This window comes from Salmo trutta, chromosome 31 (genome assembly GCF_901001165.1).
Source record: "Salmo trutta chromosome 31, fSalTru1.1, whole genome shotgun sequence".
NCBI classification, from domain to species: Eukaryota; Metazoa; Chordata; class Actinopteri; order Salmoniformes; family Salmonidae; genus Salmo; species Salmo trutta.
The window spans coordinates 30,964,905-31,036,993 of record NC_042987.1 but is presented as its reverse complement, the minus strand read 5'-3'; the positions used below and the strand labels follow the sequence as shown (position 1 = coordinate 31,036,993).

The window sequence follows — 72,089 nt, the reverse complement described above, 5'->3', positions numbered from 1 at the left end:
TCGCAGGCACGCACAATACAACATTAGACATATTGCATGACAAATTTGTATTTGGTCTGCAAAATGATTCCACTTCATTTGATGATTGTGAAACTATTGTAAGCTTTTTTTCAGAGTACAAACAAACCATTCTTGTTGCAGGCACAAAAGATTTGTTGGCACATTACTTGTCTCCCCTGAATATAAAATGGAAAGGGCACAGAATACCATAGACAAGAAAACAAAACAAACGATGCGCCACAAATGTCTAATTTGTCTCACAAATGTACTAATAGCGATTGTAAAGCACACATTTACACTGCAAAAATATGCTGTCAATTAACAAAGGTGGAGTAAAGTAACCCATGGTAATGGTGATAAGGGATGTGTGTGTGTGTGTGTGTTAGTTACCAGTGTCCAGAGGACGTAGATGGTGAAGAGAGCAATGGTGAGGGCGATGAGGCCCACAGCCTCCAGCCGGCTGTTGAGGGTCAGGTGGTCCTGGGCTCCCCTCAGACACAGCCAGCCAGAGATGGCCGCCAGTGGCGTGATGAGCATGAAGCAGGCCATGTCACACAGCAGCGTGCGCTTCTCACTGCGAGGGCCTGGGTCCCGCAACCACTGGGAGGATGCAAGGAAAGGTTCATTATTAATATGCTAATTATTCTGTCATTACTATGGTGATCGAGGACTTAAACAGAATTACCCATCCACCTGTCACTCACTCACACACACTGCCATTTTACCTGTGTGAGGGGCTGGGGTCGCCGTTCGACGGTGAACTCGGTGTGGCAGAGCTCACAGTAGCTGGTGTTGGAGGAGGACAGCCACTTCTCCAGGCAGCTCTTGTGCACCTTACCCAGGGTCCCTGTGCAGCTGCAAGGGGAGAGCAGCGTCTCACCACCGGCCCCCTCGTGGCAGATCCGACACATGCCTTCATTACTAGACAAATAGAGGAAGAAATTGTGCCTGGTGACCACTCGTTTCATAACAAATGACACATTAAATGCACTATAAACAAAATACATTATTTTCATCAATATACAACATTTATTTATCAGATATGCTGAATCTGAGAATGATACAGTATGTTGCCCTCTCCTATAAGCTTTGAGATCTATTTGTCCATTGTTTATCTCAATTCAAGGAATTGTTTATTTATCAGATCGAAGCCAAGGGTCACATTCCCAGTCATCCATATTTACAAATAAAGATAAGAACTCTCTCGAATAACCTCCTTACCTCTGTGAGCCCATAGCCTTGACAACAGTGGAGAGTGGGCGGCCATCTTTGGCCGTAACCTTAGCGACGTACTGGGCCTGGCCGGCATCTGGCTCCTCTACCTCCTTGGGCAGGTCGGCAGTGCTGCCTGAGTAGTCACACAGGGAGCCAGGCAGGTGGCAGCAGCCTGGTGTAGTCATGGCGCTCTGGTGTTGGGGACACGCCTCTCCTCCCACTGCTGTGGGCAACTGTTTGGACTGAGTGACAATGTTAGAATGTAACATTGTTACAAGTTACTTGTGATGGTTCATGACATGTGAGGTGATCAGTCCATAGAAATATAATCCATATTCTATTGATCAGCCTTTTATCATGACAAAAACCTTTGGCAATGGCTTTGCAGACACAGGGAACTATGTAATAAAGTATTCGAATTAAAGGGGATATTCTTTATAGCCAGGCGCATACTTCATTTTGACAAGCTTATGTGGTGGTGGGTCATCAACATCAAAGATAAAACTGACTGTCAGCAACTATAGACAAAGCTCGGCTCCAGTGAATCAATAAATGACCAACAGACACAGCCAGACAGGATAAATGATTGGCTGTCTAGTTACTGTAGCTAACTACGTTACTGTTAAGCGTTACTGTTAAGCTAGCTACGACATTTCCACCTGTTAACTAAGTTAACAAGCTAGCTAAATAAATCAATACAATGCAATGCAATGAAAAGCTATGTATGATGAACAGTTATCTAGGTAGCGTTTTGAAACAAGGTATAACGTACCGTATAGTCGACACCAGCTCCCCCTGGCCTTAGCTAGCTTTTTGGCTAGCTAGACACGAGAATGACATTGACATTTAGACAGAAAACGATGCTTTGGGAGGAATACAATATATGATGGCAAGTCGTGTATTTGCTCCATTGGCTGGATAATTTATTCGTTCGTAACCATCTTCCCGTTTTCTTGCAGAAACTGTTTATTTTTCACGGATTTCTGACAGTTAGCTGACTTGCTCGCACCTCTCTCAGCTGTGCAGTGACTGTATCGTTATGGTCACGTGATCATCGTGTCTGGTGACGCATTACTATTACCGCGATACAAGGGTCGCATGATTATTCATAAGGTACCAATTATTCTACAAATTAGGCTCATATGTGAGCACCCTGAAGTGGCAGTAGCCACTGTCCTAAGACTATTGGCAAGAGAAAACAATGCAAGACAAGATGGTATACAAAAAGTGTATTATATATATTTTGCCGCTAGGTGACACCACTATTGTCAAATATTTCATATCTCAGTTTTATATTTGGACATTGTAGGCATACTGCTACTTGTCTATGAGGTTCTTAGGTTGAGTTTCATATGTTGAAGCAGAAAAGGTTTGATTTATACTTTTACTTTTAATACTTAAGTATATTTTTGCAATTACATTTACTTTTGATGCTTAAGTATATTCACAACCAAATACTTTTAGACTTTTATTCAAGTAGTATTTTACTGGGTGACTTTTACTTTTACCTGAGTAACTTTCTATTAAGGTATCTATACTTTTACTCAAGTATGACAATTGGGTACTTTTTCCACCAATGCATGCTAGTAGATACCCATAGACTTCCAGCATTGGCTCGCGAAACTACCTCCAACTTCCTTTATTTTGGACACAGAGATATAAAGATGTATCCACAAGTTCATCTGACTCTGGGGATGTAGATAAAGGGCCTCATTGCCAAAATTCCAAAGTATCCCTTTAACATAAACCTGCGGTCGAGGCTGCTGTTTTCTTTCCCTTTAACTTGAATCATTTTCTATTAGGGTATCTTAACTTTTACTCAAGTATGACAATTGGGTACTTTTCCCACCACTGTCTACATAAACATGGGTAACAACTCCGGGTAGAGTCTAGAGCAGCTGCAGTACCAAGGGGTCCTGAGGGTGGATACATGTGATGAGGTGGAGGTCAAGGTGCCTGTAGACATTGACTGTGACTCCTTGACAGCGCTGGACCAGATAGCCTCCTTGAGGACTCTTCAGGAGATGAACAGACTGCTGGACATGGACACTTTGGATTGTCTCTCGAGAACAATTCGCTTTGAAAGCAGACCAATTCCGGAGAGGAGCGGATGCGCAAAGACATTGCAGTGGTGTATGCACGGCCACCCCCTACGCTTCAAAACCGTAAGTATTTTTTTTTACCAATCCTGTGACAGCCTATGCTTTTGTCATTCTTACTTTAATTTTAAATGTGAAAGTTGAAAACAAGTCCTAGATTTATATAAGTTATCTGAATAAACCAAATGTTGTTGTCTAGTGTAGATCCCTTACATCTATTGACGCAACACGGGACTGAACATGAGGTGGAGGTCAAGGTGCTAGAGATCGACTTATCTTCATTCACCCTGAACTGGATTTCTTTCTCCGGTACTCTTCAGGCGAACGACAGAGTGCTGGACATGGACAAGGTGAATTGTCGCTCCCTGTTTTTACATTTTTTATTTAACTCGGCAAGTCAGTTACCCTGGCCAAACCCTAACGACGCTGGGCCAATTGTGCACCGCCCTAATGTCGAGAACAGTTCACCTTGAAACCAGCCCAATTCCCGAGAGGAATGGAAGCGCAAAGACGTATTGCAGTCGTGTACGGTCGCCAGTCAAGATTGTAAATTCATTTTGTTTGATTACGTTATTCATTCCATTCTCATTTTTTAAAACGGGCCCTAAACAGATCTGTGACAGTCACTTATCTGATAGTCAGAGTTTTGTTTCAAAACGCAATATCCACACACTCATGTGTTTTATCGCCTTTGTGTGTGTAAAATATTACTATTTTAATATTCTCCGATTTTTAATTAGATTTTAACTTTAAAACGTGTTTAGTTGCAAAGCGGTATATATCCAATGTTTAACAAATACATACACCATATAAGTGTAGCATACCCAGCTGAATGAAGGGTCAACTCTCAAACTGATGGTTCACGAGTTTAATGCGGTACCATTTCCATTAACACACCGTAAGAGCTGATGGAGAAACATACCAAAATGCTCTTACGCTCGAACGATACAGTCCACAAACAATACACGTCTACGCAACTTCACATTAGCGTGCTTCATACATCAAATGCATCAATATGCGTGAGAATTTCAACACAAATAGTTGATTACATGCTAATGTGGCGCAAGTTTAACTAATATTAGCCCGCACAAACAATGGTGCTAGGCCACAGTTAATAACGTCATATTGCTAGCAGACGTCAGAACATTAATTACAATACAAATATCCGTTCAGTACACGTTCAAAATAATTAGAAAGATTTCTGAAACAAGACCAATATTTAAACACAGTAAATGTATTGTTCTCTTTCCAACTAGATGCTAAGATTGACGTGGTTTCTTATCGCCCTTTTTCTCGCGCGTCCGTTTCCCATATACCCTTTGCGTGTAAAACAGAGAAGGCAAAAAGCCTGCTGTCAAAATAAATGTCACACTAAACTGTCAAATATACAGTGACGACTGAAAGCTTGTACAAAGAAAATAAAAGTCCAAATAAAGAGCAGACATTGATCTGACACTGTTTAGGGGTTCATTTACAATATGCATTGTGACAGCATGGTTACTAAACAAACACAGTGGACACAGAGGCCAGTGGAATATAACAGGATGACAGTTCTTTTGAGCCTGAAATTAAGAAAATTGTTGCAAATTGTAAGAGGAGATTCCCCCCCCCCTGTTTTGTGACTATTATATTACTGATTAATATGGCTTTTTGGAATGAAACTATTTGTATGTTCCCAACAATGTTCTTCATTGTCTTTTGCATATTTCTTATCTCCACTGAGGCACATGATCAGTTTGCACACAGCTCAGGCAAAAAAGTGAGCCTCCGAATCCTGATGGACTCTCTGGAGGAGCTTTTTGGTATCACTCAGGATATGATATACACAGATGTCCAGGATAGAGTGATTGAAGTGCTGCAGGACATGTACTCGGCAGCTAACCAGCTAGAGCAACAGCTATTCCAGAGTGTCTTTGACAGGCAAGCCAGAGCCATTGTAAAGGCGGTAGTGCAGCAGATCAATGCCGCCCTGTCCAGGGCTCTCCAACAGACCTGCTCGGGATCACAATTACTTACTATAGTGGGATCTGCAAAGATGGGTTGGCAGTGGTTGTCACGGATCCCTCCGTAACGTTCATTACGCACACCTGTCTCCTATTCCCACTGACTAGTGCTTGTATAAGTGTGCCCTTTGGCTTCCATTGGGTGGTCCATTATTGTTACAATGTGCGTGTGAGTACCTGTGCTGTGTGTTTTGGGCTTTCGTGCCATTGTGGATTGCGCAGATGATTACGGGTCTTGTCCCGTGTGTTAATCATTATGCGTGTGTGTATTTATTCGAGGTGCTCCTCGCTCTTTTGTTTGGGTTTCAACCCTGTGTTTTTGTTACGTGTTTGTTTGGTCTTCGTTCCCGTGCCTTTACACGGCACGCCGTAATTTGGGCTAAATAAAAAAAACTATTACGCATTCCTGCGTCTGTCTTCCGATCCTTCCTACCAACGTGACAGTGGTTGAGGGCCAAGGAGTTCCTTTGATCACCCCCTCAGCAGATGGAGACAGGGATGGCAATGAGGAAGGAAACTTTGTTTTGTAAAAATATAATTTGATCTGAGAAATAATGCTAATTGATTACACCCGAATTGGCCATTTTAATTTATAGGATTCATATAATATGCAATAATTATAGTACGTAAAATCTTGCCTAACGACTCAAACTGAATTCTTCTGCTGCATACTTCAGTCTGAGTGCCATCACTGAAGTCATTTGTGGTGACGTCAAAACAAAGTAATTAGCGATTGGATCATCTATAACCAATCAGAGTATTGAAGTCAATGACACATTTTCTAAACGCTGCATACCCTCGTGTGTTCTGGCTCTGGCACAACCCATTGGTTTCTGGGACAAATCAGAACGGTTAGAATGTGTTTGCTTTCTAGAAATTGTCGGGGCAGTACTCAGATCCAGACTCATCGTGGAGAAGAAACTAACATCCGTGGGCGTGACGTAGCATTTGGCCAGAGCATGGAGTCTGGGTAGCCTGGCAACCTAACATCCAATTTGGAGCAAACTTTTTCTAACACTGAGTAAGACATGAGGAATCCAAAGACGTGTTCAAAAGCCATCCACGGACTCCCCACACCCATGTCAATCTCACCCCAACAGTTCTTGGGTTTATGTCCCATCCTACATCCTGTTACCAGGTTCTGACCACTAGATGGTGCTGTTTCTATATCTTTTTAAAGAACCCCCCCATGGTTTCTTACCCTTGAAGCGGTCTATGGACCAGAGCACTATACTACGAATCAGGTTTGAGGAGTTAGCGAGGAGGCTCAACTTTTAGCCAGGTATATTTTCTATGGTAACGGATCCTTGAGAACTAACCTGCTCTGGGGCAGGCTAACTCAAATTTTATCCTAAATGAAGTGTCTACCACGAGTTAAGGCCCAATGAAATCAAATACCCTCCCTCGCAAAGATTGTGTCATCGTCCCCTTCATTTGAGGAAGACGACTGATTTAAATATTTTATCAAATGTGTTTGTGTAAAAAAAAAAAAAAGTTAAAATACCTATTACATATTTAGTAATGACAGCATTTACTTTCCAAACTGTTTTTCACACAATTGTATTTTGAAATTTTGCTTAAGGCAAACTGACAACCGCAACCGACCATAGACATATAATCCATAGATGGTAATTCCCATTTAAATCAAGACTGACAGACATTGCTAGCGTATCCACGAGTTTAACAGTCATATTGCCAGAGTAACAGGTTTCAAAACCCTTCTATGGATTATGTGTCTATGGCCACAATAAAACAAGCTGTTCCACAGAAGAAGCGATAGGAGTGGGGAAAAAGGTGGTTGTGCATTGATAAGCACACCAAAGCACTCCAAAGACAGCATTAATGATAAGTAATAAAATAAAGACGGCGCTTCTAAAAGCCTATTTCACACTATAGTCTGCTGAATTTGCAAGGTAACTTTTTCTTTCGTTTTGATTTCGGGACAAATGAAAATGTGGTACTGACTCACCCGTGCATTGATGTTTCAGCATAGAGTACCACAGTATGAGTCATAATACCCATAAAACCTAGCAGTCAAACAAGGAAAATATTCCAATCGTATTCCCACCATTCATTTTTTCCCCATAGGGGATTTTATAAACACTTAAAATAAGGGCTGTGTTTTGTGTAATCTCTTGCGTGACGTTTTGATGACTATGTAAATCTCTCTATGACAAGGTGATTTAAAAAAAAAAAATCAATATAGTTGCCTGTATTTGCCCCTCAAAAATGAAATGCTAATTAGCTGCTAATGTGGCTATCATAAAGAACTACAAATGCCATGATGATCTGGACGAGACTGCCGAATCAAGGCAAAGGTAAGAATCTCTGGATTAACTAAGTGTAGTAATGAATAAATTGGCTACATTTCTTTATTAAGATGACAATTATGTGAACTGTCTTGTGCAAGTTTTAAATTGACACAAAACCTGTTAGCAAAGATGTCAGCTAGAGATGATTTGGGTGCAATAAATTAGCTTAATTTCTCAGAGATATAATAAAAAAAAAATAATGCTAATCTTATATGTTTCTAACAGAAATGATTTCAGAAAAATCTGAGATGGTGGGAGTTGCAATCCTTTCTTGTGCTTTTTGAGCTGGAAGGTGTTCATTATTTTGGGCAAGGCATTGAGATCAACTTGTACAGGAAATGTATTGGTATTTTGACTGCAATCAAGCTTGTTTGATATTCTCCTTTGCATTCTTCTTTCCTCACATTTAACGACATCAGAGAAAGAAAGTCAACAAAGTGGATATCGCTCCCGTTGAGACCACCAAGGATCCTGCGGATGTCGACTATAATAGTAGTATCTAACTGATTACTATCTTTGCTTTCAAAAGCCACATCCTTTGTTCACAATATTCTGCACTACTCCAACACTGAGAATGTACCACGAAAAGAGGAAGATCTTGATTCCTGCTCCTCACAGAGGAAGGAGAGGCCAAAGAAACAATTCTTTTTAATCAGGGTATACTCTGCCATGTCTAGGCATGACAACAGCTAGCGTCAGTAGAAATGTCCTTTTGGTTATTTGGCAACACAACCAGAGGACCATCTCGTCACCTATTCCACAACGAGGAAGGAGAGGCTCAAGACGCAGTCCTTATTCACTGCCATAACCAATCATTTCAACTCAATCCTACTGTTATTTGCTGTTGTCAGTCTTCTACACTGATTTGGCAACTCAGAGGATCTTCCCTCCTACTCAATGAGGAAGAGGAGACCCAAGAATGTTTCCATTTTTGTCAACCAGTCCTTTCAACTCTTTTAAAACTGTCATTCCAAAACTGTCATTCCAAAACTCTCCTTTATCTATTAATTTACATTACGAAGTTTCCAAAGATCTTTATCAACAAAACTGTAAGTGGATCTCTCTCCCATTTAGGAAATTCAGGGTGAGACCACCTAGGATCCTCCGCATGCCCTTTTGATCATCCAGAGTGAGACATAAAGCATGCAGGTAGTTCTGTGCGTGATCGGTATTTATTATCTGTTTTTTAAATGCCACATCCTCTTGTTCAGTGTCCTACACCACCACCAGAGGAGGAACTTGCCTCCTGCTCGCCAATGAGGAAGGAGATGCCCATGAAGCGTCCTTTCACTTCAATAATAAACTGCCACTTCATGCATTTATAAGTGCTTTAGTGAAATTTCAATTTAAAAAAAGTAGTGAAGAGATTGACAAACAATGACATTCTATGACAATTCATGAGACTCCAGTGGTCGAGTTCAAAACCGACTATGTAGGTCTTGCTGCCAAGCCTGTAAATTCTATTCTATTCTAGGCTAGTCACCCCTTTGGACTCAAATATTGATAAAGTCCCTGGCAATCAGGTTCACGTGTGACACGAATGGTCTGACAAGAATATTGGCTGAGTAGAACACCACAGCAAACATTGAGGCAAGCTGACCATCTCCAATAAATAGGACGACCGTCAACATTGTTACCATTTAAAATGCTGTCCATAATATGTGATCCTATGTTCAATCACACATTTGGTTGTAACAGAGGATATATGTGAAGTAGCGGCCTTCACTGTAATTCAGGGTTTCCCAAACTCTGTCCTGGGGACCCCAAGGGGTGCACGTTTTGGTTTTTACCCTAGCTCTACACGGATTATTTAAAATAGGGGGTCCCAAGGACTAAGTTTGGGAAACGCTGCTGTAATTTGTATTATCAAATGTATTTATTTATTTATATAGCCCTTCTTACATCAGCTGATATCTCAAAGTGCTGTACAGAAACCCAGCCTAAAACCCCAAACAGCAAGCAATGCAGGTGTAGAAGCACGGTGGCTAGGAAAAACTCCCTAGAAAGGCCAAAACCTAGGAAGAAACCTAGAGAGGAACCAGGCTATGAGGGGTGGCCAGTCCCCTTCTGGCTGTGCCGGGTGGAGATTATAACAGAACATGGCCAAGATGTTCAAATGTTCATAAATGACCAACATGGTCAAATAATAATCACAGTAGTTGTCAAGGTTGCAACAGGTCAGCACCTCAGGAGTAAATGTCAGTTGGCTTTTCATAGCCGATCATTGAGAGTATCTCTACTGCTCCTGCTGTCTGTAGAGAGTTGAAAACAGCAGGTCTAGGACAGGTAGCACGTCCGGTGAAAAGGTCAGGGTTCCATAGCCGCAGGCAGAACATTTGAAACTGGAGCAGCAGCACGGCCAGGTGGACTGGGGACAGCAAGGAGTCATCATGCCAGGTAGTCCTGAGGCATGGTCCTAGGGCTCAGGTCCTCCGAGAGAAAGAGAATTAGAGAGCATACTTAAATTCACACAGACTGACCCTAGCCCCCCGACAAACTACTGGAGGCTGAGGCAGGAGGGGTCAGGAGACACTGTGCCCCCATCTGATGATAACCCCGGAGAGGGCCAAACAGGCAGGATATAACCCCACCCACTTTGCCAAAGCACAGCCCCCACACCACGAGGGATATCTTCAATCACCAAGTTACCATCCTGAGACAAGGCCGAGTATAGCCCACAAAGATCTCCGCCACGCCACAACCCAAGGGGGGGCGCCAACCCAGACAGGAAGACCACGTCAGTGACTCAACCCACTCAAGTGACGCACCCCTCCTAGGGACGGCATGGAAGAGCACCAGTAAGCCAGTGACTCAGCCACTGTAATGGGGTTAGAGGCAGAGAATCCCAGTGGAGAGAGGGGATCCAGCCAGGCAGAGACAGCAAGGGCGGTTCGTTGCTCCAGTGCCTTTCCGTTCACACTCCTGGGCCAGACTACACTCAATCATAGGACCTACTGAAGAGATGAGTCTTCAATAAGGACTTAAAGGTTGAGACCGAGTCTGCGTCTCTCACATGGGTAAGCAGACCATTCCATAAAAATGGAGCTCTATAGGAGAAAGCTCTGCCTCCAGCTGTTTGCTTAGAAATTCTAGGGACAATTAGGAGGCCTGCGTCTTGTGACTGTAGCGTACATGTACGGCAGGACCAAATCGGAAAGATAGGTAGGAGCAAGCCCATGTAATGCTTTGTAGGTTAGCAGTATAACCTTGAAGTCAGCCCTTGCCTTAACAGGAAGCCAGTGTAGGGAGGCTAGCACTGGAGCAATATGATCAAATGTTTTGGTTCTAGTCAGGATTCTAGCTGCCGTATTTAGCACTAACTGAAGTTTATTTATTGCTTTATCCGGGTACTTGGAAAGTAGAGCATTGCAGTAGTCTAACCTAGAAGTGACAAAAGCATGGATTAATATTTCTGCATCGTTTTTGGACACAACATTTCTGATTTTTGCAATGTTGCGTAGATGGAAAAAAGCTGTTCTTGAAACAGTCTTGATATGTTCGTCAAAAGAGAGATCAGGGTCCAGAGTAACGCCGAGGTCCTTCAGTTTTATTTGAGACGACTGTACAACCAAGATTTGTTTCTTGGGACCTAGAACAAGCATCTCTGTTTTGTCCGAGTTTAAAAGTAGAACATTTGCAGCCATCCACTTCCTTATGTCTGAAACACAGGCTTCCAGGGAGGGCAATTTTGGCGCTTCACCATGTTTCATCGAAATGTACAGCTCTGTGTCATCCACATAGCAGTGAAAGTTAATATTATGTTTCCAAATGACATCACCAAGAGGTAAAATATATAGTGAAAACAATAGTGGTCCTATAACGGAACCTTGAGGAACACCGACATTTACAGTTGATTTGTCAGAGGACAAACCATCCACAGAGACAAACATATCTTTCCGACTGATATAAGATCTAAACCAGGCCAGAACTTGTCCGTGTAGACCAATTTGGGTTTCCAATCTCTCCAAAATAATGTAGTGATTGATGGTATCAAAAGCAGCACTAAGGTCTAGGAGCACGAGGACAGATGCAGCCTTGGTCTGACGCCATTTAAAGGTAATTTACCACCTTCAAAAGTGCAGTCTCAGTGCTATGATGGGGTTTTTCAGTATCTCAGTTCCAGCTTTGATGCACCTGTACTGACCTCGCCTTCTGGATGATAGTAGGGTGAACAGGCCGTGGCTCGGGTGGTTGATGTCCTTTGATCTTTTTGGCCTTCCTGTGACATCTGGTGCTGTAGGTGTCCTGGAGGGCAGGCAGTGTGCCCCCGGTGATGCGCTGGGCAGACCATACCACCCTCTGGGGAGCCCTGCGGTTGCGGGTGGTGCAGTTGCCGTAACAGGCGGTGATACAGCCCGACAGGATGCTCTCAATTGTGCATCTGTAAAAAAGTTTGAGGTGCTGTTGCGCCTTCTTCACCACACTGTCTGTGTGGGTGGACCATTTCAGATTGTCCGTGATGTGTACGCTGAGGAACTTGAAGCTTTCCACCTTCTCCACTGCGGTCCTGTCAATGTGGATAGGGGCATGCTCCCTCTGCTTTTTCCTGAAGTCCACAATCAGCTTCTTCATTTTGTTGACGTTGAGGTTATTTTCCTGGCACCACTCTGCCAGGGCCCTCACCTCCTCCCTGTAGGCTGTCTCAATGTTGGCAATCAGGCCTATTATGTTTGTGTCGTCTGAAAACTTGAGTTGGAGGCATGTGTGGCCAGACAGTCATGGGTGAACAGGGAGTACAGGAGGGGGCTGAGTACGTACCCTTGTGGGGCCCCTGTGTTGAGGATCAGCGAAGTGGAGGTGTTATTTCCTACCTTCACCACCTGGGGGCAGCCCGTCAGGAAGTCCAGGACCCAGTTGCACAGGGTGGGGTTCAGACCCAGGGCCCTGTGCTTGATGATGAACTTGGAGGGTAGTATGGTGTTGAATGCTGAGCTGTAGTCAATGAACAGCATTCTTACATAGGTATTTCTCTTGTTCAGGTGGGATAGGGCAGTGTTTGCATCGTGCGATTGCATCGTCTGTGGATCTATTGGGGCGTATGCAAATTGAAGTGGGTCTAGAGTCAATTAAGGCAGAGGTGATATGATCCTTAACTAGCCTCTCAAAGCACTTCGTGATGGCAGAAGTGAGTGCTATGGGGCGGAAGTCATTTAGTTCAGTTACCTTTGCTTTCTTGGGTACAGGAACAATGGTGGGCATCTTGAAGCAAGTGGGGACAGCAGACTGGGATAGGGAGAGATTGAATATGTCTGTAAACACTCCAGCCAGCTGGTCTGAGCATGCTCTGAGGACGCGGCTTGGGATGCCGTCTGGGCCGGCAGCCTTGCGAGGGTTAACACGCTTAAATGTCTTACTCACATTGGCCACGTAGGAGAGCCCACAGTCCTTGGGAGTGGGCCGTGTCGATGGCACTGTGTTATCTTTAAAGTGTACAAAGGTGTTTAGGGCTGTTGAATTCGTGTCTGAGCCTTTGAATTGCGACTCCACTTTCTCTTGTGGTAAACCGTGGGGTGTTGGGTTGAGCGTGCAGAGATTAAACACAGAGACAGGGAGGTTTTAGTCCGCAAATAACTTTACTAGGCCATAAAATAAACCAATAAAATCACGTAGGTTTGGCTCGGTCCTTCTTCTCAGCTTTGGTTCTGTGTCGGTCTCTCCCAGTTCTCTCTCGCGGTGTGCCACAGTGCTCCTTTTATATGGCCTCCACGGCTGGTTGGGACATTTCCCGTAATTACCTCCACTTGGAGCTGTCCGTGTCGGGGTGCCCAGCTCGTGTACTCCCAGCAGAGGGAGCCAATGTCGCATCACGTACCTCCCCTGTATTACCACCCCTCGGGGTAGACCTCCTGGGATACCACACTGTACTGACGTTTTGCTTGCCTTTTGGAGGGAATAACTACACTGTTTGTATACGACCATATTACCAATCACCTTTCCATGGTTAAATACGGTGGTTCGCGCTTTCAGTTTTGCACGAATGCTACCATCTATCCACGGTTTCTTGTTTGGGTAGGTTTTAGTAGTCAGTGGGAACAACATCCCCTATACACTTCCTGATGAACTCAGTCACTGTCCGCGTATACGTCAATGTTATTCTCAGAGGCTGCCCGGAACATATCTCAGTCCGCGTGATCAAAACAATCTTGAAGCATGGATTCCGATTGAATAGACCTTAGTATGGGTACTTCCTGTTTGAGTTTTTGTCTATAGGAAGGGAGGAGCAAAATGGAGTCGCGGTCTGATTTCCCAGAGGGAGGACCTTGTAGGCATCCCAGAAGAGAGAACGGCAGCGGTTGAGTGTTTTCCCAGAGCGAGTACTACAGTCAATGTGTTGGTAGAACTTTGGTAGCGTTTTCCTCATTTGCTTTGTTAAAATCCCCAGCTACAATACATGCAGCCTCAGGATATGTGGTTTCCAGTTTGCATAAAGTCCAGTGTAGTTCCTCGAGGGCTGTCGTGGTATCGTGTATCCAACCTAGGAATAAGGCAGAACGCCACCTTGGGTTCTCAAGAGCAAGCTACCCATTAGATGGTGTCTCCTTAGAGTCCAGTGGGAGTCAAGGTACTGGAGCATGACGTTTCAGTGTGTGTGAGGATATCATGAGAAGTGTGTTAGCACTTAGAGTGAAACACACCCATCTCACTTTCTTTCATGTGTAATACACTTGATCAACAACCAAGAGTTGATTGAATAGCACAGTTCCCACTTTCCCAAAAGCATCTTAAGGTTAAGTTCATTCAATCTGGGCCCTGGTAGGTAGTCGGTTCCCCGGAATCAAGCTGTATATTGTTTGTCTAACGAGTGAAGCCACTCGTGATAGAAACATAGCTATGTTAAATGGCATTCTGTGGCATATTAGAGCATTCAATGGAATGTCTCAATTGTAACATACAGTAGATAATCAATCCACTTATGGTGTTCCCTCTTAAATTATCTTCAAAGTAATTGAATGTGATGATTAGGTTATGAATGGATTCATTGTGTCAAAATGTTTCCATGAGCAATTTGTTATATATCAAGATGTCTGGGGTCAGTCTGCAATGTGTTCAGCTATGACTCAATCTATACATGAATCAGAAGTAAACATAACCCAGTGACTTTATCTCCCTATTTATATAAGTAATACAAAGCTGCTGTCTGCATTACACACAGTGGATGAAGTATATCCTAAGTATAGTATCTCACACACACACACACACACACACACACACACACACACACACACACAAACAAATGCTCATACACAGTCACTTTGTGTTTCTATATCATCCACACAAAATTGTGGAAATAATGATTACCTAACAATGCACTAAAATGTGCTTTTAAATCACATAATTCCATTGCTGCAATCTCGTGATTCTCCTAAACTGTTTGTGTGAGAGACTGCATACAACTTCGTAGTGGTAAAAAATGTAATACTATTTCATTAATATTCTGTGCAATTGTCCTCACAGCAAGGTGACTTACATAATGTACATTGAAACCATGATTATTTTAGCTATATATTTACTCTTGCCAAGAACCTCACTTGGGTGGGTAAATGTAGAATTAAGGTTTTGATCTGTCAACCCAGATTTATCTATCCGGGTTGCCAGTCTGGTACCATCATTTGTCATCTCAACTGTCAATGGCAACCCATAATCCCTTATTCATGCCCTGTATCGTGGTTGCCAGCTTGTCACCAGACTCTGCCTTCTCCATTATCACTGTACTGCAGTGTCCATTGTTACTGAGTTGTGCAAGATAAAAGGGAGCTGGCTATTGTTTAAAGGAAAAGTCTCTAAACTGGTTCCCTGGGATGTCCAGCTCTGAAAGTTTACATTTAAAACAGTTAAGATTAGGGTTGGGTAAGGGTTATGGTTAGGGGTTTAGGGTAGGGACATCCCAAGGATTCCAGATAAGAGAGATTGGTGTCCAGGAAAACTATAGGCTTCTTCTCCTCACACATTGCAGACCTGATCACATGGGTCCTCTTTGAATATTAATGTTTTACTAACTCTGGAAGGAAAAGTGATATGAATTAAGTGTTGGCTATTTTCATTGTTGCAGTCTTACAAGACGGTTGTACATGGTGGGAGCATAAACTATATAATCTATACAGATGAGCCGATCTTGTTTAATCTGCTAGGATATTCATAAATAACATTAGCCTCCATGCATGTGACTTCAACTTGTAAAATTGTGCCTCCAATTAAGAAACCACAATCCATTAATTCCATATGAGTTCAGCCTACCAGATTTTCCCATAATGGATGTTACAACCCACAGGAGGTTGGTGGCACCTTAATTGGGGCGAACGGGCTCGTGGTAATGACTGGAACGTAATCAGTGGAATAGTATCAAATACTGTACATCAAACACATGGTTTCCAGGAGTTTGATGCCATTCCATTTGCTCCATTCTCGCCATTAATTATAAGCCGTTCTCCCCTCAGCAACCTCCACTGCATTTTGGTGTAGCATTGCAGGTGGGATGTGACAATTGTCCAGAGTTAAGTCAATTTCACATTTTGATTGGACCTTTTATTTCTCAGCTCTAATTTAACTGGAAATTGAAATGAAATCAAGCCCTCAAACACAGATAAGTTTACCTCGAACTGTCACCAAGATTTTGCTCACCTGTGTGAAGAAGCGAGCATTCGCTCAGCACTCGTCTTGGGGTTCAGCGGTGAGGGGTTTAGCCTCCTGTTACATCTCTCAGCTGACCGGGTTGCTCTCACAGGCAGAGACATCTAGAGTAAGGCCAACTTTGAGAATATTGTTCTAAATTTAGACATTCAGTTACATAGCATTGTTTAAATATTCCCAATGTAATATTAATGGGGAGCTAACATGGCTGCCATAGAATATTAGTGTCATATAAATGCATCATAATGCAGAAGCCCACATTGGCCCAACTCTAAATACATCTCTCTACTCACAGGGTTTCATTGTCAGTCTGCAGCAACCATGCTTTATAGGGCTATAGCAAGAAGCATGCTTTATAGGGCTATAGCAAGAAGCATGCTTTATAGGGCTATAGCAAGAAGCATGCTTTATAGGGCTATAGCAAGAAGCATGCTTTATAGGGCTATAGCAAGAAGCATGCTTTATAGGGCTATAGCAAGAAGCATGCTTTATAGGGCTATAGCAAGAAGCATGCTTTATAGGGCTATAGCAAGAAGCATGCTTTATAGGGCTATAGCTTTGGCTCCCATGCCCCAATTCCCCTTTTTATTACCTCTTCCAGGCATAAATGTGTCCCCCATATTTTCAATAACAGTATAGTTTTTTTAATGGCATCCCATAAAGCACACAATTTATATACAAATGTTAAATGCAGTGTAGATAAACCGAAAGATGTGTATTTGTTATAAATGTGCAATAGGCCAGTAGGGCTCCATTTACACAGGCAGTCTAATTCTGATCTTTTGCCAATCATTTGGGCTAAAGAATGAATTGGGCTGCCTGTGTAAAACACAGCCTATGAGTGACTTATTTTTTATACTGAGTCACATTGAGATTAAAAATATATTTTACAAGAGACCTGTATACATTACAATAACTGAATAAAACAATTCATTACACAAAACATTTAATAAAAGCAATCGCATTCAACTACATAGAGGTCCTCAATCAATCATTTAAACCGCTTGAGAGACACCAGTACATCTAACTGCAGTGAACTCCAAATTTGGAAAAAAAAAAAAAGAAATAACATATTTTCCCAAATCTGTGGAGAGTTAAGGGATCTCTAGTGTTACCCATTCCTGAGAACGGGTTTGGTAACTTATGATTCTTAAATCGTCATCAAGCCAGACAACCAGGTATGTTTTATCACAGGGGACAATTTCAGGACTCATTGTAGTCTGTATAAAAATGTGGAATGGACCACTGTTTGTAAGAAGTCTTATTTACAAAGCAATCTTGTGGAAACTCCCTCCATATGTTGGAGTTTCTACAAGATTGCTTTGTAAATAAGAGACTTCTTACAGACAGTGGTCCATTCCACATTTTTATACAGACTACAATGAGTCCTGAAATTGTCCAGTGATAAAACGTATTGCGGAATGGTAGACTGCATCCAAGTGTTTCAAAACAGAGTTTGCCGCATGCATGTAAACAATATCACAAATCCAATACAGGGGGAAGCGTTGTTTTAACAATCTTTCTCCTATTTTCAATACGGAGGCATGATTTATTTTGATATAAAAAATCTTGGCTCTTAGCTTCTTAGTCAGATTTTCTATATGCGTTACAAAGGACAACTTGTCATCAAGCCAGACACCCAGGTACTTAGTGGCAAGAAAAAGTATGTGAACCCTTTGGAAATACCTGGATTTCTGTATAAATTGGTCATAAAATTTGATCTGATCTTCATCTAGGTCACAACAGACAAACAGTCTGCTTAAACTAACAACTATACGTTTTCATTTCTTTATTGAACACCATGTAAACATTCACAGTGCAGGGTGGAAAAAGTATGTGAACCCTTGTATTTAATAACTGGTTGACCCTCCTTCGGCAGCAATAACCTCAACCAAACGTTTCCTGTAGTTGCGGATCAGACCTGCACAACGGTCAGGAGGAATTTTGGACCATTCCCCTTTACAAAACTGTTTCAGTTCAGCAATATTCTTGGGATGTCTGGTGTGAACTGCTCTCGAGGTCATGCCACAGTATTTAAATCTGGTTGAGGTCAGGACTCTGATTGGGCCACTCCAGAAGGCATATTTTCTTCTGTTGAAGCCATTCTGTTGTTGATTTACTTCTGTGTTTTGGGTCGTTGTCCTGTTGCATCACCCAACTTCTGTTGAGGTTCAATTGGTGGACAGCCTAACATTCTCCTGCACAATGTCCTGATAAACTTGGACAGCAGTGGCTTCTTCCGTGGTGTCCTCTCATGAACGCCATTCTTGTTTAGTGTTTTACGTATCGTAGACTTCGTCAGAGACGTTAACATGTTCCAGAGATTTCTATAAGTCTTTAGCTGACACTCTAGGATTCTTCAATCGTGGCGGCAGGTAGCCTAGTGGTTAGAGCATTGGGCCAGTAACTGAAAGGTTACTAGATCGAATCCCCGAGCTGACAAGGTAGAAATCTGTCGTTCTGCCCCTGAACAAGGCAGTTAACCCACTGTTCCTAGGCTGTCATTGTAAATAAGAAGTTGTTCTTAACTGACTTTCCTGGTTAAATAAATAAAAATGTACCTCATTGAGCATTCTGTGCTGTGCTCTTGCAGTCATCTTTGCAGGACGGACACTCCTAGGGAGAGTAGCAACAGTGCTGAACTTGATAAGACTGATGAATATCAAGGCTTTAAGATATACTTTTGTAACCCTTTCCAGCTTTATGCAAGTCAGCTATTCTTAAGTATTGAGATCTCTTTTGTTTGAGGCATGGTTCACATCAGGCAATGCTTCTTGTGAATAGCAAACTCAAATTTTGTGAGTGTTTTTTATAGGGCAAGGCAGCTCTAACCAACATTTCCAATCTCGTCTCATTGATTGGACTCCAGGTTAGCTGACTCCTGACTCCAATTAGCTTTTGGAGAGGTCATTAGCCTAGGGATTCACATACTTTTTCCAACCTACACTGTGAATATTTAAATGATGTATTCAATACAGACAAGAAAAATACAATAATTTGTGTGTTATTAGTTTAAGCACACTATGTTTGTCTATTGTTGTGACTTAGATGAAGATCAGATCAAATTTGATGACCAATTTATGCAGAAATCCAGGTAATTCCAAAGGGTTTACATACCCTTTCTTGCCACTGTATATTGAGAAACAAAAACAAACATTTGGCCTCCATTTATAGTGCAAATATGCAGGTTCTCAGGGTCAACATTTCGTGACCTAGAGAACAGCATGAGCTTGGTTTTACTTGTATTTAACATTAATTTAAGATCTGGAAGTGATTTCTGAATTGAATCAAAGTCATGCTGAAATTCACGAATGGCCTGCTGCACTGAGGTGGCACAGGAATACAAAACTGTGTCATCTGCATAGAGATTAATGTTACAAGTATTAACAGTGTTTCCTATGTCATCAGTATACGAGGGGAATAATAATGGACCCTGAGGAACACCTTTTTGAATCTTAAGAAATGTAGATTTAACCCCATCTGTCAAGATGGCCTGTTATGTCGCCAAGATAATTCTGAAACCATAAACAGGCTGTATATCCCAGGCCTATTCTTGATAACTTCTTCGGCAAAACAGAATGATCAACAGTGTCGAATGCCTTTGAAAGGTCAATAAACAAGGCAACACAGCTCTTTTTAGCATCCAAGGCATTGACAATATCATTAACAACTAGCATGGCTGTTTTGGTAGTACTATGCCCAGGCCTAAACCCTGATTGGTTTATATTCAAAATCAATTATCAGATAAAAAGGAACGCAGTTGTACATTTACCAAGGATTCAAGAATCTTAACTAAACAAGGTATTCTTGAAATGGGGCAATAATTGTCAAGATCAATTGTATCCCCACCCTTATGGAGTGGTAGTGCATATGCAGATTTCCATGCTTTTTTTGAATACTTCCTGATAACAGGTTAAATTAAAAAAAGTGGGATACTGAGCCAGCAATAAGAGGAGCTGCACACTTAAACAGACCAGGCTCCAAATGACCAGCCCCTGTGGATGTTTTTTGTCTGTCTAATGTTAGCAAAGCATCCAGGACTTCTTTATCAGTGAATTTCCCGAAAAGAAAACTCCTGACCAGAATTTTCAGTATCATTCAATAGATTTTCTCAGTCAGATATGACCACCAGCCATTACCTCATGACCAATACTGTTCAAAAAAAAAAAAGTTAATCAGTTATTTATTCCTGTAAGGCCTAAACTGCGCCCTGTAGCTGATTGATCGCGGCGTGATCATGTGAAAGATGCGTGATCGGGCGGAGACAAAGTGACGTACTTACGCGAACTGGCCAATAGCCGGCTCTGTTTAGCAGCCTATTCTACAGTACGTACTGTGACCTATCCTCCCTCGTTGCAGCGATGAACAGATAAGAGATGTGAGCGAGGGTGACTGTAGCAAATACCGATGGATAGAACTGAGAATACACAGACCATGTTAATTTAGAAATCATCATGTTTTGTAGTTTTTAACGTCATAGGAATTCAAATCAAATCTGTCCGTTCAAAGAGGGGTTTGTGTGACGTTAGATGACTAACTAACGTTAGGCAACTACAATCAAATCAGTTTTACTGATTTTATAAACGACGTCGCTGATATTACGAAGTGCGCATATCGTCATCCAACCCCGTCTTCCTCATTGACGCAGTCCGAAGAGTGTGCTGGTTCGGAGAATGCTAAAGAATGAGTCAAAGGGATACCTTGGTTCATTTGTTTGCCGGAGGGTGAGTTATTTGTTAGGAATAATGTTAGCTAGTTAACATGACCTGACTGTCTTTTATAGAGTCAAAATAAGCTTCCATGGAGAAAACAATACATTTTTCCAGACGCGCGTGCATGTAACATTAGCGGCTGTCACTACCCGTGCCATCCTCACCAGCTAGTTAGCAAATGAACTCTGTCTGCAGCATCAAAATAGGCAACCACGGTTTAGCTAGGTAGCCAGGCGCTAGCCACTAGTTTATCACACATCGCATTATTAAATTCGACCGAAAACAGGTTAATATTAGCACACATCACACTCCACAGGGTTCGTGGTTTGCCTTACGACAGATGAGTATGCTCGTGAATGAAGTCCACGACAGTGACGCACGAGCCTTTGTTGTCCTCGAGCAGCCGTTGACCGAGTAGCTATATTGTCGAATATCATGATTACATTTCTTGACACATATTTTTTGTGCTTTGGCATACTCCGACAGGCCTTATAAAACACACCATTGAAAGATGGATAACATGTCTTGGCCTATGCAATGCATCCTCTATATCAACCACTATTCCCTGTATCAAGCACTAACTTAAAGCAATATCTACCTTATTTGCCTTCCAAGGTTTTCAATAGACTAGATAAAAAGGTCAGGTCAAAACACAGGTTTGGATTCAATATAGCTAGCTACATAAATCAATCAAATGTATTCATAAAGCCCTTCTTACATCAGCCAATGTCACAGAGTGCTATACAGAAACCCAGCCTAAAACCCCAAACAGCAAGCAATGCAGATATAGAAGCACAGTGGGTAGGAAAAACTCCCTAGAAAGGCAGGAACCTAGGAAAAGCAGGTGCGTTAGAGAGTCGAAAACAGCAGGTCCAGGACAAGGTAGCACGTTCGGTGAACAGGTCAGGGTTCCATAGCCGCAGTCAGACAGACGGGTGGACTGGGGACAGCAAGGAGTCATCATGCCAGGTAGTCCTCAGTCATGTATTTGACACTCACAGGATAGGCTTGATCTGCATGTCAGTGGAAATATTGAGTGTTCACACAGGTCTCCCGGTGATAACTTCAAGTGTCAATGTACAGTAGCTAGCTTATTTTTCATTGTAGGAAAAACACAAAAAGAATGTCTGTTGCGACTTTGACCACACTACCTCAGTGTCTGTTTCCTGTACATGATACTGAAGTCATGTTCTACCTTTGCTACATTGTAGACTTTCGCATTCAATACATCTTGTTGACAATGAGGACATTGGAAGGGTTGAAGGGCACCTGTCTGTAGCCTAGATTGCTGAATTGACTTGTTTTTTTGTGTTGAATCAATGTCTGACTGCTCCAAGTAAATTGAGATTGTAGATTTTAATCAATAAGCTTAGTGTCATTGAAAAGCAACCTGTTGGCTATTGGAGCCATTCTCACAATTGGACAAGAATATGCCTACTTGTCATAGAAATGTAATTCTAGGTACGGTTTTGGCTCAAGTCTTAGGATAGCCTAACACTTTCATACAAAACAGGCTGTCTTTTTTTCTTTCTTTTTTACCTCAGAGAAAGGCTAGATTGATTCCATTGCAGTGCCAGCATATTTTCTTTTATCTTTCTTTTCCCCTTTTTTGTTTTCCATCAGCCTCTGGGCAAACTTCAAAAATGTCAACAAGTAAGGCCCATCTTGTCAAACCAGATGTTTTATTTTTTATTAATTGAGTTCTGAAAACGCAATGTTAGGGGCACAAATCGTGACAGTTACTTCAGCGAGAAGCAAATAATGATGGCTAAATCCCTTTGATGTTCCTCACAACGGGGCTCAAGGCCTGTGTGTCTTGTTTCCTCTCACTGTCTGTCGGTTGTACACACACACGCGCGCAGGCAGCAGCAGCAGCATCCTGGAACAGCCCCCTGAATCTGGGCCGAAGGTCACTCTTGCCTGTATTTGGTTCAGTGTTTTGAAAGGCAGCAGTGGTAAACGGCCTCAAACCCAATACCCCCCTTAGCCCTCCCCCTCGTTTTCGAGTGTCCCTTGGTGGGGGAGTGACTCAAACGGAGCTACTAGATAATGGGACATCACTATGTCACTCGTGCACAGCAGAAGCCGCCAAAGGATTCTTCTAGTGATGCACCGATGTGACATTTTTGCCCAATACCGAAATTTTCCTTGCCAAAAAAACCCAATACCGATATATTTAAAATTTTAGCAGCCTTTTAAGCATTCTAGTACAGTTAAATAGTTAACACACATGGACGCAGCGGTCTAAGGCACTGCATCTCAGTGCAAGAGGCGTCACTACAGTCCCTGGTTTGAATCCAGGCTGTATCACATCCGGCCTTGATTGGGAGTCCCATAGCGCGGCGCACAATTGGCCCAGCGTCGTCCGGGCCGTCATTGTAGATAATAAAGGTTACACACACACACACTGACCAAAAAGTTATTTTGTTGGTATTTACATATGTACCAATTACCAGTAAAATATAATCAAAACCAATTTCTTTCACTTACTTGCTGTGCTGTTTCGTTGTTTATTTGTTCAGTTGTTTCATTCTCAACCAGGATTTCTATGGAACGCCGTTTGGGTCTTTACGTGTCATAAAAGATACACGTCAAATAACACATCTGTTTCAGTAGCTATAGCTAGCTAACTATATAGCTAGGTGGCATCTAAAATAACCCTAATTTATACGACAGTTCTTATTTGATTAATGGTGGTCGGACCCATCTATGTGAAGCTAGCCACAATAAGGATTAGCCGTGATAATGGATTTTGCGGTTTGCCTTCAAAATAAAAGTATGGGATAATTATATTTATATTCATTTGCATTACTTTCAATGACATACTTTTATTTTGAAGGCAAACCGCAGTCCACTATTGTCCTAATCATTATTGTGGCTAGCTTCACAACACAACCCGGTGCGGTTGAGCCTCATTAGCCAGATGACGCTAGCTGGCTGCTTATGATGTTAGCTTTGGCCAACAGGGTTAAGTAGCTGACTAGCAATTTATTTAAGTTCAATTTCAATAGGGTAACAACAAGTGGCAACCTAGCTAATACTTACTCACAAGGATTCCTAAATCATTGCTAAGAATAATTAAAATGACTGCAGTTTCTACTGGTTATTGTGTTCAGGCTGGTTGTATTGGTGCTAGCTAGGTACCAAACTAAAGCTAGCTACTCCAGAAGTTGCAGTCGAACAAATTATGCTTTATTAACAACGTGGTATTGTAAGCACATTGTTCGTGGCCGGTGTTTGCTTGTTTGCAGACTTTTTTTTTGTATATCTTTGACAGTGCTACTGTATCTTTTTTGACACGCAAATACTCAGTTACTGTGCAACTCCGGTAGGGAAACATCTGAAAAATAGCGCACTTGGTAGTGTGTACTGGTGCTTGATCATCACCCACAACAGAGAACGGTTGATTGTCAAGGGCAATGAATTCTATTATCTTGGCTTTAATGTATTTCGCCTTTTGAGTTGTCTTGCTGAAATTTTGTTACTCTTTCAAATGACTGCTCGATCCACATAGCAAACATTGTTGGCTAGTTTAGTAATGCTGTGTTGCACGTGTCAAGTTCCTTGCAGACAGGCCATGCGTAGCCAGTGTGCTTAATGGGATATTTATTTTTATCAGGATATTTTCTACCTGCGGGCTGTAATGTTTTTATTTGTTGGCTTTATGTAGGCTTTTTTTACATATTGGCAATGGAAGTAACTTTTAGATTTGTATAATTTTCATTTTAGATAAAATTTTGATTTACCACATGACATTGATTTTGAGCGATGAAGACTTTTATTATAAATTAAACTGTTCCACAAAAATGTGTGTATAAAAATCATAACTGGCACACAGATCAGTAGAAATGGTACGATAACTTGGCACTCCAAATGGGAAAAGGTTGGTGTAGCCTATCACTGGCAACTTCAGGTAGCAGGAGAGTCGGGAACAGTTTGATGTTTTTATTTATTTATTTATATTTATATATATATATATATATATATATATATATATATAAATCAAATCAAATCAAATCCCTTCTGGCCACACCATACCCAAACTGGCCGCACGCAAATTGATTTCGTCCCCCCATACCAAACGCGATCAGGACACGCAGATTAAAATATCAAAACAAACTCTGAACCATTTATATTAATTTGGGGACAGGTCGAAAAGCTTGCAGTTGCTAGCTAATTTGTCCTGGGATATTGAGTTATTTTACCTGAAATGCACAAGGTCCTCTACTCCGACAATTAATCCACACACAAAACGGTCAACTGAATTGTTTCTTGTCATCTCTCCTCATTCCAGACTTTTTCTTCTTTGGACTTTATATGGCGATTGGCATCTAACTTTCATAGTTACCACGACGACTGACCGAACTCAGTTCATCTTTCAATCACCCACGTGGGTATAACAAATGAGGAGATGGCATGTGGGTATTGTGGTGGATGAATCAGAATTAGTTGGGTAACATAGATAATTAAGATGTTTTATTTACATAATATGCTTATGTGAGAAACTTGTCATATGTGAATGTATTGTTAACCCCTGTGCGGCCTTGCGGGACGGACATCCAGCGAAAAATCCTATCGCCGTTAGCATAACAAAATGTAAAAAAAAATGTTTTTCAAATTTTTTTTCAAATTATATCGTTTTATAGATACACCTCTCCTGAATCGAACCACGTTGTCCGATTTCAAAAAGGCTTTACAGCAAAAGCAAAACATTAGATTATGTTAGAGTATATCGTAAAAGTAGCCACATAGCCATTTTCCGACCAACCACATGCATCACAAATAACCAAAAAACAGCTAAATGCAGCACTAACCTTTTACAAACTTCATCAGATGACACACCTAGGACATCATGTTACACAATGCATGCTTTCTTTTGTTCAATAAAGTTCATATTTATATATAAAAACAGCATTTTTACATCGGCACGTAACGTTGACTAACTATTTTCCCTCAAATGCATCCGGTGAAACAGTGCTACAATTGACTAAATTACTATTCGAAAACATTTTTAAAATGTAATATTGTCATTCTAAGATTTATAGATGAATATCTCTTGAAAGCACCTGTAATACCAGATTTAAAAATAACTTTACTGGGTAATCACACTTTGCGATAAAAGGGGATGCGATATTCAGAAAATTACCTAGTAAATATAGGTCTGCGCCATCTTGGAACAATCGCATATCACATCTAGTCTTGTATACTATTGTCAATAATCCCTTACCTTTGGTTGTCTTCATCAGAAAGCACTTCCAGGAATCCCAGGTCCACAACAAATGTATTTTCGTTCGAAAAAATTACTCCTTTATGTTCCAAGAGCTTGTTCTTGTTAGCGCGTCTGAAGGCTGATCCAAATGCTCCGTCGGCCGCGGGACAGCTATTTCGAGAAAATGCATTTTTTTTCCATTTAGGTTCGTTCAAACGTTGTATAACATAAATCTTTAGGGCCTGTTTCAACAAGAGAGCCAATAAGATTCGAGGGGGACGATTGCATTGTTTCAAAACGTTTCGAAAGGAGAGGGTAGACCGGGCCGCCGGCGTCATAATGAAAAACACCCTAAAGTTTCTAAAACTGTTTGAATGGTGTCTGTGAGTATAACAGAACTCATATGGCAGTCAAAACCCCGAGACCGATTGAAACAGGAAGTGGGATTCTGAATTGTGGACTCGACTTCACAGCCTTGCCTGTAATTCACAACGTGAGAAATCGTTCATTGAGCACTTTCTATTGCTTCCACTAGATGTCCCCAGTCTTTACAAAGTGTTTTGAGCCTTCTACTGTCGAAACTCAGTGAAGGAGACGCTGTGGCAATTGGTCACAGTAGGAGGACCATCAGCATTGTGACGTCGGCGGCCGTGTCTACCCCCACCTTTGGAAACGTTTTGAAACACAATGCAATCGTCCCACTCGAATCTTATTGGCTCTCTTGTTGAAACAGGCCCTGAAGATTAATGTTATACAACGTTTGACATGTTTGAACGAACCTAAAGGAGGGGAAAAAAGTTATTTTTCTAAACCGAAGTCCCGCGCCCGGATCAACATTTGGATACAGCCTTCAGACGCGCTAACAACAGCAAGCTAATGGAACATAAAGGATGGACTTTTTCGACCGAAAATACATTTGTCGTGGACCTGGGATTCCTGGAAGTGCTTTCTGATGAAGACAACTAAAGGTAAGGGATTATTGACAATATTATACAAGATTAGATGTGATTTGCGATTGTTCCAAGATGGCGCCGAGCTAGGTTTACTAGCTCATTTTCTGAGTATCGCATCCCCTTTTATCTCAAAGTTTGATTACCCTGTAAAGTTAATTTAAAATCTGTTATGACAGGTGTTTTCAAGAGATATTCATCTATAAATCTTAGATTGACAATATAAAATAAAAAAAATCGTTTTCGAATAGTAATTTAGGAAATTGTAGCACTGTTTCCCGGGACGCATTTTATGGGAAAATAGTTAGCCAACGTCAGACGCCGATGTAAAATGCTGTTTTTATATAGAAATATGACCTTTATTGAACAAAAGAATGCATGCTGTGTGTAACATGATGTCCTAGGTGTGTCATCTGATGAAGTTTGTAAAAGGTTAGTGCTGCATTTAGCTGTTATCATTTAGCTCCGGCGGTGCCAGTCAAGTTCAAATAGGCTAAACTATCGTCTGTCACAACGATGACTGGCAAACATGGTTGATTTCCAATTGTACCATTTATCACCCAGTTATTTATTTAGTTTTATATAATATATATATATTACACACAAGTAATTAAGACCAAAAAAAACAAGATTCAGTGTTGCGGTAATGAGAATTTTTGTGTTGGAAATTGTGGTAGAAAGCATAGTATCTGGTCAATAAACATAATTATGAAATTGATAAATACAGATCCTAATCTTAGTGATCCGAGAGCAATTATGGGGTTTCTTGTTTTTGTAATACAAATAAACACCCTTTTGTGTACTCTTTGGCTATTCTGACCTGCTTGTCTTCCTCTCATCCTCTTTCTTTCTCTCACCCCATCTAGGTGTGGGGGAACAGTGGGTGCTATTCTGACTTGTCCACTGGAAGTGGTAAAGACCAGACTACAGTCCTCTCATGTCACCTTCTACATCTCTGAGGTGCAGCTCAGCACCGTCAACGGGGCCAGTGTGGCCCGCATGGCCCCCCCGGGACCCCTCCACTGCCTCAAGTAAGTTCACTAACACACAGAGAATAGCCTACACATTCCATTGTTTGGACAGGGTTTGTTGGGTCACCGTTTCAGGAAGACTAGAAGTTTCTCGCCACGTTTCACTCAAGGCCACCTACAGTATCTCACATGCCCTTTTGGCACTATTACTTAACGCCCAATGACTCAAAGATGAGTTACTGTAGACGAGTGTTGTCAGACAAACGTCTTGACTTTTCCTTTTTAATGGTCATGAAGCGGTCGTCTTTTTATTGTCCTCTAAGGTTAAAGTTTACTCTTCCACCCCCCCCAAAAAAGGCAACGGCAGTTTGTCATAGCTAAAGCAAGACTGTCATAATAGACTAAGGTCTGGGAATCTTGCTTTGCATTTCAGCATTTTGATTGCATCAATATGGGTCTCCCACACATATTGAACCACATAGCGGGGTTCTATAATCTCAGATTGGGGATGTAGCCTAGCATTCATCATCGCTGATGAGGCAGAAATATCTCTTATCATATTAGACAAGTACAAGTTGTTCTATAGCATACTTAAATCTGCATCACTCACTTGTAAAAATAGAATGAGAACAGGGCTTACTGTGGTTCTGTTTTGGTTTGCTGTTGAACTGCCCACGTAAGTATCGTAGAGGGCAACTTTCCCCTTTGCCTTAGTTTTTTAAAACATTTAGTCTATTCCACTGCACTGTGACTATTCCAACTCTCCTTCCTATCCTCCATATTGCTAAGGGAAAACATTAACTTAATCTTCTCCTTTTCGTATTGCTCTGTAAAAGCTCTCTGCTGACTGGACTAGAATAGTGGCTGAAATACATAGAGCAGAGAGGACAAGGAAATAGGCACGTTGTTCTTTGCAGCTGTTATTGTAATGTGGACAGTGGCACAGTAAATGTATGTCCCTCATACCAACAGCTCTTTAGATGCTCTCACTTTAAACATTTTCCACACCACAGGGCCAGGAGGCACAACCAGTTTCATAACTGGCGTAGTAAAGGGAGCATAAAGCTAGGGCTGGCACAGTAATCGTGTAACCAACGATTATGGACAAAGTCCGTCATGACATTTAAAATACCTGTTTTAATACAAAACAATATATATTTTCAAGTTGACAAACTACCCAAAAGCAGTAAAGTAAAAGTAAGCCTGGTTCACATCTAATAGCTGATGTTTATTTTTTTAATAAGGCAAGAGGAGTCGTGACTATCCAGTTTTAGAATTTTGTTTTGTGGAACGAACAGCTGACTGAAGACGGCCAGACATGTGGTTAACTCTGTTTCCACGGTAACATGGACTCTTTACAACGTGATGAAATTGTTGCTTCTTGTTTTAGCAAGGTGTTGTAGCAAGTGTGTGTGTGTGTGTGTGTGTGTGTGTGTGTGTGTGTGTGTGCGCGCACACGGTGAGGGTAAAGCTGTTGCGTACTGTTTTGTCAGAAAAATAGTTGGACAGATGACCACCAAATGAAGTTTCGTCAACTGTCATGGGGTATTGTGTGTAGATTGAGGATTTAAAAAAAAAAATAAAAAAAATAATTATAATAAGGCTGCAAAGTAACAAAATGTGGAAAAAGTGAAGTGCGGAATACTTTCTGATGCACTAGATCATGAAATGCACACAATGGTTTACCAAGAACAGGGCCCAATCTGACAGGAATATCTTCAAGCCATCCCCTCTACTAGCTGTCAGTGTTTAGCTAAACAGTAAACACAAAACACCTCCCCCCTCCTGCAGCACATACCGTCTGGAGCGAAGGAGAGGAGAAAATATGCATATTTTTGGGCTATTTGGACGATTTTTATAATGATGACCGTGGTCATTTGGCTGACAAATAACCGTAATCCAAAATTCCTTGACTCACAGCCCTACATACAGTTTGAGGGGTAATACCAAATACATTGGGCCATAGACCTTGTAGTTGTATGGGCATATAACTTTCTTCAGAAGGTCTCTTCAACAAATCTTGACCATCCCACCAAACATACTATTTTTAGACATAATTAGGTGTCTCAAATGCCCCCTTTTCAGTTAATATATTAACCTTGAATTCAAGTAGCTATGTACAGTTGAAGTTGGAAGTTTACATACATTTAAACTCAGTTTTACACAGTTACTGACATTTAATCCTAGTAAAAATTCCCTGTCTTAGGTCAGTTAGGATCACCACTTTATTTTAAGTATGTGAAATGTCAGAATAATAGTAGAGAGAATTATTTCAGATTTAATTTCTCATCTCATTCCCAGGGTTCAGAAGTTTACATACATACATACACTCAATTAGTATTTGGTGGCATTGCCTTTGAATTGTTTAACTTGGGTCAAATGTTTCGGGTAGCCTTCCACAAGCTTCCCACAATAAGTTGGGTGAATTTTGGGCCATTCCTCCTGACAGAGCTAGTGTAACTGAGTCAGGTTTGTAGGCCTCCTTGCTCGCACACGCTTTTTCAATTCTGCCTGAGGGCAGGGCTTTGTGATGGCCACTCCAATCAATACCTTGACTTTGTTGTCCTTAAGCCATTTTGTCACAACTTTGGACGTAAGCTTGGGGTCATTGTCCATTTGGAAGACCCATTTGCGACCAAGCTTTAACTTCCTGACTGATGTCTTGAGATGTTGCTTCTTCAATATATCCACATAATTTTTGTTCCTCATGATGCCATCTATTTTGTGAAGTGCACCAGTCCCTCCTACAGCAAAGCACCCCCACAACATGATGCTGCCACCCCCGTGCTTCACGGTTGGGATGGTGTTCTTCGACTTGTAAGTCTCCCCCTTTTTTTCCTCAACATAATGATGGTCATTATGGCCAAACAGTTCTATTTTTGTTTCATCAGACCTGAGAACATTTCTCCAAAAGGTATGATCTTTGTCCCCATGTGCAGTTGCAAACCGTAGTCTGGCTTTTTTTCTGGTGGTTTTGGAGCAGTGGCTTCTTCCTTGCTGAGCGGCCTTTCAGGTTATGTCGATATAGGACTCGTTTTACTGTGGATATAGATACTTTGTACCTGTCTTCACAAGGTCCTTTGCTGTTGTTCTAGGATTGATTTGCATTTTTCGCACTAAAGTACGTTCTGCGTGGTCCCATGGTGTTTATACTTGCGTACTGTTATTTGTACAGATGAACGTGGTACCTTCAGGCATTTGGAAATTTCTCCCAAGGATTAACCAGACTTGTAGAGGTCTACAATTTTTTTGCTGAGGTCTTGGCTGGTTTCTGTTGATTTTCCCATGATGTCAAGCAAAGAGGCACTGAGTTTGAAGGTAGGCCTTGAAATACATCCACAGGTACACCTCCAATTGACTCAAATGATGTCAATTACCCTATCAGAAGCTTCTAAAGCCATGACATCATTTTCTAGAATTTTCCAAGCTGTTTAACCTCTCTAGGGTAGGTGGCACCAAATCGTCCCACCTACGTAACAGCCAGTAGAATCCTGTGGCGCGATATTCAAATACCTTTAGAAATGCTATTACTTCAATTTCTCATACATATGACTATTTTACAGCATTTTAAAGACAAGACTCTCGTTAATCTAACCACACTGTCCGATTTCAAAAAGGCTTTACAACGAAAGCAAAACATTATTTCTGGCTGGGTACTCTGCTGACATAATCTAATCAGACACCTATTTTTCAAGCTAGCATATAATGTCACAAAAACCCAGAAGACAGCTAAATGCAGCACTAACCTTTGATCTTCATCAGATGACACACCTAGGACATTATGTTATACAATACATGCATGTTTTGTTCAATCAAGTTCATATTTATATCAAAAAACATTTTTTTACATTAGCATGTGACGTTCAGAACTAGCATACCCCCCGCAAACTTCCGGCGAATTTACTAACAATTTACTAAATTACTCACGATAAACGTTCACAAAAAGAATAACAATTATTTTAAGAATTATAGATACAGAACTCCTCTATGCACTCGATATGTCCGATTTTAAAATAGCTTTTCGGTGAAAGCACATTTTGCAATATTCTAAGTAGATAGCCCGGCATCACAGGGCTAGCTATTTAGACACCCAGCAAGTTTAGCATTCACCAAACTCCGATTTACTATTAGAAAAGTTTGATTACCTTTGGTGTTCTTCGTCAGAATGCACTGCCAGGACTTCTACTTCAATAACAAATGTTGGTTTGGTCCCAAATAATCCATAGTTATGTTCCAACAGCGGCGTTTTGTTCGTGCGTTCAAGACACTATCCGAATGGTAAATAAGGGTCACGCGCACGGCGCATTTCGTGACAAAAGATTTCTAAATATTTCATTACCGTACTTCGAAGCATGTCAACCGCTGTTTAAAATCAATTTTTATGACATTTTTTTCATGAAAAAACGATAATATTCCGACCGGGAATCTGCAATTAGGTAAACGGACGAAAGAAAATAATGGGGTCGACTCTGGCGCACGCCTAAGCCCTTTGTCCTCTGATCGGCCACTTGGCAAAGGCGATAATGTGTTTTAGCCAGAGGCTGCCTCGATATCGTTCAGCTTTTTCCCGGGCTCTGAGAGCCTATGGGAGCCGTAGGAAGTGTCACGTTACAGCTAAGATCCTCAGTCTTCAATAAACAGAGGCAAGAACAACAACACCTTGTCAGACAGGCCACTTCCTGCATGAAATCTTCTCAGGTTTTTGCCTGCCATATGAGTTCTGTTATACTCACAGACACCATTTAAACAGTTTTAGGAACTTTAGGGTGTTTTCTATCCAAAGCCAATATATGCATATTCTAGTTACTGGGCAGGAGTAGTAACCAGATTAAATCGGGTACGTTTTTTTATCTGGCCGTGTAAATACTGCCCCCTAGCCCTAACAGGTTAAAAGCACAGTCAACTTAGTGTAAGTAAACTTCTGACTCACTGGAATTGTGATACAGTGAAATAATCTGTCTGTAAACAATTGTTGGAAAAATGACTTGTCATGCACAAAGTACATGTCCTAACCGACTTGCCAAAACTATAGTTTGATAACAGGAAATTTGTGGAGTCATTTGAAAAATGAGTTTTAATGACTCCAACCTAAGTGTATATAAACTTCCGACTTCAACTGTATCATCGAATGCCTCATCACCATAAAAGCCAGTTCATTGATTAGATACAAAGATTTCCCTTCCAGTGAAATATCGATGAAGACCCTTTTTTATTTTTATTTTTTTTTTTTTTTTTTACTTACTTTTTTTTTAAAGATAGCTAAAGTCAGGTTTTGGCTGAAGGCTTCGTTCTGTTGGATCACCGCTCTGCTGCAGTGTTCTTGGGCCTGCTTTCCCCCCCTTTTCGCCATCAGTCAACCACCATGCTTCTGCCCTGGAAGCACTAACTGAAACCCAACACCACCACTAAGCAGCACAGGGAGAAGAAAACAACTTGCACAAGTGGGTCACCACCGACTGCAGCGTAGGCCAAATCACATTTAGAACAAAGTAGCTCAGTATGAGCAGTCCTGACTGCGTAGTACACTGAATTCGCAGTCGAGTCTAGAGGCCTTAATCCTTGAATTGAAGCTTAGCTTTCAGTCACTGCTTTGTAAATCTCCATGAATTAGGTTAATGGTGGAATAACCTTGGGTGACACTAAACAGCATGAATCCCATCAGCCATTACCATGTTATGTAGAGCAGCTCATTGCATTGCTGAACTTTTTTATAATTCACATTTACATTTTAGTCGTTTAGCAGACGCTCTTATCCAGAGTGACTTACAGCAGCAATAAAGGTTAAGTGCCTTGCTCAAAGACACAACGACAGACTTTCACCTAGTCTACTCAGGGATTTGAACCAGGGACTGTTCGGTTTCTGGCCCAATGTTCTTAATCGCTAGGCTACCAGCCGCCCTAATAACGTCTTGTCTCCATTCGAGGCCTGCTGTCTTACCTGGGGATAACTGGTTGGGAGGCCACCTAACCCTAGCTGACTGAGCCAGATCGTTGTATGTGAATAGACACTGGCTGGAAAGCGGTTTTAACCAAACAGCATTCAGGATTAGAACAACACAGTGTGTAAAAGAAAAAATGTCACATGACTCGTCACATACACAAATGCTGAAATGCATCATCTAATGTAATGCATCATCAGCTAGCTATATTGATCTGTTTTGACACTTTTGGTTCCTTTCATCCGTCTTGCAAGAACACACAGTGTCAGGAAATGTACCATAAATGCATCTGTTTATTACTGTATTAGTCGCCAATGGACAATTTTAGACAACGGCCGATGTACTATGGTCTTGGCAGACTGATTATCCACATTGGCATTAGCCCACTATCTTGAAAGCCATCTTTTCTTATGTTTCAGCATATCAATAATCAACACTTTGCACTATGCTAGCTATTCATACACCTCTCCCTCTACAGGTTGATACTGGAGAAGGAGGGACCACGCTCGTTGTTCAGAGGCCTGGGGCCCAACCTGGTGGGTGTGGCTCCTTCCAGGTATGACCTCACTTCCTGTGTAATAATTCATCCTGTTGTGGCTTCTGCTAGCATGTTCTTGTCTTTCTGTGTAGACTACTTTATGGAGTTTTTTTTCTGGCTTCAGATGTAAAGGGGTGTGGCTAGGAAACCTAGATTTATTTTGTATTTGGTTTTCCATTATTTGACCTTGGTGATGGCAATTCCTTTTTGTAACCACATTGGACGACGAAACAATTACCACAATTTTACATAATCTTCTTCCAGGTAACCCCCCCAAAATGAATTTCTGCAGTTTAATTGCCAGTAAAATTCCACTCCCTCCCTGTCCTCATCTTCCATCCATCTCCACAGGGGCATTATTCACTCTCCTAGTGGTAGAACCCAGACTGAAATGACTGTTCTGAGTGTTAGCCCTATTACGCAACAGCAGCCTCCTGGTCCAGTCTGTTAATCACAGTCACTGTGGGCAGAGTAGCGGCTCTCCACTGGGTCATGGATAGAAGGGATACAGCTTTTGTGAAATTAACGACAGATTTAACTTTGCGTTGCAGGTTAGGAGAATTAGGTTAAGGTTAGGAAAAGGGTTAGGGTTAGCTAAAATGCAAAAAAATGCTCTTTGTCAATGTTTATTTTCTTTTAGTATCTGAATTTCTCTTTCCTTCTCTGTATGAAGATCATCTCTCTCGTCCTGCTAGTCTGGCCCTCTGTGGGGCGTTAAATGCCCTTGACGGTCTTTGTGTGTGTGTGTGTGACAGGGTTTTCTGTTAGGAAAATGTGAAGCCGAACAACGTGCCTGGAAAGATTTAAATTGACCAGCCATTTGAGAAATGTACCGGACCCGTCTGCGTTGGGGGCATCCACCCACGGTGCTCAGAATGACAGACATCACATTTACATTGTGGTAATGCATCTGAACAGAACATGCAACTACTGTAGTGAAGCAGACAATAAGGTGGGAGGAAATCGAGGAGGGCGAGGTGGGAGGAAAGCGAGGAAAGCGAGGTGGGAGGAAAGCGAGGTGGGCGAGGTAGGGAGGGCGAGGTGGGAGGAAAGCGAGGAAAGCGAGGTGGGAGGAAAGCGAGGTGGGCGAGGTAGGGAGGGCGAGGTAGGGAGGGAGAGGTGGGAGGAAAGCGAGGAGAGGTGGGAGGAAAGCGAGGAGAGGTGGGAGGAAAGCGAGGAGGCAGAGGTGGGAGGAAAGCGAGGTTGGGAGGAAAGAGGTTGGGAGGAAAGCGAGGTAGGGAGGGAGAGGTGGGAGGAAAGCGAGGAGAGGTGGGAGGAAAGCGAGGTGGGGAGGGAGAGGTGGGAGGAAGGCGTGGAGCACGGGGAGCGGGAGGGAGGAAGGCGTGGAGGACGGGGAGAGGGAGGTGGGAGGAGGACGGTGAGGTAGGGGTGGGGAGAGGGAGGGAAATGAGGAGGGCGGGGAGAGGGAGGGAGGGAGGAAGGTGGGGAGAGGTGTGAGGAAAGCGAGGAGGATGGTGGGAGCGAGGTGGGAGGAAGGCGAGGAGGACGGTGGGTGGGAGGAAGGCGAGGAGGACGGTGGGTGGGAGGAAGGCGAGGAGGACGGTGGGTGGGAGGAAGGCGAGGAGGACGGTGAGAGCGGGGAGAGGGGTCGGAGAGACCGGGAAGGAGCGAGGTAGATGGGTAGAATGGCAGGGAGGGAGAGAGGTTAAGGAGAGACTGACCTGAGCATACACTGCCATAAAAATGACTGCAGTGGAAAGAGAGAATAATGAATCATCCTTCATTACTCCTACAGGGTTCTGTTCCTCAATACTCTCCTCAATGTTGCACTGGAACAGAGCAAAAACACCAATGCCATTTCCTCAATAACCCCTGCCAGCGACTAGACGCTCACCAGGCTTTACCTACATTAACACAGCAAGGAACCTTATCCAACCAGACAGTGAAGTGACTGTAACACTGCTGCTGTGTGCCATGGCTGTGGAAAGGTACTGGCTGATTGGTCTCCCCCTTGGCCTTTGCAGCCTGCTGCCCAGCAGAGCATATTGTCTGCCATTAGAGCATGGTTGGCTGGGCAGTCAGCTGTTCATCTACAGCACACTCCACATCACAAGCTTTAGATGAGTCCGCGTCACCACCACTAAGATCGGCTGTCACCCAGTCTCTCACGTGCACAGTGTACACAATCGCACTCTCTCACAAACATACACTAAGGGCAGGGTGAGCGAGCCAAGCGCTGGCGGGTCGTTGGGTTTTAATCCCCACAGCGGAAATGTTTTCTTGCGTTAATCCTCTGGGATTTGAATTTAGTAGAGGAAGCGTAGGAGTTGCATGGGAGATGAATCTCCAGCTAAAGCAGGGCATGTGATTGGGGTGCCTGGTTGGGGTGCCTGGTTGGAGATGAATAGTACACACAATTATGCGCGTGCATTGACCGATACAGGCACTAGGCAGGAACGTGCCTAATGAGCCATCTATATTTTTATACGTATATAGAAAGTCTATACCCCCTTGTGCTTTTTTCAAATATTGTTGCTTTATAAAATAGGATTGAAAAAATATTGAATTGTAATTTCTTGTCATTGGTCTACACAATACTTCATAATGTCAAAGGTAAAAGAAAATTCTACAGGTTTTTACAAATTAATAGAAATGCAATTACTAAATTAGTCGTTGCGTAAGTATTCATTTCCTTTGTTTAGGCAAACCTAAATTAGTAAAATCTGGATTAACAAAAATCTTATTATATGGACTCACTCTGTGTGAAATAATAGGGGTTGAAATTATTTTTGAATGACTAACCTTTTCTCTGTCCCTCATACATACACTACCGTTCAAAAGTTTGGGGTCACTTAGAAATGTCCTTCTTTTTGAAAGAAAAACACATTTTTTGTCCATTTAAAATAACTTTAAATTGATCAGAAATACAGTATAGACATTGTTAATGTTGTATATAACTATTGTAGCTGCAAACGGCAGATTTTCAATGAAATATCTACATAGGCGTACAGAGGCCCATTATCAGCAACCATCACTCCTGTGTTCCAATGGCACGTTGTGTTAGCTAATCCAAGTTTATCATTTTAAAAGGCTAATTGAGCATTAGAAAACCCTTTTGCAATTATGTTAGCACAGCTGAAAACTGTTGTTCTGATTTAAAGATGCAATAAAACTGTCCTTTAGACTAGTGGAGTATCTGGAGCATCAGCATTTGTGGGTTAGATTACAGGTTCAAAATGGCCAGAAATGAAGAACTTTCTTCTGAAACTCGTCAGTCTATTGTTCTGAGAAGTGAAGGCTATGAATTTTGAAAAGAATAATGAGCAAATATTGCACAATCCAGGTATGCAAAGCTGTTATGAAACCGACCCAAGAAGACTCGGCTTTAATCGCTGCTGAAGGTGTTTTTAATATGTATTGAGTCGGGTGAATACTTATGTAATCAAGGTATAATGGTAGTTTATTTTTCATTCATCTTTAAAAAAGTTGTTATTTTTGTGTAGATCGTTGACAAAAATAACAATTCAGTCCATTTTTGTCCTACTTTGTAACACAAAATGTGAAGAAATCCAAGGGGGTGTGGACTTTCTATAGCTGCTGTAGATGTGTATTTGTATGTAGGTTGGTAACACATAAACTACCCAAATGAATGCAACAGGACTTCCAGGCCTTATCGAATTCTATTGGTCACATAAACAAATTTAGCAGATGTTATTGTGGGTGTAGCAAAATGCTTGTGTTCCTAGCTCCAACAGTGCAGTAGTATCTAACAATTCACAACAATATACACAAGTCTAAAAAAATGGAATAAAAAAGTTAAGAATTAGATCGAGCAATGTCGGAGTGGCATTGACTAAAATCAAATGTTATTTGTCACATACACATGGTTAGCAGATGTTAATGTAGCGAAATGCTTGTGCTTCTAGTTCCGACAGTGCAGTAATAAACTTAGCGCTAAAAAAGAAACGTCCTCTCACTGTCAACTGCGTTTTATTTTCGGCAAACGTGTAAATATTTGTATGAACAGAACAAGATTCAACAACTGAGACATAAACTGAACAAGTTCCACAGACATGTGACTAACAGAAATGGAATAATGTGTCCCTGAAGAAAGGGGGGTTCAAAATCAAAAGTAAGTCAGTATCTGGTGTTGCCACCAGCTGCATTAAGAACTGCAGTGCATCTCCTCCTCATGGACTGTACCAGATTTGCCAGTTCTTGCTGTGAGATGTTACCCCACTCTTCTACCAAGCCACCTGCAAGTTCCCAGACATTTCTGGGGGGAATGGCACTAGCCCTCACCCTCCGATCCAACAGGTCCCAGATGTGCTCAATGGGATTGAGATCCGGGCTCTTCGCTGGCCATGCCAGAACACTGACATTTCTGTCTTGCAGGAAATCACGCACAGACCGAGCAGTATGGCTGGTGGCATTGTCATGCTGGAGGGTCAAGTCAGGATGAGCCTGCAGGAAGGGTACCACTTGAGGGAGGAGGATGTCTTCCCTGTAATGCACAGCGTTGAGATTGCCTGCAATGACAACAAGCTCAGTCCGATGGTGCTGTGACACACCGCCCCAGACCATGACGGACCCTCCACCTCCAAATAGATCCCGCTCCAGAGTACAGGCCTCGGTGTAATGCTCATTCCTTCGATGATAAACGCGAATCCGACCATCACCCCTGGTGAGACAAAACTGTGACTCGTCAGTGAAGAGCACTTTGCCAGTCCTGTTTGGTCCAGCGATGGTGGGTTTGTGCCCATAGGCAAAGCTGTTGCCGGTGATGTCTGGTGAGGACCTGCCTTACAACAGGCCTACAAGCCCTCCGTCCAGCCTCTATCTATTACGGACAGTCTGAGTACTGATGGAGGGTTTGTGCATTCCTTGTGTAACTCGGGCAGTTGCTGTTGCCATCCTGTACCTGTCCCTCAGGTGTGATGTTCAGATGTATCGATCCTGTGCAGGTGTTGTTACACGTGGTCTGCCACTGCGAGGACGATCAGCTGTCCGTCCTGTCTGCCTGTAGTGCTGTCTTAGGCGTTTCACAGTACGGACATTGCAATTTATTGCCCTGGCCACATCTGCAGTCCTCATGCCTCCTTGCAGCATGCCTCAGGCACATTCACGCAGATGAGCAGGGACCCTGGGCATCTTTCTTTTGGTGTATTTCAGTCAGTAGAAAGGCCTCTTTAGTGTCCTAAGTTTTCATAAATGTGACCTTAATTGCCTACCGTCTGTAAGCTATTAGTGTCTTAACCTCTCTGGGCTAGGTGGGATGTTTGCGTCCCACCCTAGTCGACAGCCAGTGGAATCCCGTGGCGCGATATTCAAATACCTTAGAAATGCTATTACTTCAATTTCTCAAACATATGACTATTTTACACCATTTTAAAGACTCTCGTTAATCTAACCACACTGTCCGATTTCAAAAAGGCTTTACAACGAAAGCAAAACATTAGATTATGTCAGCAGAGTACCCAGCCAGAAATAATCAGACACCCATTTTTGAAGCTAGCATATGTCACAAAAATCAAAACCACAGCTAAATGCAGCACTAACCTTTGATCTTCATCAGATGACACTCCTAGGACATTGTTATACAATACATGCATGTTTTGTTCAATCAAGTTCATATTTATATCAAAAACCAGCTTTTTACATTAGCATGTGACTAGCATTCCCACCGAACACTTCCGGTGAATTTACTAAATTACTCACGATAAACGTTCACAAAAAACATAATTATTTTAAGAATTATGGATACAGAACTCCTTTATGCAATCGCGGTGTCCGATTTTAAAATAGCTTTTCGGTGAAAGCACATTTTGCAATATTCTGAGTAGATAGCCCGGCCATCACAGGCTAGCTATTTTGACACCCACCAAGTTTGGTACTCACCAAACTCAGATTTACTATAAGAAAAATTGGATTACCTTTGCTGTTCTTCGTCAGAATGCACTCCCAGGTCTTCTACTTCAACAACAAATGTTGGTTTGGTTCCAAATAATCCATAGTTATATCCAAATAGCGGCGTTTTGTTCGTGCGTTCAGGACACTATCCGAAGGGTGACGCGCGTTTCGTGACAAAACATTTCAAAATATTCCATTACCGTACTTCGAAGCATGTCAAACGCTGTTTAAAATCAATTTTTATGCGATTTTTCTCGTAAAATAGCGATAATATTCTGACCGGGAGAAGTTGTTTTCGTTCAAAGACTCAAAGAAGAAAATGGACTCTTCACGTGCGCACCCGTCTCATTGTTCTCAGATCGACCACTTACCAAATGCGCTACTGTTTTTCAGCCAGTAACTGCAGTCATCATTCAACGTTCTGGTGCATTCTGAGAGCCTATGGGAGCCTTAAAGTGTTACGTTACAGCAGAGATCCTTTGTTTTGGATAGAGATGACAAAGAAGGCCAAGAAATGGTCAGAGAGGGCGCTTCCTGTTTGGAATCTTCTCAGGTTTTGGCCTGCCATATGAGTTCTGTTATACTCAGACACCATTCAAACAGTTTTAGAAACTTTAGGGTGTTTTCTATCCAAATCAAACAATTATATGCATATTCTAGTTACTGGGCAGGAGTAGTAACCAGATTAAATCGGGTACGTTTTTTTATCCGGCCGTGCAAATACTGCCCCCTATCCCCAACAGGTTAACGACCGTTCCACAGGTGCATGTTCATTTATTGTTTATGGTTCATTGAACAAGCATGGGAAACAGTGTTTAAACCCTTTACAATGAACATCTGGGAAGTTATTTGGATATTTACGAATTATCTTTGAAAGATAGGGTCCTGCAAAAGGGCGATGTCTTTTTTTTGCTGAGTTTATCTAACAAGTAATCTAACAATCCCCAACAACGACCTAACATGCTGACCTGACCGGACACGTCGTGTGCGTGAGCGTCGCAAAATAAATGTAGAAATCCATGTTATTCAATTATTGCCGCCACATTCCTCGCGTGCGCCAACGAGCGTCTGCGATGCCAAGGGCTAAAATAGAACTCCTTTCTATTTCTGACGCAGATCGCGCTGCAAGTCCTGCCTCTCCCATCTCATTGGTTTATAGAAGCAGGTACCCACATGCCATCTCCTCATTGGTTATACCCCCGTGGGTGATTGAAAGACAAACTGTTTTTCCGGTCGTCGTGGTAATACTATGAAAGTTTAGATGCCGATCACCATATAAGTTCAAAGAAGAAAAAGCCTGGAAGGAGGAGAGATGACTAGAAACGATTCGGTTGGCCGTTTTATGTGTGGATTAATTGTCGGAGTAGAGGACCTTGTGCATTTCAGGTAAAATAACAACTCAATGTTTATATCCCAGGACAAATTAGCTAGCAAGTTAACTAGCTAAATTGCCATACATGTTTAATGCTTTTCGACCTGTCCCCAAATTAATGTCATTGGTTCAGAGTTTGTTTTGATATTTTAACCTGCGTGTCGTGATCGCGTTTGGTGCAGGGGGACAAAATACATTTATGCACGATAGTGCACGCGCACAGCCGGTTTGGGTTCCGTTTTACAAACAAATCTAAAGGGGTGAATGAGAATATGTATATGGATGAGCGATGGCCGAGTGGCATAGGCAAGGTGCAATAGATGGTATAAAATACAGTGTATACATGTGATATGAGTAATGTAAGATCTGTAAACATAAAAAATACAGTAGAATAGAATACAGTATATACATATGAGATGAGTAAAGCAGTATGTAAACATTTATTAAAATGACTAGTGTTCCATTAAAGTGGCCAGTGATTCCATGCCTATGTATATAGGGCAGCAGCCTCTAAGGTGCAGGGTTGCGTAACTGGGTGGTAGCCGGCTAGTGATGGCTATTTAACAGTCTGATGGCCTTGAGATAGAAGCTGTTTTTCAGTCTGTGTCCGAGCTTTGATGCACCTGTACTGACCTCACCTTCTGGATGATAGCGGGGTTAACAGGCAGTGGCTCGGGTGGTTGTTGTCCTTGATGATCTTTTTGGCCTTCCTGTGACATCGGGTGCTGTAGGTGTCCTGGAGGGCAGGTAGTTTGCCCCCGGTGATGCGTGATGCGATATCGATTGATTGATTGATTCGCTCTATTAGCTCACATCCATTCCCTCCTGTATCAACAGAGCCATCTACTTTGCATCCTACTCCACTGCCAAAGAGAAGCTGAGCGGCGTGTTTGAGCCCGACTCGACACAGGTCCATATGGTGTCTGCAGGCCTAGCAGGTAACAGTTGTTCCACAAACTCCTCCTCTGCTGTCTATAGCCTGCTTGTCAGTGCAGTTTCTACTGCTTGTTGCTACATTCAAAGTTTACTTGTTTAGACAATTCATTTCCAGCTAATTATTTTATTTTGACAGATTACATAGAAAAGGGGCTATGTTAAGTATTTATTTAAAGATATTTCGTTTTTTTAAAGTAACTGGCCATATTTTTTTATTTGATTAAATGTTTGTTTTGTACATTTGTATCTTGCGTTATGGGGTGGATGGGTTTTCCTGTTAATTTGAAGATAATTCAATATTTTATTAACATTGCTCTAGCCTCTATCCAGCTAGGTGTTAGACATGGCCACTATATGGGTTACCTTGTGGACGTTTTCCAGTGTTTTGAATATCAACCACAGATGGTTTGCCCGAAAGCACAATTGAAGACTTTCAGGATCAGTCTCTAGTATAAACCCCACTTTATATCTATAGTGAAAGTGAAGGGGTTATTCTGCCCTTCAATATTATAGTTCTTAAGTTCTATGCGAAAAAAAATATCTATGTTCTCTCAGTCAAAGCAAGTAAGAAAATGCATAAAGTGTGAAAAAGACAAAGCACAGTGTTAACACTGTCAGTTGCATTTTCTACTAATTCCACTCATATAGTGAACTGCTCTTGAGATTTTACACGGCAAATAGACCCACTGACCCACATTACTGCCTCTGTCCTACAATTCTATACACCCAACACTTTACTACATACAACTACAAAACTTACCACTAGCTAGCTGTCTGTTCCAGCAATAAAACAAATAACATCCTCAAAGTTTGGGTTGTGCTTTCCATCCCACCCCCACTTTCCCCAGTTTTTTCTCGTGAGGCTCTCGACTCTCTCGAAGGATCCTAAATTGTGTTAACGTACCCGTTTGTTGCTAAACAGTGAGTTTGGCCCTTCAAGCGCTGTCTATGCTGTGTGTGTACAGTAGTAAAGGCCCCAGGGTGCTAACATGTCAGGGCCCTCACTGCGGGAGGCCCCCCCGCCTCGCGGCGACACCCCGGCCGGACGCCTCAGGTAGCACTCCATTTCCTTTCACTGGTATGACCATGATGATGATGCTATTGATGCTAATAATATTGATGCTGGTTATAGGTCACTAGCTGGTTTGCAGCTCTTTCATCTCCTATAACTTCTACATGATTGCACAGTCTTGATACACTGTACCCCTTCCCCCTTTTTTACCAGCCTGTTTACCCCCCTCCCACCCCCACTGAAGGTACATGAACAACACGCACTTCAGATGTTTCTTAGTCTGCATATGAAGTGAAATGCTAACCTTGTCACTATTAGGTTTGAGGGTCCTTATTTGGTTCATCATCATTTACTGTTGAACCTCTAACACCGCAGATGTAGGTTCGTCTGACCAAAGAGGCCAACATAAGCTATACTTTCCACTGTGCTGTACATATCACTCATGTAACATACGTATGCATGTCTATATATAGGCTATAGGTGACAACCTAGTTCCAGACACTAGAAAATTCCTATCGGATTATGGCACACCAAAATGATTTGACACACCTGAATCCTTTCCCTCAGTTACACATACAGATATAGAATAATTACCCAAAGATGCTTTTTAGTCAGCAAATGTTTTATTTGATATAGTGCCAGTTCTCCAAGTACAAATTATAGACACATGCTTACTGACTTTTTCAATTAGATGTAGAATGAATAGACCATTTTAATATAGACCACATACACTGAGTGTACAAAACATTAAGAACACCTGCTCTTTCCATGACCGACTGACCAGGTGACATCTATGATCCCTTATTGATGTCACTTGTTAAATCCACTTCAATCAGTGTAGATGAAGGGCAGGAGACAGGTTAAATAATGATTTTTAAGCCTTCAGACAATAGACATTGATTGTGTATGTGTGCCATTCAGAGGGTGAATGGGCAAGACAAAAGATTGAAGTGCCTTTGAACGGGGCATGGTAGTAGGTGACAGGCTGCAACACTGCTGGGTGTTTCACGCTCAACAGTTTCCCATGTGTATCAAGAATGGTCATCACCCAAAGGACATCCAGACAACTTGACACAACTGTGGAATGCTTTCGACATCTTGTAGAGTCCATGCCCTGACCAATTGAGGCTGTTCTGAGGGCAAAATGGGGGAGTGCAACTCAATATTAGGAAGGTGTTCCTAGTGTTTGGTATACTTGGTGTTGATTCATAATCATACCCACTACTGGCCTATAATCATGCCCATTTTGCAGTCATTCAACTCCCTGAACCCTCTCTATAGGAGTTGAGGAGTGGAGCTATGAACTGTTCTCCAGCTGCTCATCTAAACCATTTTTCCTAGTAAATGTAACACATGAGTATGAGTTGCCACACATACTCATGCCTTCTCTTGAGTTCAACACAACCACAGTTTGCTCAGGGCCTAGTGTCTATTTCTGTCCATAGACCTCCTGTATAGACTTGCTAGTTCATGTGGTTAATTTACACTGATCAGGTCCCCCATAGTATGTCAAGAGCCTTGAACTAGGTTGTGGACTCTGACACCCTCGAGCATAATATGTGACCCTCTTTGTGCACCGATATCACATCTATCATATATTTGAATAGAGGGCCCCATTCAGCCTGAAGCACACTGCATTATAGCAGATGACTGTAGTGCTGTAATAACACTGGAACTAGGTCACACCATTGAACTAGTTTAGATATGAAACGGGCCAAGCATGAAATGGCTGACCCTCCAGTAATATGTTTAATTTGGGGGAAAGGTTCTATGTGTTTGAGACATCTGGCCTCCACACAGTCCTTTGTCCAACATTAAAAATTGCATTAATGCTTAACTTTTAGAAGTTGTTCAGACGATCAGAAACCGATGGGTGGTCCTGTTGAATTGGCGTATCACAACACTGTTTATCAGAGATAAACGAATCCTCCACTCAGCGATATTCCGTTTCACATATTCCACTTTGGTCCTGTTGAATAATTCAAGAAGGCCAGACTCCATTTAGTTTCCTCATGGCAGCCAATGAGGCCTTCAGCTGAGGCTCTCACCATGAGGTCGCTCATACAATGACTTCCTCTTAAGATGTAGGTCTACTGTATAGGTCGACTGTAGGTCTACTGTAGGTCGACTGTAGGGCTGAGCTCACCTCATCTGGGAGCTAGCTACTGTTGTTCAAATTACATTTACTCAATTCATTGACTCATTTATAGGGTAGAATTTAATCAGGCACTCTTAACAAAGCTCGTCATTTTATAGACTAAGTCCTTTTGACAAGGTTAGCATTTCAACCCTCTGGTATTATTGGACTTTTTGATTGTGACTATTTCATTGTTGACTTTGTCCCCATCGTTACTGTTTAGAATCAATATAAGTGACTGTGGTAACGCCAATGATTGGCACCTGTAGAATTGTTGAAATATATGTTATTATTGTGTACCACACATGTTTATTTGTTTTGTCCTGCACATAATGATTATACCAGTGGGGTGATGTTCCATTTACGACAGATTTGCATTTTTCTTTCAATGTTTCTTCCCTTACCAAGAACGACATACAGTACCTGACAAAACGTAGGGGAGCGAAACGACACGAGACGTCCTCTTGCATTTTAAAACAGGTGTGGGTAAGGTCAAGAGTTTGAGGAAGAGATGGGGTGTGACCCCTTTTCTCCTCTCCCACCTTAGTTGGTTTAAAAAAGGGTGGGTAAAAATGTGGGAGTGGGGAGGATTATCTTATGTATGTGTGTATATATATGTAAAAAGGGGGATTTGGGGAGGCTTAGGGGCATCTTACCTGGTTATATCAGATTGGGGGTGATACTTGTCGTCCTATTTTACCTGTTAAAAATACAGGGATTGGGTAGGATCGGTAGGTTTCCTCTTCATCTATGTAAATAAAGGAGTTTGTGGGTGGGTTGGTTGGTTGACTGCTGCCTGTGTGTGACTGTGGTCATTTTAGGGCTTTACTGTAGCTTTCACCCCTGCGTGAGGGGGGAGAGCCCCCGCCACCTCAGCCCCCCCATATCTGCAGGCTTCTAGCTGCAGCTGTGAGGCGGAGTAGCTTTGCCCCTACTCTGTGAGTACACGCCATAGACGCTATCTCCTTCTTCTTCTTCTTCTTCAACAGACTTGTCATCCTCTTCATGCAGTTTCCTTAGGACTGTGTCCCTTGATACAGTAGAAGCTCTAGTCGTGGGTACTGTACTGTACTGTAGACGTCCCCTGGTTTCTTGTTTAGAGAAGATGCTATGTACTGATGTAAATGTATGTTGATTTTCAAATGGTCATGTTTTAAATTATGTCCCTGTTTGGAGGTTTAGTATCTTGACCACGTCGGTACAGAGCACAAGTGATGTGCAAGATTTACTGTCTGTCTTTTAAAAATGCAACATTATGCTCACACTAGAATGACATTTAACATTAACATTTAAGTCATTTAGCAGACGCTCTTATCCACATTTGTCATGTACCTTGTAATGTGTATGACATAACACTCCTTTGTGAACTAACGTACTGACTTGATGCATTGTCAGGGGACTCATTGGTCTCTAAAAAATTAAATAATAATTCAAACCCAAATTTAGTATAAGCAACTTATTAATAACACTTAAAATAGTAAGTGTTTTGGTATTTATAAATATACACCTAGTTTCCCTGGGAAATAACATCAGCCTACATGTCCACTTTGCGATTATTATTTATTTATTGGGTTTTTTTTCCGGCTTTGGTCCTGTTGAATAATTCAAGAAGGCCAGACTCCATTTAGTTTCCTCATGGCAGCCAATGAGGCCTTCAGCTGAGGCTCTCACCATGAGGTCGCTCATACAATGACTTCCTCTTAAGATGTAGGTCTACTGTATAGGTCGACTGTAGGTCTACTGTAGGTCGACTGTAGGGCTGAGCTCACCTCATCTGGGAGCTAGCTACTGTTGTTCAAATTACATTTACTCAATTCATTGACTCATTTATAGGGTAGAATTTAATCAGGCACTCTTAATCAGAGTGAAGTATAATAATGATGTTCATTGAGGGGGCTGAACAATTGCATAGCACTGTGCTATATCATATCATTCTGTAGTGCCTTCTGTGTACATGAGATTCAGGCCCACCTTGTTTATTAACACTAAGGAATAGTATTTATAGTAATTACAGGCTATATCTTGGTTATATTTGTTGCAACTTGTAAATATCATTATGAAGAATGTGGACTGTATCTTTAAGCTGAGTTTTTGCCTGTACTGTAATAATAACCTTGAGGAATCTAATCAGTCCATATAATACCTTTCCTGTGAGGGACAGTCTGCCCTTAACAAAGGTAATCAAGTTTAAATGTTTTAGAATCTCTGGTACCGGAGCACCAGCGATTTAAAAGGAAATATTTTACGAGATTGCCAATACGTAAATAAACCGCTCATAAAAGGCCCATAAACACAGCTTAAAGATGTCAACAAAGCTTTCACACACTGCTGCCAGTTGAGAAGGAAATGTTTAGAGTGCACCGGGGTTGTATTTCACAAAACGCAGGATCCATAGATTGGCCAGCACTCAGTTCTAACTCTTACTTTTCTAGTTCATAAAGCCAGCTGAAGTTGAATGTCGTTGGGTTACTACTGCAAGTATTGAATCTGTAATATCCTTCCCTATATTCAAGTTGATCTTCCTTTATCATCCAGGAAATACAGAGTTGTTAGATGGCTGGCTCACTCATTGGTGGTGCTTTGTGAAATACACCCCCCATTGTATATATCTCTGTCCTTGGATAGTCCTTCACACACAGTCACTCCCCCTGTCTGAACCTCTGAACTCTTCTTCCCAGGGTTCACTGCTATCACGGCGACCAATCCCATCTGGTTGATCAAGACTCGGTTGCAGCTGGATGCCAGGTAAGCACTGAGGAGGGAGGCTGTATCTAGGCCACATGCTGTAAAAGTCATTGATTCCCCAAAGTCAGAATGCAGCCAATTTTTAAATTCCCTAAGCTTTTATTTTAATCCACAGCTGTTTCATATTTTGTTGGTTCTCTAAATACTGTATGTTATGCATTGTCATGCTTATTGTAGCCTAGTGGTTAGGGTGTTGGACTAGTAACCGAAAGGTTGCTGGATCGAATCCCCGAGCTGATAAGGTAAAAATCTGTCGTTCTGCCCCTGAACAAGGCAGTTAACCCACTGTTCCTAGGCCGTCATTGTAAATAAGAATTTGTTCTTAACTGACTTGCCTGGTTAAATAGAGGTAAAAAATAAAATATTGTTTTGATTCATTGTGCTAAGGGAAAAGGTGTTATTATGAGTAGAGCATATTACGTTATTGGATGTTGCGAATCCCTTAACATGTTACTTGCCAAATGTATCCCGTTAGCTATAATGACCCCCCCCCCCCCGAAACGTGTTTTTACCACAGGAACTGCGGTGAGAGGCGCATGAATGCGTTTGAGTGCGTGCGGCGGGTCTACCAGACGGAGGGCTGGCGGGGCTTCTATCGGGGTATGTCTGCCTCGTATGCCGGCATCTCCGAGACGGTCATCCATTTTGTCATCTATGAGAGCATCAAGCGCAAGCTGATGGAGTCCAGGGCCCAGGCCAGCATGGATCAGGACGAGGATGAGTCGGTGAGGGATGCCTCAGACTTTGTGGGCATGATGCTGGCCGCCGCCACCTCCAAGACCTGTGCCACCTCTATCGCCTACCCCCACGGTATGCATGATGTATCACCCTTATGGTTGTTGGTTGATATGATATTGGAATCGCCAATGATATATATTTTTAAACTGAATCAGGGTTAATAAGTCTCTTCTCCCCCTTTTCTCTCCTCTCCCCCCTCCCCTTTTCTCTCCCCTCTCTCCTGTCCTCCCCCTTTTCTCTCCTCTTCTCTCTTCCCTTTGTAGAGGTGATCCGCACCCGGCTACGAGAGGAGGGCAGCAGGTACCGCTCCTTCTTCCAGACATTACTGACAGTACCTAAGGAGGAGGGCTACCGCGCCCTGTACCGTGGTCTCACCACCCATCTGGTCCGCCAGATCCCCAACACCGCCATCATGATGTCCACCTATGAGATGGTGGTCTACCTGCTACAACGCTAGCCCCTCCCCTTCCTGTCTGGAGAGAAAGTAGGAAGTGACTGACTTGGTTGGGCATTTCTAAGATGGAGACCAAAGGAAAACTGATATGGACCAGAACTGAGAAGAAAGAACAGGAGCCCCCTTCTCCCCAACCAACAACCCCACCCCCTAAGCCTACAGGCTGACCCTCAAGGTGGCTCTATGGTCTGGGGACAGAGAAAGGATGGGGTGGGAGGAGGAAAGAGGGACAGGGAGAAACAGTTGGATCAGTCTTTTATAGAGCCTGTCAAACAGGAGATGTCTCTGAAGGAAAGACGGATATCATGTTGTGGCCTTTAAAGAGTTTTATGTTTGTTGCTGTGTCTTTGTAGAATGAAACCAATCTGCTTTAGCCTGTATCGGAAATGACAATCTGAAAGGGAATGCTTGAAAACAATCGATCAAAAACTGGTGTCATAATAACACTATGAACATTACATAAAATTCTCCAGTAGATGCATTTGATTAAATTAGTGCTTTTTCACTAGGATTTAGCGTGTAAGCTAATATTTGAAACAAGCTTTGCATGCTATGTTTCAGTAACTTGAACCCAAGTTTGGTGGGTGGGTGTCTTTTTTTTATTTATTTTCAACTGATTTTTTTTTTTTTCCCAGATCAATTTCTCAAGCAAGAATTTTGCTAGGACTGTTTGTGTGGACGGGAAAACTAGCTGCTATTGGAAGAGCGGTTTGGAACTCTTTCTTATTGGTCTATTAACTGATTTCAAAGCTCCATCCCACCAAAACAGGCTGAAATTTCAAGTCTCTTCAAACAGCTCTTACACTAAAAGGGCATTATCATTTTTACAACTTCACAATATTATTCCAACCTCCATAGTGTGTAAATGTGTATAAAACAAAGTAAAATCATGTTTTTGACTGCACTGGGCCTTTAAAACTATGTAACAATAAAGCAAACGCCAACATAGTGTCTTAAGGCGTTGGGCCACTACAAACAACCAAAACCGCTTCAATGCGCTTTGGCATAGATTCAACAAGTGTCTGGAACTCTATTGGTGGGATGCGACACCATTCGTTCATGAGAAATTCCATAATTTGGTGTTTTGTTGCTAGTGGTGGAAAATGTGGTCTCGGGCGTCGCTCCAGAATCTCCAGTAAGTCTTCAATCAGGTTGAGATCTGGTGACTAACCCCTCTATTTTCCTATGAAACCCCTCTTTTAACGTCCCTGAGAAAAACTGGGCATTTTTATACATAACCCTAAACATGATGGGATGGTAATTGCTTAATTAACTCAAGAACCACACCTGTGTGGAAGGACCTGCTTTCAATATACTTTGTATCCCTCATTTACGCAAGTTTATTCTTTCTTTTGGCAGTTACCTGTATATCAAAAGAGAATAGCAAGCAAACCATACATGCACTACAATGAGTTTGGCTTCAAGCATTCCCCTGAAGGTCAGAGTTTCCCATTATAGTCTGAAGCAATGCATATGGTGCACTGCTGCACAAGACTAGTGATCGCCAGTCACAACACATGCCTCACACTTAACCAGTGGTTTATTTGTTTTGAAAGCTGACTATCATTTCAGTGCTTTTGTATAATGGTATTGTTTCTCTGATACTAGTCATTGTGAAGGACCTAGTTGTCTCATGAATGACCCAGACTTCACTGCCCTAGAAGGGTACCAACATTTAGCAGGTTAGAGATCTATCTACCGGTGTGATGCCGCAACTTGATGATCATTTGTTAAGTGTTGAAGCCAGGTTGTGTCAATGTTTTTTTCATCACTACTCCCAACCTGGGTGTTCACAAGACTCGGACTGTGACCATAAGTGTGTGTCGATGTGTATTTGACTCCGTTTGTGTATTTTTGTGTGTATTTACTTTACCTTTATTGAGCTAGGCAAGTCAGTTAAGAACAAATTATTATTTACAATGAAGGCCTAGGAACAGTGAGTTAACTACCTGTTCAGGGGCAGAACGACAGATTTCTACCTTGTCAGCTCAGGGATTTGAACTTGCAACCTTTCGGTTACTAGTCCAACGCCACTAGGCTACCCTGCCGCCCCAAGGTGAGGTGAGAGCCAACATCCCTGATATCTGGTAGAGTTCCCTCCACTAAAAGTGAAGCATGTATACTGAACAAAAATATAAATGCAACATGCAACAATTTCTAAGATTTTACTGAGTTACAGTTCATATGAGGAAATCAATCAATTGAAATAAATGTATGAGGCTCTAATCTATGGATTTCACATGACTGGAAATACAGATATGCATCCGTTGGTCACATACCTTATTAAAAGAAGTGGTCCTCGTAATGGGCCTCAGGATCTTGTCACAGTATTTCTGTGCATTCAAATGTCCATTCATCAAATGCAATTGTGTTCGTTGACATCAGCAAACCGCTCGCCCAGACGACGCCATACACGTGGTCTGCGGTTATGGGGATGGTTGGACATACTGTTAAATTCTCTAAAATTACGGAGGGGGCTTATGGTAATTTAATGCTAATTTCTCTATCTGGCAACATGTGGACATTCCTGCAGTCAACATGCCAATTGCACACTCCTGCAAAATCTGAGACATCTGTGGCATTGTGTTTGATAAAACTGCACATTTTAGAGTGGCCTTTTATTGTCCCCAGCAAAAGGTGCACCTGTGTATTGATCATGCTGTTTAATCAGCTTCTTGATATGCCACACCTGTCAGGTGGATAGATTCTCTTGTCTAAGGATAAATGTTCATTAACAGGGATGTAAACACATTTGTGCACAACATTTTAGAGAAATTAGCTTTTTGTGTATGGAAAATTTCTGGGATCTTTTATTTCAGCTAATGAAACATGGGACCAACACTTTACATGTTACATGTTATATTTTTGCTCAGTGTAGATCACTAAGGTTAGGAGCAAGGCCGAGCTACTGTACATTAGTGGTCCATCCCAGCTCCTACACCCGAGCCCTGCCTTACCAGTGGCTTCCAACTCAACATTTATGACCTTTTGGGTCTTGTGCTTAACATTCTTGTGTGTGTGTGTGTTTGTGTGGGACATTTTAATATTGTATTATAAGAATAGTGTTACTGTATATGCAAAAACTGTATTTTGCGCAACAGTTCCCATTGCAGATATTGTACAGTTGAGTACTTAATCTTGCAAAGGATTTTCATTTGTGTGTTTATATAGTACATGTATATGCATATCAACTATTGTGTATATTTTGCTTAGATCCATGTATTATTATACTGCAGTTCAGTTACAAAGGATTTGTTTGACTGTTTGTGTACTACTGTCAAGATGTTTGAACCTGTCGCAACATGGTGGGTTGACATTGTTTATTTTGTTAAAGTTGTATATTATAATATTGTATTTAACTTTAAATCATGTAAGGCTTGATGCTGAAAGATGGTCTTTTAATTTTATGGCATTCATAAAATAATTGGATTTGGTGTAAATTACCAATTTCTTTTTGACCCTGTTTGCTATCCATAGTATCCTCATATCTAGGATGTAGTAGCAGTCTACACACTTATTAGCTCTTAACATTATAGTCATTTAGTAGACACTTATCCAGAGCGATTTACAGGAGCAATGAGGGTTAAGTGCCTTTGTTCCAAATTCTCAATCTGGCATTTCAATAAATAAATAAATAAAAAAACAGATGGAGCTCAATCTTACTGAATATTTATATTACTGTAGTGTCAATATGACAAGATTGTTTTGGCATTCAAGTTGCCCTGAAGTAGTTTTAAACTGATTCTGGATTCCTGATTGAAATCCTTTTCGGCAGTGCAGAGGCTACATGGGATTATGATGCGTATCATTTAGATGGATGTGAATATCCTTCTGTACATGGAAGCTTTGAAGCACAGTGTCTTTATCGACAATAGTTGCTCATTTTCTCATGCCAATTTCAAGTATTTTCCTTTCCACTGAAATACTGTATTAAAACCGCAATGTGAATGAACATACTGGAGTTCTTTTCCCACAGACTACAGCGTAGCTGTTATCGTTACTGTCAGTGCCCTGATAGTCATACTGACTTGAATAACTAGTGTACAAAGGAATATCATTTCATTGTCACAAACAAACCAACCAACAACTGTTCCATGAACAATCAACTGTGATGTATTTTGTTGTAGAGCAAAGACTTGCATATAAATGACTGCCTTGTTTTGTTTCCAATACAACAGAGTCATGAATTGAAAGCAGAACACTCTATACAGGCCATCAGATCTGCAGTCTCATGAGCGGTCTTTCCCCACAGAGTCTTGGGTGATGGTGTATACAAACACAACTGGGATCTCGGGGGGAAAAATTTAATCATGACGTCGGTGATCTTCAGGTCGGAAAATCGGAACTCTAGAAAGATGCCCAAGTTTCCGAGTTGGATGACTGTTCCAAGCGATTTGTCAAATCTGTTTTTGCCTGAAACATATTTTTTTCAGATGCTTGATGACTCAATATTTAAAGGAAAAATATGATAACTTGAGGTCAAATCTTTCAAAATGTGTAAATAGAAAAATTTTACTTGTGAACTCATTTATTTCAAATGTTTTGTTTTTTGACTTCCATCAGCCAGTATCTGAAATGCCATTCGATTTCACCCCCTATTTTTGTTGTTGGTTAATGTGGTCTTTTCTTTGCCGCCTATGTATCATCATCATCCCTCCTTTTTGTACAAAAGTCAATAAAAACCAAATTGTAACTCAAATTGCTTGCTTGTTAATTGTTTTATATATAAATAAATGGCCTAGAAGCAAAGCAAAGGCCATGTTTGTTCAGGAAATTTTACTATGGACTTTCTTGACTGCTGTCGTGTAGGCTATTTTATGCTGAGCCTGTTTTACACTGTTGGACATTTTACCACAAGGTGTCAGCAAAGGCAAAGCCAACGCGACAGTACTGCATACATCCCACTAAACCATAAACTCCAGTGGCGCTCTGTCGCCATAACTAGATGCAAGGAGGTAAGTTTCCAACCTGGCCAATGGGAAGTGTCATCCAAACAACATAAGAGATCCTGAAATTCTATTGATTAGTCGAGCTACGATCTTAGTCTCCCTGCTCCTCAAAACAATATAAAGGCATCGATTTCCTGTTTTTGGTCTTTGACAGAATATTTTAAGCGCTCACAATTGTGACCATAAGTAACTTGGGTAGTAGACCATGTAACACTAAAAAAATGTGTAAACAACAATAAATCGGTGTAATAACAGTCAGTAATTACCTTGCAATGTGGGTTAAATGTATACTTAGGTAGCATTATAATAAACATGACAGTTACAGAGGTTCAAACATGGACACTTTCACCAATCTTACCTCTCAAGGTAGGTTAATAGAAAGCGCTTCCATAGGCTTTGTCATTAGAGTTGATGGTATGTGGAAATTCTATTGTATAAAATCCCATCAAACACTGAGTAGCCTACCTATTTTCTATACAAAAAAAACATCTACAGTCGGATTGCATAATTAAGCAATCAGGCCTGAGTGGGTGTGGTATACTTGGATACAGCCCTTAGCCGTGGTATATTGGCTATATACCACAAACCCCGGAGGTGCTTTATTGCTATTATAAACGGGTTATCAATGTAATTGCAACAGTAAAAATATTTGTTTTGTTATACCCGTGGTATATGGTCTGATATACCACGGCTGTCAACCAATCAGTATTCAGGGGTGTGGTATATAGCCAAAATACCACGGCTAAGGGCTGTTCTTTTGCACAACGCAACTTGGAGTGCCTGGACACAGCCCTCAGCCGTGGTATATTGGCCATATACCACACTCCCTCGGGCCTTATTGCTTAAATATCCCACACCCCCTCGGGCCTTATGCTGCGTTCATATTCATAACCAAGTGAGAAGGTGGAATTACCCCATACGACTGGGAAAAATCAAGTTGAACGGCCTTCCAACTGGGAAACTCGCCTATCATCCCTGTGCTCAGTTCCCCACTTGCACCTCTCTGATGTCATTGTCAACAAAAAAGATGACAAGGCGGCATCTTCAGCAATTATTGTTTATTGTAATAACTAAATACAAATTGTTTATAAAACATTTATTCTGTTCATCTTCCTTTTGAGTTAGAAAGTCAAAGCAGCTCTGGATCTAAAAAGAAACGTCCTCTCACTGTCAACTGCGTTTATTTTCAGCAAACTTAACATGTGTAAATATTTGTATGAACAGAACAAGATTCAACAACTGAGACATAAACTGAACAAGTTCCACAAACATGTGACTAACAGAAATGGAATAATGTGTCCCTGAACAAAGGGGTGGGGTCAAAATCAAAAGTAACAGTCAGTATCTGGTGTGGCCACCAGCTGCAGTAAGTACTGCAGTGCATCTCCTCCTCATGGACTGCACCAGATTTGCCAGTTCTTGCTGTGAGATGTTACCCCACTCTTCCACCAAGCCACCTGCAAGTTCCCGGACATTTCTGGGGGGAATGGCCCTAGCCCTCACCCTCTGATCCAACAGGTCCCAGACGTGCTCAATGGGATTGAGATCCGGGCTCTTTGCTGGTCATGGCAGAACACTGACATTCCTGTCTTGCAGGAAATCACGCACAGACCGAGCAGTATGGCTGGTGGCATTGTCATGCTGGAGGGTCATGTCAGGATGAGCCTGCAGGAAGGGTACCACATGAGGGAGGAGGATGTCTTCCCTGTAATGCACAGCGTTGAGATTGCCTGCAATGGCAACAAGCTCAGTCCGATGATGCTGTGACACACCGCCCCAGACCATGACGGACCCTCCACCTCCAAATCGATCCCGCTCCAGAGTACAGGCCACGGTGTAATGCTCATTCCTTCAACGATAAACGCGAATCCAACCATCACCCCTGGTGAGACAAAACCGCAACTCGTCAGTGAAGAGCACTTTTTGCCAGTCCTGTCTGGTCCGGCGACGGTGGGTTTGTGCCCACAGGCGACATTGTTGCCTGTGATGTCTGGTGAGGACCTGCCTTACAACAGGCCTACAAGCTCTCAGTCCAGCCTCTCTCAGCCTATTGCGAACAGTCTGAGCACTGATGGAGGGTTTGTGCGTTCCTGGTGTAACTCGGGCAGTTGTTGTTGCCATCCTGTACCTGTCCCGCAGGTGTGATGTTCTGATGTACCGATCCTGTGCAGGTGTTGTTACACGTGGTCTGCTACTGTGAGGACGATCAGCTGTCCGTCCTGTCTCCCTGTAGCGCTGTCTTAGGCATCTCACAGTACGGACATTGCAATTTATTGCCCTGGCCACATCTGCAGTCCTTATGCCTCCTTGCAGCATGCCTAAGGCACGTTCACACAGATGAGCAAGGACCCTGGGCATCTTTCTTTTGGTGTTTTTCAGAGTCAGTAGAAAGGCCTCTTTAGTGTCCTAGTTTTCATAACTGTGACCTTAATTGCCTACCGTGTGTAAGCTGTTAGTGTCTTAACGACCATTCCACAGGTGCATGTTCATGAATTGTTTATGGTTCATTGAACAAGCATGGGAAACAGTGTTTAAACCCTTTACAATGAAGATCTGTGAAGTTACTTGGATTTTTATGAATGTCTTTGAAAGACAGGGTCTGGAAAAAGGGACGTTTCTTTTTTTGCTGAGTTTACAATCACAAGCCTTAAATGACCTCCATGTTTGATGGTATTTCCCAGTTCAAAACATGAATGCACCAAAGTCCTATTTACATCTTCACAACCTTTAAATTACCACCTCTCACTTGGTTATGAATGCAGCATTAAATATACCATGGCTAAGGGCTGTTCTTTAACACCTCAATCACACCTGCAACATTCACACCTCGATAGCGTCATTGCATTTTGGTACACCAGAAGTACATTCACTTCCAATGGAACGCTGTGTTTGACTTGCACGGTTAGTTGCAGTGCATTCTGTGTCATGCATATGTTGGATTTATCAAATGTATGCAGTCAATTGTATGCGTAGACAGCTTGACAGAAATGGTAGCAGAAGGTCAATGTTTCATTTTTGTTGCACACATATCCAGATGATGCTGCATACAATTGTTCTAATGATGCTGTAGGTGTGATCGAGGAGTCACCTTCTGCTACTATTTCTGTCAAGCTGTCTATGCATACAATTTGATGCATACATTCAATAAATACAACGTATGCACCACACAGAATGCACTGCAACTGACTCTGCAATGCAATGCTGCAAGGCAAATGCAGCTTTTCATTGGAAATGAATGTACTTATGGTGTACCAAAATGCAAAAAGCTGTCGGTGTGATCAAGGCGTTAGCCGTGGTAGCCTATATTGGCCATATACCACAAACCCCGCCTTATTACCATTATAAACTAGTTTAACATAAATACAACAGTAAACAAGTATTTTAGCGTTATACCCGTGGTAAATTGTTTGGTACACATGGCTGAAATGCTGTTTCAGCCAATGAATCCATCCAGGAACCAAAACCACCCGGTTTAGAAACGCCCATTGAAGCGTGAAAAGGGCAGACACTAGGACATACAAATAACCTAGCCAAGGCGTCACTCTTGACTTCTGTGTTGTGGTCGATAACCTGCCTCATTGGAGCGTTCTGGACGAGGTGAATGGATATTCACAATGCATCGAGATCCAGAGCGGTTCTGAAGTAACAAAGACGGTGAGTTGCTACGTTTGTTAAAATTGTATTCATATCAACCGTTTTTTTGAATGCTTAACAACTTTGCGAGTTTCCTGTGGCGTTGACATTCTACATAATTGTCGATTTGAAGTTGACTTCTCGGCAGTGTTGTTCCAATGTTTACATCGCTTCAACATGGAAAGCGCGAGCGTCTAGGATTCAGCGATAAATTCCGACATTTTAACAGATTGACTGCATAAACAGGAAAAACGAAATTCTGTGACCAAACTTTGCATCTGCACTGTATTTCAGTGGAAATTGTTACAAGTAGTCCTTGTGCATCGAGGTTTGTTAAACTTTGCAATGACTGGTTTTTGTTTGATAAGTAAAAGAATCAAGTCTCAGCATCACTCTGTTACGTGGAATTGGCAATTGTCAAAGCCCTCTGCCCCGGGTTGGGTTCAGAGGCTGGCACAGCTGGCTGCCAGGGAGGGTTTAGGCACTGAACGGCTGGGTACTGGGGGGGTCCACAGGGAGGGGACCAGGTGCAACATGTACACTACTTTAATTTGACTAAGTGTGTGTGTGTGGTGGACGGCCAGCATTTTGCAACCCTTTGACTTGGCTGTGCAAGTTTTAAAATATATTGGTCGCGTGGGTGCACTCAACCAACATCCTCTATTTTCATAGGAGGCTAAAGCCATGATTTGGTCAAACGGTAAAGTATATTATCCTCACGATGAATGTAATGAAAGGGTCTGCCTGCCTTCCCCTGTAGGGTAATGTTACCCGTTTTGCTGGGGCCTGCTGCTGTGTTGAGTGAGCCACTCTCTCCCCTTTCTGATTATATAACAATGAGTTCTGATTGTACAACATTTTAAAATACAAAAACACAGCTATCCTCATGCTTGGGGAGAGGATCCTCTTGTCATGCTTGGGGAGAGGAGGGTCAGCTTTCTGTAGGTATACTTTTTACTTCTCAATTCTCAGCTCAATAGCAACTACAGTGCCTTCGGAAAGTGTTCAGACCCCTTGACTTTTTCCACATTTTATGTTACAGCCTTATTCTATAATATATTTTTTTTAATTCATCCCCTCAATCTACATACAATTCCCCATAATGACAGCAAAAACAGATTTAGACATTTTTGCCAATTTGTTTGAAATAAACTGAAATATTATATTTACATAAGTATTCAGACCCTTTACTCAGTACTTTGTTGAAAGCTTTGGCAGCGATTACAGCCTAGAGTCTTGGGTATAACTATACAAGCTTGGCACGCCTGAATTTGGAGAGTTTCTCCCATTATTCTCTGCAGATCCTCAAGCTTTGTCAGGTTGGATGGGAAGTGTCGCTGCACAGCTATTTTCAGGTCTCTCCAGAAATGTGCAATCGGGTTCAAGTCCGGGCTCTGGCTGGGCCAATCGAGGACATTCGGACACTTGTCTCGAAGCCACTCCTGCGTTGTCATGGCTGTGTGCTTAGGGTTGTTGTCCTGTTGGAAGGTGAACCGTCGCCCCAGCCTGAGGTCCTGTGCATTCTGAAGCAGGTTTTCATCAAGGATCTCTCTGTACATATTTCCCTCGATCCTGACTAGTCTCCCAGTACCTGCTGCTGAAAAACATCCCCACAGCATGATGCCACCATGCTTCACCTTAGGGGTAGTGCCAGATTTCCTCCAGAGGTGACGCTTGGCATTCAGGCCAAAGATTCAATCTTGGTTTCATCAGACCAGAGAATCTTGTTTCTCTTGGTCTGAGAGTCCTTTGGTGCCTTTTGTCAAACTCCAAGCGGGCTCTCATGTGGCTACTGTCTGGCCACTCTACCATAAAGACCTGATTGGTGGAGTGCTGCAGAGATGGTTGTCCTTCTGGAAGTTTCTCCCATCTCCACAGAGGAACTCTAGAGCTCTGTCAGTTTCCATAGGGTTCTTGGTCACCTCCCTGATCAAGGCCCTTCTCCCTCGATTGCTCAGTTTGGCTGAGCAATTGATGGTTTCAGACTTCTTCCATTTAAGAATGGTGGAGGCCACTGTGTTCTTGGGGACCTTCAATACTTGCAGACATTTTTTGGCACCCTTACCCAGATCTGTGTCTCGACACAATCCTGTCTCTGAGCTCTATGGACAATTCCTTCGACCACATGGCTTGGTTTTTGCTCTGACATGCACTGTCAACTGTGGGATGTTATATAGACAGGTGTGTGCCTTTCCAAATCATGTCCAATCAATTGAATTTACCACAGGTGGACTCCAATCAAGTTGTAGAAACATCTCAAGGATGATCAGTGGAAACAGGATGCACCTGAGCTCAATTTCGAGTCTCATCATAAAGGGTCTGAATACCTAAATAAGGTATTTCTGTTTTTTATTTTTAATACATTTGCAAACATTTCTAAAAACCTGTTTTCACTTTGTCATTATGGGGTATTGTGTGTCGATTGAGTAAAAAAATGTATTTAATCGATTTTATAAGGCTGTAACGTAACAAAATGTGGAAAAAGTCAAGGCGTCTGAATACTTTCCGAAAGCACTGTGCTTTACAAACACGATATTTGATATGGCTTTGCGAAATGCACATTGGTCATTGCGAGTGCATAGCCTCATTTGACGGTAGGCTACAACTGAAATTGACATAAAATGTACTGTTTGATTAAAAAACCCTAGAGTCGATGTCCGCTCCCACGCGGAAATCTAATTAGCATAATAAAATCCCCATACAAATCTGTATATTTAAGCTAGAGATGTTTTTTGTTTTCTTAATCCACTGCATACGCCGACGTTGCACTTCCGCATCTGCGGTGAAAGGTGACAGAGCTAAAGTTGGTGTTTGTCAGACCATGAGACATCCCATCTGCGGTGAAAGGTGACAGAGCTAAAGTGGTGTTTGTCAGACCATGCAACATCCAGAAAATCGGTCTTCTCACAAAATCGGCTGCAGCATCCAAACGGTTTTGCCTACAAACTATTATGACCCCTCTATGGAAAGATGTCACTCTCAGTTTTGCTCTATGACCCCCAACAAGCATATTGGGACTTGTCTGAAGGTTGTCAGAACGGCTGTACACATTTTGTTTGGGGGGGGGGCTTATCTGTTCTATGTATTGAATCTGTTGTTCAATGCGTTTGTATGGGCTAATAGCAGTAAGGCCAAATTACATTTTATCATTTTTTTTATTTTTATACTTCAAGGCATTTTACAATTCAAAATATAAATGCCTAAATGATCCTTGGTATGACCTTCTTCTTATAACAATTCCATATACAGTGGCAAGAAAAAGTATGTGAGCCCTTTGGAATTACCTGGATTTCTACATGAATTGGTCATCACATTTGATCTGATCTTCATCTAAGTCACAACAATGGACAAACGGTGTGCTTAACTTTTTACATCTAGGCGTTCCGCTAGCGGAACCCCGTTCTGCCAGCGGAACCCCTAGCCATCAGCCAATGGGATCGCATGGCGCGAAATACAAAAACAACTAAAATACCACAATTCAATTTTCTCAAACATACGACTATTTTACACCATTTGAAGATAAACCTCTCCTGAATCCAACCACGTTGTCCGATTTTCAAAAAGGCTTTACAACGAAAGCAAAACGTTAGGATACCACCACAGCAAAAAAACAACACAGCCATTTTCCTAGCAAGGACAGCCATTTTCCAAGCAAGGGTAACCGTCCAAAAGCACAAAACCAGCTAAAATGATGCACTAACCTTTGACGATCTTCATCAGATGACACTCCTAGGACATTATGTTAGACAATACATGCATTTTTTGTTCCATCAAGATCATATTTATATCCAAAAAAACATTTTACATTGGCGCGTGACGTTCAGAAAATGTATTCACCCCAAAATCTCCGGTGAATGGGCACCATAATTTACAGAAATACTCATCATAAACGTTGCAAAATATATAACAATTAATTAAAGAAGTATAGATGAACTATTCCTTTATGCAACCGCTTTGTCAGATTTCTAAATAACTTTACGGAGAAAGCACATTGTTCAATATTCTGAGTACTACTGTAAGTCGCTCTGGATAAGAGCGTCTGCTCAATGACTAAAATGTAAATGTACTGAGCCCCAAGCTATTCAGTTAGCCGTTCAGCCACGGCATCCACAAAACGCTGAAATATGTTACAAATATTATCTTACCTTTGCTGATCTTCGGCTGAATGCACTCGGAAGGTCTCCCACTTCCACAAGAAATGTTCAATAAAGTCCATAATTTATGTCGAAATAAATCCGTTTTGATGGCGCTTCCAGATCACCATTCCAAAATGCATCTATCCACCGTCGACGAAAAGTTATAAAGTTCCCTCAGCGTTTGTAGAAACATGTCAAACCATGTTCACAATCAATCTTTAGGGTCTTTTTTAACGTAGAATTTCGATAATATTCCAACCGGACAATAGCAGATTCATTACAGAAGAAAAATAAAAATGGCTAGACCTATGTGAGCGCACACGAGGTTAGTCAATGACACCAGGTCAACCACTTACTGTTCCGGATATTATTCAATCAAATTGCATTGTAGAAGCCTCAAACAAGGTTCTAATGACTGTTGACATCTAGTGGAAGCCTTAGGAAGTGCAATATGACATCACATACACCGTAGTTTAGATAGAACATCATTTGAAATGACTACAACCATGTGAGGTCAAACTTCCTGGTTGGATTTTTCTCAGGTTTTTGCCTGCCATATGAGTTCTGTTATACTCACAGACATCATTCAGTTTTAGAAGCTTCAGAGTGTTTTCTATCCAAATCTACTAATTATATGCATATTCTAGTTTCTATCCAAATCTACTAATAATATGCATATCCTACCTTCTGAGTCTGAGTAGGAGGCAGTTTAATTTGGGTACGTTTTTCATCCGGCCGTGAAAATACTGCCCCCTATAGTGAAGAGGTTAAACTAATAACACACATTATTGAATTTTTCTTGTCTATGTTGAATACATCATTTAAATATTCAGTGTAGGTTGGAAAAAGTATGTGAACCCCTAGGCTAATGACTTCTCCAAAAGCTAATTGAAGTCAGCAAACCTGGAGTCCAATCAGACGAGATTGGAGATGCTGGTTTGAGCTGCCTTGGCCTATAGCAAACTCACATTTTGTGAGTTTTTTTTTTTTTAATCACAAAAAGCATTGCCTGATGTGAACCATGCCTTGAACAAAGGGATCTCAGAAGATTAAGAATGGGAAGACACCACGGAAGAAGCCACTGCTGTCAAAAAAACCATTGCTGCACGTCTGAAGTTTGCAAAAGTGCACCTGGATGTTCCACAGCGCTACTGGCAAAATATTCTGTGGCCAGATGAAACTACAGTTGAGTTGTTTTGAAGGAACACACAACACTGTGTGGAGAAAAAAGGCACACCAACATCAAAACCTCATCCCAACTGTAAAGTATGGTGGAGGGAGCATCATGGTTTGGGGCTTCCTCAGGGCCTGGACAGCTTGCTATTATCGGCGGAAAAATTATTTCCCAAGTTTATCAAGTCATTTTGTAGAAGAATGTTAGGCTATCAGTCCGCCAATTTGAAGCTCAACAGAAATTGGGTGACGCAACCGGACAACGACCCGAAACACAGAAGTAAATTATCAACAGAATGGCTTCAACATAAGAAAATGCGCCTTCTGGAGTGGCCCAGTCAGAGTCCTGACCTCAACCTGATTGAGATGCTGTGGCATTACCTCGAGGGCAGTTCACACCAGTCATCCCAAGAATATTGCTGAACTGAAACCGTTTTGTAAAGAGGAATGGTAAAATTCTTCCTGACTGTTGTGCAGGTCTGATCCGCAACTACAGGAAACGTTTGGTTGAGGTTATTGCTGCCAAAGGAGGGTCAACCAGTTATTAAATACAAGGGTTCACATACTTTTTCCACCCTGCACTGTGAATGTTTACATGGTGTGTTCAATAAAGACATGAAAATGTATAATTGTTTGTGTGTTGTTAGTTTAAGCAGACTGTTTGTCTATTGGGACCTAGATGAAGATCAGATCAAATTTTATTACCAATTTATGTAGAAATCCAGGTATTTCCAAAGGGTTCACATACTTTTTCTTGCCATTGTAGCTTAGTACAGTGGTTCCCAAACAATAAAAAGTCCCGTACCCCTTCAAATATTCACCCTCCAGCTGCGTACCCCCTCTAGCACGAGGGTCAGCGCACTCTCAAATGTTGTTTTTTGCCATCATTGTAAGCCTGCCACATCCACACGCACTATACGATACATTTATTAAACATAAGAATTAGTGAGTTTTTGTCACAACCTGGCTCGTGGGAAGTGACAAAGAGATCTTATAGGACCAGGGCACAAATAATAATCAATAATTTTGCTCTTTTATTTAACCGTCTTACATATAAAACCTTATTTGTTCATCAAATTGTGAATAACTCACCACAGGTTAATGAGAAGGGTGTGCTTGAAAGGATGCACATAACTCTGCAATGTTGGGTTGTATTGGAGTGAGTCTCCGTCTTAAATAATTTTCCACACACAGTCTGTTCCTGTATTTAGTTTTCATGCTAGTGAGGGCCGAGAATCCACTCTCACATAGGTACGTGGTTGCAAAGGGCATCAATGTCTTAACAGCGCAATTTGCCAAGGCAGGATACTCTGAGTGCAGCCCAATCCAGATATCTAGCAGTGGCTTCTGATTAAATTAGATTTTCACAGAACCGCTTGTTGCAATTTTGATGAGGCTCTCTTGTTCAGATATCGATAAGTGGACTGGAGGCAGGGCATGAAAGGGATAACGAATCCAGTTGTTTGGGTCATCCGGATTGGGAAAGTACCTGCGTAATTGTGCACTCAACTCACTCAGGTGCTTCGCTGTATCACATTTGACATTGTCCGTAAGCTTGAGTTCATTTGCACACAGTCATACAATGATGGAAAGACCTGTGTGTTGTCCTTGTTAATGCAGACAGAGAAGAGCTCCAACTTCTTATTCATAGCTTCAATTTTATCCCGCACATTGAATAGTTGCGGAGAGTTACTGTAATCCCAATATTCAGATCATTCAGGCGAGAAAAAAACATCACCCAGATAGGCCAGTCGTGTGAGAAACTCGTCGTCAGACAAGTGGAAATTATGGCCAGTCAAGAACTTTTAAGCTTGTCTCTAAATTCCCCAAAATATGTCAAAACTTTTCCCCTTGATAACCAGCGCACTTTTCTATATGTTGTAAAAGTCTTACATGGTCGCTGCCCATATCATTGCATAGTGCAGAAAATACACGAGAGTTCAGGGGCCTTGCTTTAAAAAAGTGAACCATTTTTACTGTAGTGTCAAATGTAAGGGCTTAGTCTGTAGAGGGTTATTAATACATGGCTACTAGCAGTGGCTATTATCTTTGGAGTTCGTGATCTAGGTAAGGGGTTTTGAGTTTCCACTTAGGCCAACTCAGGTGATGAATTATCCCCAAATATATTAGCCTATGATATTAGATCACATAAAGATGTAGTCAAATTCATCTCTATTTAACCAAAAATATATAATTCTGGAGCCTTATTTTAACAGTAAAATATAACAACAATAGCATAATTATCTACCCACAATGCATTACAATCACTGGATTAGGTTGCACATTAAAATACTTTGAATCACAACATAAGGGGATGAAACAAAGTATTTATTCAATACCATCTCAGTACATTATACTTTTTAATGAAGCACTGAGAATGATACTCATATTTTCTATTGCGTGACAGCAGATTATATATATTTTTTGGGTGCGACCAAATCATGGGCTGGTGCCACAAACTGAAAAACTTAGTGCCACTAGTGGGGAAATGTTAGTCTGGAGCCCTGAGTGGGCCCTCATACCATCATGGCCACCTAATCATCCCCAGCTTCCAATTGGCTAATTCACCCCCCCCCCCCCCCCCCTGTAACTATTCCCCAGGTCATTGCTGTAAATCAGAATGTGTTCTCAACTTACCTGGTAAAATAAGGATACGAAGACATTTTTTTTTTGTGATGATTGATGCCTTGTCAAAGGGTGTTGGAGAGGAGCGGCAAGAATGACGGATGGATAGAGGGAGAGAAGAGGAGGAAGAGGGATATGGTGACATGGAGTCATTTATCTGTGTGCTGGATCTGCCCAGCCAGTCACTACGGGAGACCAGAGGCACCTCAGGACAGTCTGTCTGTTTACCAGCGCTCTCTCTCTCTCTCTTCTGTGCCTTCATCTCTCATTCTCTCTTCCATCTCTCATTTTCTCTGTCTGACTTTCTCTGTGGTGTTTTAAAACAAATGAGCATGTCTCATTAAAAAAAGAAAGTTAGACCGAGATTGACTTTGTTTCTCCTGTCTTTCTCTTCTTCTTTCATTGTCTGCCTCATGTACTGTCTTCAACCCCCGCAGCACTCTCCCTGCCCCAACCCCCGCAGCGCTCTCCCTGCCCCAACCCCCGCAGCGCTCTCCCTGCCCCAACCCCCGCAGCGCTCTCTTTGTTTTCATCACCTGCCTTCCTCTCAGCCAATCTATCATACCACAACTTACTTTCTTGTTCTTTCCTCCCATCCACCCTCTTCTCTGTCTTTGCCACCATATCGGTGCACAACGATATTTCCCCTTCCATCTCATTCTCATGCTATCCAACTCACTTCCCTGTAGCATCTGTTCTCTTTTTTACTTCATTCATTTGTCTTGTCATCTCTCTTTTGCATTTTCTTCCCTCTTTCGTGCCTCAAGCTCAGATTGTCTCCCTCTTATCCACAGTCTTGTTTTCTGTCTCTCACAGCTAAAGTTATGAGAATGTATTAAGGAGAGATGTTCAGTTAACAGATGGAGTTTAGTTAATAGCCCAATGGACCAGCTACTATCCCTCCTATTACAAGACATTTTACATTTTATCTTTCAGGTGTCTGCTTAAATTTAGCATAAAGGTCCTGTCAGATTTGATTCATTTGATTAGTTAGTTAAAGAAATGCGTGTACATATATTTTCATGACGGGGACAGAACAATAGTCAGTGACTTACAGTATTTCCGATGTGGTCCCTGAAGTCATGAGATGAATACTGTCTTTTCATGTGAGACTTGGCAAGATGGTACCAGTTCTAGCTAGTTTGTTGTTTTAGTTTATACACTTGCATAGCTCTTCCACCAGGGCTGTATGTTAGCACAGCAGGAGGGCAGAATGTACAGTGTAGGTCAAGATGTCAACAGGTGTATTTTTATTTTTTTTTCTCCTCGAAGACTCATGCTTATATCTGGTGTTGCTTTCATATTCAGTGGCGCACAAACACACAGCCATTGTAGCCATTGTAGGTGTTCAAACCAACTCTCTTTTCAAACCAGCTCTTTTTCTGTCTCTCTCTGCCGTCTGTGTCTGTCTCTCTGTCGTCTGTCTTTCTCTCTCTGTCTGTGTCTCTCTCTCTTTACTAAGTGTTGAACAATGATTGAGTGCACAAAATCAGTGGATTCGGCAATTTCAGCCAAACCCGTTGCTGACAGGTGTATAAAATTGAGCACACAGCCATGCAATCTCCGTAGACAAACATTGGCAGTAGAATGGCCAATACTGAAAAGCTCAGTGACTTTCAATGTGGCACCGTCATAGGATGCCACCTTTTCAACAAGTCAGTTTGTAAACATTGTGCCCTGCTAGAGCTGCCCCAGTCAACTGTAAGTGCTGTTATTGTGAAGTGGAAACATCTAGGAGCAACAACAGCTCAACCGCAAAGTGGTAGGCCACACAAGCTTACAGAACGGAATGCCGAGTGCTGAAGCGCGTACACATCATCTGTCCTCAGGTGCAACACTCACTACCAAGTTCCAAACTGCTGCTGGAAGCAACGTCAGCACAATGACTGTTTGTCGGAGGCTTCATGAAATGGGTTTCCGTGGCCGCTAACCGCACACAAGCCTAAGATCAACATGCGCAGTGTCAAGAGCCGGCTGGAGTGGTATAAAGATCACCGCCATTGGATTCTAGAGCAATGGAAATGCGTTCTCTGGAGTGATGAATCATGCTTCACCATTTGGCAGTCTGACGACGAATCGTGGTTTGGTGGATGCCAAGAGAAGCTACCTGCCCAACTGCGTAGTGTCAACTGTAAAGTTTGGTGGAGGAGGAATAATAATAGTCTGGGGCTGTTTTTCATGGTTTGGGCAAGGTCACTTAGTTTCAGTGAAGGGAAATCTTAATGCTACAGCATACAGTGACATTCTAGACAATTCTGTGCTTCCAACTTTGTGGCAACAGTTTGGGGAAGGCCATTTCCTGTTTCAGCATGACAATGTCCCTGTGCACAAAGCGAGGTCCATACAGAAATGGTTTGTTGAGATCGGTGTGGAAGAACTTGATTGGCTTGCACAGAGCCCTGACCTCAACCCCATCGAATACCTGATGAATTGGAATGCAGACTGTGAGCTAGGCCTGATCGCCCAACATCAGTGCCCGACCTCACTAACGCTTCTATTGCTGAATGGAAGAAAGTTCCGGCAGCAATGTTCCCACATCTAGCGAAAAGCCTTCCCAGAAATGTGGAGGCTGTTATAGCAGCAAAGTGGGTACCAACTTCATATTAATGCCAATGATTTTGGAATGAGATGTTCGACGTGCAGGTGTCCACATACTTTTGATCATGTAGTGTATTTCCCCCATCTCATCTAAAATTATTTATTCTCATACACAGAGAATACAAACTCTCTCTTTAGAGCGAGTAGAGTGACGTCAGTTCTCATTTGCATTTCGATGACTGAGTCGACCGAGGTTTCCCCCACCTCAAGGCACACTTAAAAAAACAGCATAGCTACCAAAGCATTCTGCAGCGATATGCCATCCCATCTAGTTTTGGCTTAGTGAGACTATCATTTTGTTTTTCAACAGGACAATGACCCAAAACACACCTCCATGTTGTGTAAGGGCTATTTGCCCAAGGAGAGTGATGGAGTGTTGCATCAGATGACCTGGCCTCCACAATCACCCAACCTCAACCCAATTGAGATGGTTTGGGATGAGTTGGACTGCAGAGTGAAGGAAAAGAAGAAGTGAGAGAAGTAAGAAGTGCTCAGCATATGTGGGAACTCCTTCAAGACTGTTGGAAAAGCATTCCTCATGATGCTGGTTGAGAGAATGCCAAGAGTGTGTAAAGCTGTCATCAAGGCAAAGGGTTGGCTACTTTGAAGAATCTAATATATAAAATATATTTTGATATAACTTTTTTTTGGAAGGGGGGGTTACTACATGATTCCCAATGTGCTATTTCATAGTTTTGATGTCTTCACTATTATTCTACAATGTAAAAAATAAATAAACCCTTGAATGGGTAGGTGTGTTCTAACTTTTGACTTGTACTATAGTGTATATATATTACATGTGTTGCTCATGTGGTGGCAGCTGCAGGTAGCCTAGTGGTTAGAGCGCTGGACTAGTAATCAAAAGGTTGCTGGATCGAATCGTTAAGAACACATTCTTATTTTCAATGACGGCCTAGGAACGGTGGGTTAACTGCCTTGTTCAGGGGCAGAACGACAGATTTTTACCTTGTCAGCTCAGGGATTCAATCTTGCAACCTTACGGCTAGCTAGTCCAACGCTCAAACCACCTGCTTTATATTGCACTCCACGAGGAGCCTGCCTGAAGAAGCCACAGTAAGTTTGCTAGCTAGCATTAAACTTATCTTATAAAACCAATCAATCATAATCACTAGTTAACTACACATGGTTGACGATATTACTAGTTTATCTAGCCTGTCCTGCGTTGCATATAATCGATGCGGTGTGCATTCACGAAAAAGGACTGTCATTGCTCCAATGTGTACCTAACCATAAACATCAATGTGTATTGATTTTAAGAAAGACAAGTATATATTTTTAAACCTGCATATTTAGCTACAATAAATCCAGGGTAGCAGGCAATATTAATCAGGTGAAATTGTGTCATTTCCCTTGCGTTCATTGCACGCAGACTCAGGGTATATGCAACAGTTTGGGCTGCCTGGCTCATTGCGAACTAATTTGCCAGAATTTTATGTAATTATGACATAACATTGAAGGTTGTGCAATGTAAATATTCCTGTTAGACTTAGGGATGCTACCCGTTAGATAAAATACGGAACGGTTCTGTATTTCACTTAAAGAATAAACGTTTTGTTTTCGAGATGATAGTTTCCGGATTCGACCATATTAATGACCTAAGGCTCGTATTTCTGTGTGTTATTATGTTATACTTAAGTCTATGATTTGATAGAGCAGTCTGACTGAGCGGTGGTAGGCACCAGCAGGCTCATAAGCATTCATTCAAACAACACTTTAGTGCGTTTTGCCAGCAGCTCTTCGCAATGCTTCAAGCATTGCGCTGTTTATGACTTCAAGCCTATCAACTCCCAAGATTAGGCTGGTGTAACCCATGTGAAATGGCTAGCTAGTTAGCGGGTTGCGCGCTAATAGCGTTTCAAATGTCACTCGCTCTGAGACTTGGAGTAGTTGTTCCCCTTGCTCTGCATGGGTAACGCTGCTTCGAGGGTGGCTGTTGTCGATGTGTTCCTGGTTTGAGCCCAGGTACGAGCGAGGAGAGGGACGGAAGCTATACTGTTACACTGGCAATACTAAAGTGCCTATAAGAACATCCAATAGTCAAAGGTATATGTAATACAAATCGTATAGAGAGAAATAGTCCTATAATTCCTATAATAACTACAACCTAAAACTTCTTACATGGGAATATTGAAGACTCATGTTAAAAGGAACCACCAATTTTCATATGTTCTCATGTTCTGAGCAAGGTACTTAAACGTTAGCTTTCTTACAGGGCACATATTGCACTTTTACTTTCTTCTCCAACACTTTGTTTTTGCATTATTTAAACCAAATTGAACATGTTTCATTATTTATTTGAGGCTAAATAGATTTTATTGATGTAATATATTAAGTTAAAATAAGTGTTCATTCAGTATTGTTGTAATTGTCATTATTACAAATAACGATTAAAATCGGCCGATTTTTAAATAATAATATATTTTTTATTATTTATTTATGTATTTATCTGAATTTTTTGGTCCTCCAATAATCGGTATCGGCGTTGAAAAATCATAATCGGTCGACCGCTAATTTGTACCAAATACAATGCTCTTAGTTTTAGAGATGTTCAGGACCAGTTTATTACTGACCACCCATTCCAAAACAGACTGCAACTCTTTGTTAAGCGTTTCAGTGGCTTCATTAGCTGTGGTTGCTGATGCGTATATGGTTGAATCATCAGCATACATGCACACACATGCTTTGTTTAATGCCAGTGGCAGGTCATTGGTAAAAATAGAAAAGGAAAGGCACACACCTGTCTATATAATGTCCCACAGTTGACAGTGCATGTCAGAGCAAAAACCAAGCCATGAGGTTGAAGGAATTGTCCATAGAGCTCCAAGACAGGATTGTGTCGAGGCACAGATCTGGGGAAGAGTACAAAAAATGTCTGCAGCATTGAAGGTCCCCAAGAACACAGTGGCCTCCATCATTCTTAAATGGAAGAAGTTTGGAACCACCAAGACTCTTCCTAGAGCTGGCCTCCTGGCCAAACTGAGCAATCAGGGGGAGAAGGGCCTTGATCAGGGAGGAGACCAAGAACCTGATGGTCACTCTGATAGACCTCCATCTTCCTCTATGGAGATGGAGGAAACTTCCAGAAGGACAATCATCTCTGCAGCACCAATCAG

At 41.9% G+C, this 72,089-nt stretch overlaps 3 protein-coding genes across 4 annotated transcripts in view; 2 read left to right on the top strand and 1 right to left on the bottom strand.

Moving 5' to 3' along the window:
* LOC115169938 (E3 ubiquitin-protein ligase MARCH2) overlaps positions 1-2,299 on the bottom strand; it is a 3,127-nt gene extending 828 nt beyond the window's left edge. Inside the window, exons 1-4 of the mRNA XM_029726086.1 lie at positions 1,988-2,299; positions 1,222-1,457; positions 726-921; positions 391-600 (exon numbers count right to left, since the gene is read on the bottom strand). Of these exons, the coding sequence (XP_029581946.1) occupies positions 391-600; positions 726-921; positions 1,222-1,400 (585 nt within the window). The 5' untranslated portion in view covers positions 1,401-1,457; positions 1,988-2,299. The remainder of the gene's footprint in view (positions 1-390; positions 601-725; positions 922-1,221; positions 1,458-1,987) is intronic.
* Positions 2,300-20,604: 18,305 nt separating this feature from the next.
* Positions 20,605-54,540, top strand: LOC115169937 (solute carrier family 25 member 36-A). 2 transcript variants are annotated; one of them, XM_029726084.1, is made up of 8 exons: positions 20,605-20,981; positions 25,264-25,359; positions 27,995-28,159; positions 34,517-34,594; positions 42,657-42,757; positions 48,583-48,649; positions 49,167-49,459; positions 49,651-54,540. In XM_029726084.1, the coding sequence occupies exons 1-8, from the start codon at positions 20,941-20,943 to the stop codon at positions 49,842-49,844; spliced, it is 1,035 nt and encodes a 344-aa protein (XP_029581944.1). In that variant the 5' UTR covers positions 20,605-20,940; the 3' UTR covers positions 49,845-54,540. The 2 variants fall into 2 exon arrangements, with proteins under 2 accessions (XP_029581944.1, XP_029581945.1); XM_029726085.1 differs by lacking the exon at positions 25,264-25,359 and having other exon boundaries at positions 20,607-20,981.
* Positions 54,541-58,339: 3,799 nt separating this feature from the next.
* Positions 58,340-72,089, top strand: part of LOC115169936 (SPRY domain-containing SOCS box protein 4) — a 138,515-nt gene continuing 124,765 nt past the window's right edge. The window contains exon 1 of the mRNA XM_029726081.1: positions 58,340-58,444. The gene's annotated coding sequence lies outside the window, so the exon portion shown is untranslated. The remainder of the gene's footprint in view (positions 58,445-72,089) is intronic.

Bases quoted from the DNA above. Each gene is read 5' to 3' on its own strand.
- LOC115169937 (XM_029726084.1), top strand. From the start codon at position 20,941: ATGAGTCAAAGGGATACCTTGGTTCATTTGTTTGCCGGAGG. The intron at 42,758-48,582 runs GTAACAGTTGTT...TCTTCTTCCCAG, and splicing joins GGTGTCTGCAGGCCTAGCAG to GGTTCACTGCTATCACGGCG. The intron at 49,460-49,650 runs GTATGCATGATG...TTCCCTTTGTAG, and splicing joins CTCTATCGCCTACCCCCACG to AGGTGATCCGCACCCGGCTA.